Consider the following 71,799-nt stretch of genomic DNA (forward strand, 5'->3'; position numbering starts at 1 on the left):
CCTGGCAGCGGGCGGCGCCTACTATACGGCGATGATCAGTCGGCTGATTTCCTGTCGCGCGGCCGCTCCACTTTCCGCGCGGCAGGTCGGTCGGTAACTGATCGGGCCCCACCCCTGACCCGGACGTTCCCGAGGCGATTCGTGCGCGTGTCAGAATCTCCCACCGTTCCGCCGTATCGCCGCTCATCAGCGCTGCTCCGGCGACATCCCGAAGGTCGCGCTTTGTCGGGTGTGAGCCCCGGGGGTGGGTTGGGACCGGCAGCGGCCCGGCTCGCCGCCGCCGGCTGCTCGGCCGGTCACCGCCGCGCCGCGCCGCCGCGGGTCGGTCGTCAGTCGCGCGCCGAGTCCGGCCCCGTCCAGCCAGCTGCAGTCCGCCGCCCGGCAGAGGCAGCTCGCGGCTCGCAGGCGCGCCACGTACACACCACGTGCCACGTGCGGCGCGAGCGCGCTATGAGTGCACGTGCCGGCGGCGGACGGACGACACTGGTGGCGACGGCACGTGACCCGCGGACGGCGCCGTGAGTGGAGCCCGCTCTCCGTGAGTCGTGAGTGGGTCGTGACCGGTGACCTGCGCTCCGTGACCTGTGCTGCGTGACCTCGCTCCGTGACCTAAGCTCAGTGACCTACGCTCGGTGACCTGCGCCGGCTGTGTGAGCGGGCTCCTGCGGTCGAGGCGGTGACCTGCGCTCACGTCTGTCGCCCGGAAGTCACGTACAGGATGGCACCGAGGATGGTTACAACCGTCATCGTACTGGTGCTCGTGGCACTAACCGCCAGGGCAGAGGTCAGTAACGGCGGCCGAGGCCGTCTGATGTGATTGTGGTTGAGCGAATACACCGTCATTCACAGGCATAAGATAAGAAGTTCATGTGATAGTGTTGTTAAGTTGTTTATGTTGACGATAATAATCAAACATTGCCATTGTAATGAGTCCTGACATTGCAGAGTATTGGTCTCCTGAAAAATCCAATGAGCAGGCTGATCGCCTTAACCCGGCAGTTGCTGGGGTAATTCGCCACCCACCGTTTGCTGGGGGGGGGGGGGGGGGCGTTAAACGCCCCCAGCCGATAACTCGAGAACCAATAGGCGCAGCGAAACGCACGAGGCGGCAAACGAAAGAGCGCGACGAGACGCTTCAGATGAGTACTTTAAAGTTGAATTTTGAGGTCACAGGTTGGGTCAAGGTCAGGTCAAACACCTGAAATCGGGCTTTCAGTAGCATGGACTTCAGGACTTCGCAATGAGCGCCTCTCGTCATAAACTCTGTCAAAACGGTGCACAATCCATCATATAAGGCCTACAAGAGTGTCAGCCCCATGTAGGGGTCAGTCAAGCATAGGTCAGGGTCAAGGTCAGGTCAACCGGGTAGGCACATATCCCCGAAAATCAAAACTGATATTCGCAGCCTGTGACACATGTTTTATGGGTAATTTGGGGCGTAGAACACGATGGTGACATTCATTTTATCATATGTGTACGTGTTTGGCTCAAAAAGTTCAATTTAAGATATGTATGTATCATGGTCGTGAAGTAGTCACGAGAAATTGCCAAGATTCAGATCAAGATTTTGGCAAATGCGAAACGATAATCAATAATCGAAGATAGCCATTTGATTGTTCATGGTATTGGCAGTCTAATGCCGTTTATGGCATGTCTGTATGTCTATTCTGTGATTTTATATGATTTTTTGAACATATGCCGTTTTTGGTCGAAAACTCAGAAATCACGACGTCACTAAAACCTCGATATCTCAAAATTTTTCCGACTGATTTTTTTGAAATTTTGTCACAATAGACTTCAATCAATTTCCTACAGGTACCCAAAATTTGGCGCGCCTGCGGCGCGCCGTTTTATGCTATGGCCCGGCGAAAAAAGTGGGGGCGTTTAACGCCCCCCCCCCAGCAACTCGCGGGTTAACATTCGTTTTTCATCTGCAGATAAGTTTACGAGTGCTGTTGATCATATCAGGTCTTATTCCTGATGCTGGATAGGATCATCAATTTCCTGAATGAATAGTTCTGAGGGCCATTTTCATCTATGCATCGCCAACAGCATAACACAGAAGACGAGAACAACACAACAGTATAATTGCACAAGTCCGACTTGATCATAAATTGCATAATTGCAGTTGGCCATCAACCGAAGTATCTGCTGTTTTGTTTACGTTGTGCTGCAGTCGGTTTACAATGACCATGAATTGGAGATGACCTTCCCTTTTCGGATGGATGGGAAGTCCATCCCAGTCCACCCGGGCGAGCCATGCTAACTGCATACCAATCACGACATATGCTCCGGCACCGGCCTTCACCCCAACAGCGGAGGATGAGCAGGCGCTCGTGAGTCTTTGCATAACCCCGATAAATTGTGTCTGCTCATTTGAAGTGTTATGATTACAGGCATGTCAGCTACACCAAATATCTGATGCTGGTGTACAGTCTGTCTTAAAAGTACCGCGCAAAGTGACGGTGGATCCATCGAGCCTGACTGAGGAAGGGCGTGCTAAATTTGGGTCACCGAAGCAATTGACATCCTCGTCCATTCCTTAGGTCAATTGGTCGGTGACTTTCAAATTAAAACAGACCCTTTCTCGGTCAGGCTTGATGGATCCACCGCCACTTTGCGCGGTACTTTTAAGACAGACTGTACCCTGAATAGCATGTGGAGTTATACGGCGGCATTTAAACTGCAGGGTCCAGTTTAAATGCCAGTTAATAGTTCGCTTTTTTGCCAGGGTCCTGTTTAAAGTTAGCTGGCAAAGCCTTGGGTCGCAGGGAACTCTCACAATTGGTCCGAATCTGGTCCAATTCTGTTCCGTTCTACTCTTTTAACAGGGTAGAGATAGACATGACTTTGGTTTGAGGTGCAAGGTTTAACGAATAAGATCAAATTGGCTGTTGACCCATGCCATCGTAAATTTGCATCGATTTCATCTCGCTTGGCCAGGTGTGCTTCTTTATTTAGCTTCCTACCTTCTGTTCAGTTCCGGTTGGATGCATTCGATTAGTATTACTTTCTTCGAACTTTCCTCTCATTTAATTGCTTCAGTCTTCATTCCGTCATCCCATTCTATTTAATTGTTTTCTTTTCATCGCTTTATGTCCCACTTGTTCCATTGCCCACATCTCTTTACAGATAGTTCCATCCCGTTCCATTTTGTTCCAGCTCGCTTCTTTTGATTATCTCCATCTCATTTTAGATAGTCCATTCCGTTTCCTCTGGTTCCTCTCCAGAGTGCGCCGACAAGCTGTTCCACCACACATGCTCAAGGCCGTACACATGCTGAGGAAAAGCTGCATGAGTGTAGGGAAGGGACACATTCCGCGCCGCGCTGTAGGGCCACGTGACGTTGTGGGTCTCCCCCCCCGCGCCGCGGCGTGTGCCTCTGCACTGGGTCAGTGTGACGAGTGTTTCCGAGCAGCTGCGCACCTCGAGTGGTGGGTCAACACAGCGGCGCGGCGCCGCCGTCCGCGCGGTCTGTCCTGGGTCAGGGCTGCGGCCGGCTCACTTCCCGACTGGAGCTGGGAGGGGAGCGGTAGTGTTCACCAGCCCTGCTCCAGTGCCGGTCATTGTTGCAACATACCTGCTGACATGCTGGGGTACTCAGTGAGGCTCTGTTCTGATCGGGCGCAGGGTAAACTGGGGCATCCGCCCTGCTATGTGCTGGGACGGGGAGTAGGGGTGGCGAGGGAGCAGGGGTTCGGGACTCCAGCTGTTCATAGTTTGTGGCTGTATTGAATCTGACCTCTGGATCAGGCGAAGACCACGGTCTTCGCCTGATCCAGTTGCAGTGGTCAGATTCTCTCAGACGTTTGGAAGCACGGATGATCCAAGAAGTTCAGTGTTCCTTGGCTGGAAAAATCACGGATGCATAAAAAGAGACGTGTTTCGGGACTCTCCGGCCCCAGAAATTTACAAATCCGGGTGCATGAGGAACAGAAGAACTCCCACAAAGCTGTGCGGAGACTCTCAGCAATGGAAGGACGCGGCGAAGGAGTGGGGAGCGGCCGTCCCTGATGGGTGACACGGCGTCCCCCCCCCCAGAGTGAGACCACTGACCTTGTCCCGCGCCGGGTCGACCGGCCTCCGCGGCTTACCGCACACAGAGAAAGTCGCCCCAGCCGGCCGGGCCTGTTTGCCAGCGGCGCCGGTTCTGCCACATTGCCAGCTGATGCTCACGACGAGAAAGGAGTGGATTAGCGGCCGGGCTGTTCGAATAAGACCGCCAATTTCCGGCTGACCGTATCGGGTACCGCTGCAGCTGGGCCCGTCTGCACCGGTGTGCACTGCTGTCGATAATGGTTAAACTGCTCACTTACGCACGGCTACGGATATCAGCTGTTTAAAGACGGAGGATGCTCCTGTGAACAACCTAAATTGCCACCTTTAGCACTTAATGTATAATGATGCGTGATAAAGCATGCATAATATAAATTTTGGTGATCAGCCTTGTCATGCATTTATGTGGAGCCCAGAAAAGTTTTATGCGCAATTATAAATTCATGAACTATGCAGCTGTACCTGGGCAAAGAAAGCTTCCTTTCAAGGTATGCATTTTCTTGTCCTGGGTCCAACGACTGTTCGTCCACATTTCTCCAATCTCAAAAAGTGTTGGTTCATATCTTATCGTCTATCAATGAGCTCAGTGTCATTCACGACATTTGCTGAGGCGAAAATACAATTAGCTGCTGAACAATTCCTAATGTTTTGCACGAATAAAGTCATTCATTATTTGTGCTGTTATCCGTGGCAAATGATTCCTTGATGTCAATACACGCTCGTCCAAAGAAAGAAACCGTTATCAATATGGTGTAGCCAAACAGCGTGATTAGCACTTAGTAGGGCCGGGCCCTCATGGTCAGCCAAGCCAAGGCCGAGTGGCGTGCTCAGCACTCAGTACCGGCCGCCGGGGGTGCAGTCGTAACTGCGCCAGCCTCACGACTCTGGTGACGGAACAACTCGCTCACCGCGTGGGACCAGTGGCAGGAAGCATCTTGATGCGGAACTAGGCTGAGAAGATGAGCAATAAATGAGTCATAAGTGTGAACGCTCGTCAAGGTAGTACCGTAATCATAAAGATTGATTGATCATGACTTTTCACACCCAGCCTTTTAGCTATACCTGTGTGCATTGTATAATATCCGCATTTTGAGGCGGCTGAAACGATTATCAAAAGGAAACATAAACGGCGCTATAAGAGCCTCGCCCAGCAGTGATGCAAGCTATTAGGCTAATGCCGTGTCCCTGAGAAAAAATAGCCGTAAGCCTGCAAAAAATCGATTGCCTAACCAACAATCTCGTCCTGTCCGATACGAAATCGATGATTCGTCCGCGAATGTCTTATTACGTAGGCATACTTCTGGTCGGCGGTGGCTGTAACTTTACTCACTGGACACATTGGTGCAATCTACACTGATATGTAAGTACCTACCTACTTACCCGAATAACTGTTTGATAGATAAATCAGTCAGACTCTACACATAATTATGTATTTTCGATGTAGCTTTTTACACGTTGTATAATGGCTCGTTGCCTACAAGTTCAAAATAGTTACTTTATGTTTATCCAGAATGTACCGGATTAACCCGCGCGGGGCTGGGGGGGGTAAATTTTACCCCCCCTCACGAATTTTTGGAATATCTCAAAAACGGCGGCGCGCAGCGCCGCCAAACTTTCAGTACCTTTTCTTACATCAATTTGACACGTTCCCTGAAAATTTGAGCGAAATCCGTCGGAAAATTTTTGAGAAATTGACGTTTTAGTGACGTCATGTTCGCCATTTTCGCCTCAAAAACGGCAAAAGTTCAAACGCCGCTAACATCTTCATTTTTAAAGGAATTAAGACGCAACAAAAAAAGGATATACGTAATTCTACTTTGTCTATCAAATGGCTATCTCGGTTTTTTGAAAATTTTGGATTTTGGCCCAAATTTTTTCAAAAAACTGACTTTTTTGGGAAAATAGCTATAAAATCCAAAATATTGAGTGTATCAAAAAAACCGGAATATATGTCAGAGAAGTGGTCTATGTGCACCTACACACCAAGTTTTAGAAGAATCGGTTAAAAAATGTGGGAGTTATTCAAAATTGTATGACGTCACGACACACAAAAATTTTGAAAAATGACTTTTTTGGAAGTTCTAGACCTCGTACGGAAACAAAAATAGCACCATTCGATTCGCCGTGAAAAACTGCATCAGATAGACACCTTTTTAGGCCTTAACAACCAACTTCAAAATTTGACCTCACTTGACCTGACCTTGACCTGACCTCGACCTGAAATTCATCCTGAGGTGGTCCATATCACTTATTGAGTGTGCCTATTGAATTCTATGAGTAAAATGACCCATAAAACATGTGTCGCACATGCCCTTTTCTATATTTTGTGTTTGGTGACCTGACCTGACCTGACCTGACCTTGACCTTGACCTCTGAATGATATTGTATGCAACGAATATTGTCTTGGTAGCCTAAGAACACGTTTTGGGCGATCAGTCTCAGTCCATGACTCCATTCCTCGGCAACTACGGTGCAAGGCCTATACTGTAGGAACTTGCAATTTGTACCCTTGACCTGACCTTGACCTTGACCTCAAACTTGAAATTAAGTACATGTTTTTAGTTGTTCGTGATGAGATCTTTCGATTGGCGTTTGAATTTTCCAAATCGGACCATTAGTTCGGGAGATAACAGGGGGGGTAAAATTTACCCCCCCCCCCAGCCCCGCGCGTTCGGCTGGAGACCCCAGCCCCGCGCGGGTTAAAACACAAATGTTAATGATGAAAGATAAATGCCTGTAATACAACTGCATGGAAATCAGTGACTGCATGCAATAATCCTCAAGGCTGAAGGAAAATTGAAGCATACATTTTCAGTTTTTATATCAATTTCAGCATTAACTGTCTCTATGTCAAGCAAGTGCTTATGTGAAGATATGGAAATCTGTGTCACTCTAATATGTGCATGCAATATGCACAATCCGGCACGAAATCGGAAACGCAATGTTTCTCTTATATCTCATAGCCGTTGTAAATACGGGACTGGTAAAGTCCGCTTGACTTAGTACCGCTTCAGATACAGCTCAACTTATCGTCAACAATCAACACAGTCTCTGCTATTTCTCGTAAATATCCCGCTATCAAAGCTGCTTGCAATGCGTGAGATATGACTGATCCTGACCATACAGGGAACCTACCACTCTTTTCCTGGCCTCTGACTCTTTTTTTACTGCTCGAGATGCCGGTAAAGCAGCTTAATAAAATGGAAAATAAAATCCCCTGGTGCTTTAAAAGAAACCGATGACATACATCAGCCGTACATATACACATCTTAGGTCATATCATCCGGAGAGCCGCGGCCTTGATGTCCCGTTCACTGGCACTATTGAAGTGCTGATGTCAGCGGCTGTTAATAATCGTCCCCCGCACCATGTCGCTGCACCTTCTGCGTCTCTCACTGATTACATGAACATATATCCGCGGATTTTGCGTCCAACACTGCCCATATCTCTGCGGATACTGCGTCTAACCCGCCTCCGCATTGTTGCAGATCCTACATCTAACCCTCCCCGCATTTGGCAGATTCTGTGTCTAACCCTCCCCCGCATTTGGCAGACCCTGCCGTCTAACCCTCCCCCGCATTTGGCAGATTCTGTGTCTAACCCTCCTACGCATTTCGCAGACCCTGCCGTCTAGCCCTCCCCCGCATTTCGCAGACCCTGCCGTTGATCCTCCCCCGTGTGTTTGCAGATCCTGCGCGACCTTCACCGGCACATGACCGATGCGGAGTGGCGCCACTTCCTGGGCACGGCTGACTCCGAGTATGAGGTCATCTTCATCAACGACCGAGGCCCGCGCGGCGGCATTCACAAGAGGGACGTCAGCGGTCAGCAGCAGGAGGAGGACCTCGTCTTTGAGGCCTTCGGAAAGTGAGTCAGATTACTGGTGAAATAATTTGTCAAGGAAGTGTCAAAAGAATAACGTTTTTAAGTTAACACCTTTTGGATACTTTTGTTCAGACAAGGAGGCCGTATTTGTCTACCTTCTCTCTGACTGCCTCAAAACTTACTTGAGCTAAATAATTGCAAATTTAGATTTCAATCTGAAAAATGCAGTAAATCCGCACGTAGTACCCGAAATTATAATTAACATTGGATTAAGCTTGTGACCGAGATTACTAATGCTTAATTAAAATTTCCTCGTAAAATATTCATGTCAAGCTAAACAGATAATGTTTCTCTTAAAACCAAACACACAGTATCCTTCCTGAGCATATTCAGCGTGTAGCACCGATTTAATCATGCAGTCAGCAGTTGCAAAACGTTATCTCCAAGGAAAATGAGCCATTGTTTCCTGCCCAAATCTGAGAGCAAATATTCCTGGACCCTGTCCATGCGTGGGATGCTGAGTAGTTACTAGAGGAAAATGGGGTTGGGTAAATGGGATGGAGTGCATATCACTCTCTGCCTCTTCTCTGCAGCACGCCATTGCGCGAGGCGGTAAGCCATTGAACTAGGCCATTGAGGCAATGGCTGTTAAAGTTCTGGCAAATTACTACATATACAATGTAAGTGTAGCTAGAAACAGCACCATCTGCGTCCCAGTTAGCATTTGTTATCTCCCTTCAGACGGCCAGGGGGTGGGGCAGTGTGTGGTGCTGTCTCCGCCACCGGTGATCTTACGGATTGTAATCCCCCTGCAGCGCACTTATATAGGTAACGGTGCCGAGACTGACGGGCCACCGTGGGCCAGCACTGACCGAAGGGACACAGTCTCGGACTGATGCTGGTATTACGTATGAATGGCTACACACTCTCAGCAGTGAGTCTCAGTGAGGTTCGGAGCATATGTGAGTGAGATGGCAACGAAGTCACCAAATGACAGCCATTATTGGGATCCCTTCATGACGGCACCAATGAACTGTTCCACGAATGGTTCTGTGTCTTTTTTGTTTTGCGCATATAATAATTTCCATAAGTTTTCTTTAACCCTCGCCGGACCTATTGGTTTTCTACATACGCCCCGGCCGAGGGGGGGGGGGGGGCGGGTACGACCCCCCCTCGCCGTTTCGCCCCTGGTGGAGCTAGCGCGTCGCGGAAAAAACGAGCGTGTGCGCCGTTACGAGACGCAGAGATTGGTACCCGATTTTAAGGTCCTAGGTCAACCGGTGACCTCTGAGGTCAGGTCAAGTGCCCAAAGGTACGGCTCAGTTTTTGGTGAATAACTTCGCGGAAAATGGCCGCAGAGCCGCGATTTTGGCAGCATCGTGTTCGCCTCGCTCAGGCGCGTCGAATGATATACTTTTTGTTCGGGTCAGATCAACTTGGGGTGTTGACCTCAGGTCAAGGTCAGGTCAGCACCCTAAGGTCACGAAGTTGGTCGAAAGGGGTCATGTCGCATATCATTCGATTCGGCAGGTCTTCCTGAGTCCATTGGTGGCTTTCCCGGCTCGCTAGCTTAATTTGATCAAGAGTTATTGACGAAAAACTAATATGACCTTGATGACGTCATAAATGACGTCACGAAAGGTCAACATTGCAAAAGTGACGCATCTAACCTTGCAAGGAGTGCATCAAATCACGATTCTGTGTGCTTGAGATAGTTGGAGATCGTTCCCGGCGCCAGAATAGCAGTTTGGATTTTTCCCCATTGACTTATAATGGTGAGGTCACGAAAATGACCTGACCTCATATGACCTTTAGGAAAAATCCGAGATATACAAGTTGTGAGACTCATAATGGATACTAGATCCTGCAAGTTTCATTTCCCTGTGACATCTCCTCTGGCAGTGAGGGCGTTGCGAAGTTGCGACATCTGAAGACCGTGCAGAGGTTTACTTGTGACGTCATAGGTCAGTGACCTGACCTGACCCAAAAATGCGGTTGGTGTCAAAAGATGCGGCTTGGATTAAAGGTCAGGTATGCCAAGTTTCAGCTCTCTACCGCCGGCGTGTTCGGAGCTATCGCGAAAAACCCTATGGGGGGGGCGGCACCCGCCCCCCCTCGGCCGGCGAGGGTTAAAAGTGATGTTAAGTGGGTAATACGACACAGGAATATATCAGCACAAGTCCCCCGGAGTCCTGATCTACCCCAACGCCATCCGCCGTGACTGAGGGCAGGTAAAGCGGCGCCGATCGGCTCCGTGGTGCTCCTTATATGTGAGACATGGAAATCACCGTGTACGGCGGCACAGTATCCGTTTCAGGCGGCCGCTCGGGGATCCCGCAGCGGCCGTGCAGTGCAGTGGTGGGCTACCGTATAAACAACGGGGCACGTCGCGGCGGTGGAGTACCGCGAGCGGACGGGGCGTGAAGGGTCACGTGCCGAGTGTGTGTGTGTGGGGGGGGGGAGGGAGGAGTAAGAGTGGGGAGGACACACTACAACACCGCCTTTATATAGCCATATCGAGGTTTTTAACGCTCAGTGGCATTGTGACACATCGTCTTGGTATACCTACACATATTTTCAACACAAAAGTGATATCGCAGTCGATGCTTCTACTTGGTTTGCCGCGTATGCAGTTATATTTCGGGATTAGATCTCGAAGTGACTCCAGAATCGTTGCAAAAATACCATACACTTAACTTTACAAAGACGTGACTGAGGGGATTAATTGAAGCCCGGCATCAACCATTGGCCTCACTTAATACTCATTGACAAAACATTACGAAACATAGGTTGATTTTATCCTTTTTTAGGACATCTTCATTTTACCTTTGCTTGAGCTCTTATTTTGTCTTTTACTCAACGTGTTACAGTCCTTTTTCATAAAGCCACTGAAGCCTCGTTAATAATCCCAACGATACTGTGCATCACTATTTTTGGCACCTGATGTTGCAATCATCAGTTATATCCCGCTAGAATAAAGGTGTTGGGCGACACGATGCACACTGTCAGTGGTAGCGGTACTTTTGACAGATGATCGAGCTATGGGCATTGGGCATCAGGTATAACACACAGCTGGAGGCCGCTTGCGGTCGCATTCTTTCAGAGGAGAGATCATATCGCGGGCTGAGCGGCATCGCCGTGCTTTTGGCGCAGATCAAATGTTCGACAGGTGGGGAGAGTTTAGGGAGTTTAATCCTAGAGGAGTTAACTCATTGTAGAGTAGTGCAGCTGGCCTGTTATGTATTCGCTCTGAAATGTTAAAACGAATATATATAAAAAGCAATACCAAATTATCGCAGGCGTCGAACGCAGGCGACATTACGGCTCATACACACACGATATAGTACATTATACACATACAAAACATGGGGCAAGACTGCAGCTATTATATCAGCTTATAGCCCTTTCTTAAAAGTCACAATCCACTACCGAGAATCCCCCGCGACTGGGTCATGACATGAAAAGACAAACCAACAAAAAAGCTCCAAGAGAGTTTGAGGCATATAATCTGGACTCGCTGGTCAATGTGGTGTAACCCACCAAAAGTGAGGTCTGCAGAGCTTCAGATTGAGGTTGGATAAGGAACAAACAAGCTTCTAAAATTAAATGATAGCAAGCGACACCTTTTGTAGTGAAGCTTTTTGAGGAGTTAGAACCCAAAGTGACAAAAGCACAACACAAGACAACCGCACTAACCCATTTGATGGGCACACATCGTTTCAGGTCCCTGATTTGTCCACATTTTCTCCAAGTAATCGTTCATAGAGCTATGCGATTCCTCCCTGCATGTCCATGAAGCTCGGAGGAGTGGCGTCCTTCGGATCTCCCGCTCCTCTGCTAGAGGCCCCGGGTGGCATTCCGCTGACTTCACTCACCCCCTGCCCGGCTCCGTCATACCCTGCGCCCGCAAACGTGTCGGAAGGCCGATTGACTGTATGAACGGATAAACGCCGCGGGACGGCCAGAATAGCCGTCATTCTAATGCCGCTCTTCCCAGCGTAACTGACATAAAAGGCAGCCTTACATAAGGAAGTGTCTACGGTCACATTGGTTTATGTTGGGCGCTGTTTTGTCATGCTTCGGCCTACGATGCAAAGCTTCAATATGTTTATGTATGAAATTTATTAACTGAATATCGAGATCCATATATACAGGGTGATCCAAAAAAATTGGAACCCCTAACTTAAAATGTCTATAAGTCCGAAAGTATTCATTTTATTGACAAATTGCGAATATCATTAGAAAGAGCATTAAATCCTCTATAAAATCACGTCAAATTGGTGCATGTATGTTGTAAAGCATTGGCACACTATTAGTTTTTGGAATGAGCGTCAGAAAACTGAGTGAAACGAAATCGCCAAATGTTAGCAATGCGCTGAAATCCGTTAGCACTCTATCTGTTGTCTTTTTACGAACAACACCACATCCAAATTCAATTTTATTTCATAAAAGTTTACACAGAAGCACACAGCAGAACAGATACACGCGTCCTAGCTTCCGTTGTTCATCCCAGCATGTGCTCAACGCGAGCTCCGTGGGCCGTCACGCAGGCCTGCAGTTGCTTGGGGACAGCTCCGACTGCGCGGACCAGCAGTCTCTGGGACAACTGGTCCCAGTCAAGATTACTTTACTACGGTCCCAGTAGGCCGTCAGCCTTTCCTTTCCTTACAATAGCACGTGAATGAGCTATTTTTATTCATGAACCTCCAACAAGCGACATGGTCAGAACACCAAACCGTTAATCACTGATTTGCGCATAATGTTCAAAACCGTTTCACTCAGTTTCGTGACACAAATTTTATAGGTATATGTCTAGGGCAATATTTATAATAATAATCAAGTTCAATCAACGTGATTTTATAGAGAATTGAACGGTCTTCCTAATGGTGTTTGCAATGTGTCAATAAAGTGAAAATTTTCTGACTTAAAGACATTTTAAGTTAGGGGTTCCAATTTTTTTGGATCACCCTGTATAATGTAATGGTGGGTATCAAACGTTTTCAAATTGTTTTTGCGTATGCCCATGTATCCGGCCATATCTCACCACCACCTCCACCTCTCTCCTCAGGCCGTACAGTTTGCGGCTGGAGCCGAACCGTCACCTGCTGACCGAGGCCAGCACCGTGGTCACCCGGCTGGGCGGCAACTCGAGCCGGCAGCTGGACGTTGGAGCGGGCAGCTGCCACTTTCTGCACGCGGGCACCGAGCTGACGGCGGCCGTCAGCCGCTGCCGAGACGGACAGCTGGTCAGTCAGGGCTGTGGGTGTTTGTTTGTTTATTTTATTTTGTTTTTCACATCGGTATGTTTATTGTTGAAAGTGCATCGCAGTCCCATTTTCCTTCAGGCACTCACATCCGTTTGCTATTATTGGCAGTTCTTTATAGAACGGTCTGATGAGTTGGCTTAGAAGACGGCTAGCTAACAATGAAAAGTAGGATGCTATTTCACATCATTCCGCTCACGATCTTGTTACGTTTATTAGAGAATGCACGTCTGTACATCATCGCAATGTACTACCTCACGAGCGCGTCTGCAGCAACTGTTTGCGTAAGTGCAGCCGGCTCCAGTTCGTTGCACAAGGCTCACGAGCGAGCCTCGCCGTAACACCGCGAAGATTGGCTATAGCTAATACCTGGGTAGCACCGCGTGCGCTCTGAGTGGGGCCTTCTGCAACACGAGGTCGTAATTCGTCACAAATGCCATCGCTGGGACGCTCGGTTACTTTCTCGTGCTGGTATTTCAAGCGCCATTGGGTGTGTTTCCATCTGATGGCGGCCAGGCCTTGTTATGCTGCTGGATAATGCCTGATATCAATCTGATGATGAGGTGAAAAGGTGCTCTTATTACTGTGTTTAACTTTGAGAGCCTTTGAAAGACACGATGAAAGTATGAGGTAAATATCGGCCTGTTAACGACTCTCAAAGTTTGGCATACATACCGCGAAACCGTATTACCCAAGGTTTGTTTTACTTGCTGAGATGCAAAAAAAAAAATGATTATGTTGGTAGTGATAAATATATTCATACCATTAAAATTTTGCTCTTAAAATTTTGAAGACAAAAAGATAAAATAATTATCTATCTAATAATTTTAGAGTTGGTCCTCAATATTGGCATCATTTAATAAGAAGCTAAGATAACCGTACATACATACAGGTACGTAAAACTTTGAATGACTCAAAGCGACGAATGATTTCGAGCCGCATATTAGGAACGAATCGGGACCATGGTATGGCAAGATGCATTAGAGACATTGGGCTGTGACCGGGTCACACCGACTGAAGCGCCGCACGGCTGAGCCCATCCCGTGGGACAGGTCACCCAGCCGCTCGAACGGTCACCTCGACGGGTATGTCCCCACTGAGTCCGTCTTTATCACGCCAGCTGCTTCACACCTGCTGGATGGTGGAAGGGAGTGACCGCCAGCCCACAAAAGGAATGAGTGGCCAAGGATGATGATCGACTCCTGAAGATGGAAATGGCAAATGCACCCAGCATAAGAAAACAGTTATGCAATGAAATATCCATCTGCCATTAAGCACTGTCAAACAGATTATCCTAACATCACTTTTGTGCCTTTGCTCGCAGAGGTAAACACCATTTAGGGCCACTCACCACCGGCATTTTAAGCCTGGTGACCTTCACGGCATTCAACAAATGTAACCGGCGATTTAATGTTTGACCTTGGAATGGAGGAGCCACAAATAAACGGTATGAGCAGCGATGTGTACCGGGCCGCCGTCAAAATGATTGAGTGGCCATAACGACCGCGAGGCTCTCCGCTAGACAAGGCTGCCCCTTGTACTGAAGGGATTATAACAGGACCTCGACTGCACACTTCAAATTGCACGAGTGCTGGATTGTTCGCGTTGAAAGTTGTTTGTATGCAATACAAAGCTCGCTATTGCACGATAAACATCCACGCTTTGCGAGACTTTTCATAAAACCAGCATTCACGTTGTACAAAACAACGAATGCACAGAAGCCGATCACGGGTAAATAACAGTTTTAAGGGAACTGTGGAAGAAAACGTTTATACTGAAAGTGCTCGTCATCAAAGTTAGAAGCGGCACTTCATCCGCATAAAAACTATTCCAAATCTATCATCTGACCACAGAAAACTGTAGCTTCAGAACTTGGTGCGATACGCCGTTTTCGCTGTTTGATGACTTCATGGTGCAAAGTCATCCTCATGCCGCTTGCTGGCAGCTGGAATATCCCATACCTTCGTCACATAATTGAGGATCTTTCCTTCTCCCTGAGTCAACGGGTGAGCCAGCGTGCAAAAGGTATCAACGAGGTGCAGCTATTAACGTTTCGACATTAGGCACTTATTGCTGTGAAGATAAGATGAATGTATGATCATGTATCAATTTTCCATGATATCATAATTTATTCCACGATATTTTCGCTATACTTCTTCATTTGGTAAAATTCCGACTTCGAGAAAATGCATAGTAAAAGTAGAATAGTTTCTCTAGCGACCCATGCCAAAACAACACTTCAGAAGGGGCTACCCAGACGACACTCGTTTTCCATGGTATTCATTTCACGCCCGAGTCGCGGTTCAAGTGTTCTCCAAGCCGCCTGTGTCGGATGCCGTCTATTGTAAAGTGGTGTTAGCCCTTCCCTGCGGAGCTGAAGTGTTAACCCTCCCCTGCGGACCTGTAGTGTGAGCCCCCCCCCCCCCTCCTGCCGACCTGTAGCGTGAAATCTCCATTGCGGACCTGTAGTGTGAGCTCTCTCCCGCAGACTTGTAGTGTTGTTCCCCCTGCAAATTTTAGTGCTAGCCCTCCCCTGCAGACCTCCCTGCCGAGCGCAGTATTTTTCCTATCTGACGGTGGCCGTGTTCCAGCGCGGTTTTGTCTCAGACGGTGAGATGCTGCTCGACATCGCACCTCTCACACCGCGGCTCAAGGAGCTGGTGCACACTCACAGCAAGAGGTCCACGACCTCTGTCGGCTTCCCCCACCTGGCCCGCCGCGCCAAGGCCACTGAAATCGACTCCTTCGTCCACAGCATCAACATCCAGAACGACTTCGTCTTCCCGCGTACGTATGAACGAGCGATGCGTGAACGAAACGTGTGCCTTGTATAAGTGTGGAAATGCGTTTCAGGACTAAGATTCGTTATGTTTCTTTCATAATAACCTTTATGTCAAATGATATTTTATTATTTTTGGGCACATATGTTTTTTATATAAAAGAAGATCCTGAAGGTGGACTTATAAGATTTTTCTTATAAGATAGGTATGTAGTTACCTAAGCGAACATCATCAATATACCACATATGTATGTCGACATAATACACATGTGGACATCATGTGTATGTACAATACCTATGTCACATTTTTTATCGAGAAACATATATTTCACCGTTATCAACAAAGCACAACCTGCGCAGAAAAGTTACTTTCACTGGCTAGTTAATGGTTGTCTTCTACAAACTTCTCCGCCGACCCTCTCCCCTTCCCGGATCTGCCAGTCTGGCCATGTATTTGGAGACCTCTAAAAATGCACCTACCGCCCACTGGACAGGACGGGAATCGAGCATCCCTCACACTCATCATACGTCAACCAGCCACCGTGCCTGGACGTCCAGACAGAAACATCTTACGGCACATTTTTCTCGAGTCTCAAGCGGCTCGCGGTGCCTGCCATGTGTCAGGCTGCCGGGATGGCAGGTCGTGAGTTTCGCGCGGGGGGCGGTCCCGCTCGGCGGCCTAGCTGTCAGTCCGGTCGAGAGTTTGGTTAGCGCGCTGTCCGGGAGTGGCCCAGCCCGGCCGGTAGCCGCACAGACAGACAGGAAATTCATGATGCCGATCGCAGCCGGCAGATCGTGTAACTTTTCTTTCCCACTGGGCTGGGCCATTGCCACACCGAGCTTTGCACCGCGCGAGTCGCGATCATGGAATTCAAAGAACTCCGAACTGGGTGCTTTAAATTCAACAAACATAAGGGATTTAGTTATGCTACACAAGAATGGGGTTTGCAATAATGATGTCCATGCACTTATACGTGAAATAGTTGGAGGCAGAAGAATTCCCGTGTCGCAATTACCATTGGCTGAGATGATGGAATATGTAACGGAAACGACACGGCTGGCATCCCAATGAGACACTCTGACCAGCTGCACTGTACTCCTGGACGGCATACCTTTATGAACGCTTCTGACCTCGATTTCAGACGAGATAAACACCGACGACTTCGATGACGACGATGATATCGTTACGCTAGAAGACGGCACGAGGGTATTGCAAACGGTAAGTCTTCTGAGCTAGCTTGGTGGTTCCATCGCTGTTCGATAGGCGATAGGCATCGCTGCTTTAATATGTCTTCACTTTAAAGTGATGACACAATATCCTAATGACACTGATCAAAGCTGTAGTATTAACTGCCTGATTGCGCTTGCCATCAATATGTTATTGGCGTTCCCTCAGCGTATCTAGTCGCTCCGGTCATTGATCCTCCATTCATGGAGCTCCTGACCTTCGACTGTCCACCTCGTCTGTCTCTGTTTGGTCATGGTGACCCCCTCCCCCTGTTCGCCGCGTCTGTCACCATTGCTCAATGCTCAGACCCCTCCGTCCGCCGTTCTGTCACCAATATTCAGTCCCTCACCCCTCGAACTCTCGTCTGTAGCGTCGTCATCATTGTTCAGCTCCTCCCCCCCCCGTCCGTCAGGCGGCGGCGGCCCTGGAGGAGGACCGCCTGCCCACCCGGGACGGGCGCAGAATGATCGAACTCGGCCTCTACGTCGACAAGGCCGCCAGAGAAACGTTCCTGCCCTTCTTCGACAACGACATGAACGCCTTCGTCGACTTCATCCTGGGCTTCATAAACCAGGTAAGTGACCCGGGTGACTGTGGTGGGCGAATAAAAAGCATTGCAACTTGGCAAAGAATGTGGGGTAGGATCAAACGATTTTGCAGATATGATGGGCCTATCCCCGGTCAACTTTGATCTACTATTCAATAGTTGCGTAAAATGAGATGAATGGTCGTAAAACATTAGAAAGAATGCAGCAGCTTCATTTTTTTTTCACTCTACCAGACGTTTGTATGCCATCACGCACTTTGCTACCTTTGAATATTCTTTGGCTCTTGTCTCAGATCTTCCCAGATATAAACGAAAGGAACGATATTGGCAATGGACGCTTGCCGAGCTTCTTGTATCACCACTTACAAATGTGAAGTGGAATGCTTCTTCTGATCAATCTCGAGTAGCTCTTTTACGTCCGACACAAATCCTGTTGAACAAGAGATTAAGGCGTCAGGCCGGGTACACCCAATCCCTGGCCTAGAAGCGGCAACCAACCGTTACAACATGCTGTCATCGTGGTCATTGACACCCACGTCCCACACTGTCAATCTATAGCCAGTCTTTCAAGAATTCGCTTATGCATAAGTACCGTAGTAGCTCCATGATCCATTGGGTCATAGCGGATACCAAAAATTCTCCCATTCAAGCTTCTAACTACAAGGAGGTTATTGTTTTATTATCCATGAGTTTTACGAAGGAGCGAGACGAACCTTCCTTACAACGATCAAAAAAGAAAATAACTCCGGACTTCGATACTTCGAGGCATCGTACGCGCATCGATTCCTTCCTACATACCTCGCCGGACCTATTGGTTTTCTACATACGCGCCGGCCGAGGGGGGAGGGGGTACGACCCCCCTCGCCGTTTCGCCCCTGGTGGAGCTAGCGCGTCGCGGAAAAAACGAGCGTGTGCGCCGTTACGAGACGCAGAGATTGGTACCCGATTTTAAGGTCCTAGGTCAACCGGTGACCTCTGAGGTCAGGTCAAGTGCCCCAAGGTACGGTTCAGTTTTTGGTGAATAACTATGGTGAATAACGGCCGCAGAGCCGCGATTTTGGCAGCATCGTGTTCGTCTCGCTCAGGCGCGTCGAATGATATACTTTTTGTTCGGGTCAGGTCAACTTAGGGTGTTGACCTCAGGTCAAGGTCAGGTTAGCACCCCCAGGTCACGAAGTTGGTCGAAAGAGGTCATGTCGCATATCATTCGATTTGGCAGGTCTTCCTGAGTCCATTGGTGGTTTTCCCGACTCGCTAGCTCAATTTGATCGGGAGTTATTGACGAAAAACTAATATGACCTTGATGACGTCATAAATGACGTCACGCAAGGTCAACATTGCAAAAGTGACGCATCTACCCTTGCAAGGAGTGCATCAAATCACGATACTGTATGCTTGAGATAGTTGGAGATCGTTCCCGGCGTCAGAATAGCAGTTTTCATTTTTCCCCATTGACTTATAATGGTGAGGTCACGAAAATGACCTGACCTCATATGACCTTCAGGAAAAATCCGAGATATACGAGTTGTGTGAATCATAATGAATACTAGATCCTGCAAGTTTCCTTTCCCTGTGACATCTCCTCTGGCAGTGAGGGCGTTGCGAAGTTGCGACATCTGTAGACCGTGCAGAGGTTCACTTATGACGTCATAGGTCAGTGACCTGACCTGACCCAAAAATGCGATTGATGTCAAAAGATGCGGCTTGGATCAAAGGTCAGGTATGCCAAGTTTCAGCTCTCTATCGCCAGCGTGTTCGGAGCTATTGCGAAAAAACCTATGGGGGGGCGGCACCCGCCCCCCCTCGGCCGGCGAGGGATATAATTCCTTACGATAGCAGACACCTTTGCAGCGTGTCCCACGGCATCCCACGTCCCTTTTCAGATTCAGGCGCTATACTATCTGCCCAGTCTGGGCACCAAGGTGGACATCAGCATCAACTACCTGGAGATAATGGAGACGCAGCAGATCAGCCACTACGACGGGGAGCGGGCGCAGCTGCTCACCTCTTTCTGTCGCTACAACGCCGGCAGGAACAAGAAGGCGCCCGGCAAAAACACCTGGGACATGGGACTCTACCTCTCCGGGTAGGTGATAGTCGGACTATCCTCTCTGGGTAGGTGATTAAGAGGGATTCAACCTCTCCGGGTAGGTAGTATTTAGAGACTCTACCTCTGCAGGTAGGTGGCAAATGGGGACTTGCCTCGCAGGGTAGGTGACAGTTGGGGGACTCTACCTCTCCGGGTAGGTGAAAATTAGGGAGGCTACCTCTCCGGGTATATCATACGCCTAGGTGACCCGGTCTAGGCAAAGGTCTAGGCTATCAGTTTTACTTTACTCAAAAACTACAGCATTTTAGGCGCGATTTCAAAAAGTCAAAGACCAAATTCAAAACGTTCACGTGTATTTTGAATGTAAACTTTTTGGATTTGGCCTTTAACTTTTTGAAATTGCGCCTAAAAAGGTGTAGTGTCTGCACTTACGGGTAATGGTTTTGGTAGCCTTTTGGATTTTTTTTTTCGGTCTGGTAAATGCTAAGGGCTCTTGCAGTTGCAACAGATGCTTGTAATTTTTGGCCGAGGAAAATGTAAGCATATAATTCGTTAAATGAATGGATGTAAGTATGAGCCCTCATATTCTCGCCTCATGCAAGCTTATATAAAAAGCCACAACCTTCGTTACTATCTGGTACTTTGTATGTGATTACAGACGGCTTATTTCCATATCTCCTTCAGATAGATGATCACATGCGCGTCATTTCCTTAGGCTGGCATACCACGGTTGTCCAGTGGGGGATACATTCACTAGCAACGGCGCTCCTCAGACGATAAAGAGTGGTCAGCATCCACGATGTAAGCTGCTTAGTAGAATATATCACTTACCAGACGAGAGAAAACGTTTACGAGCATCGAAACTGTCCGCATGCAAATAAAGTGTCTCTTCAATACAGATTACAATTAAGCATTCCTGGACATCGAATTGCGTTTGCCTAGCGATCAGTAGCCGTATTGAATCATTGTCCTTATCATGATTATTCATTTCAAGGGTTGGCAGGATTGCATAATGCTGCAGTGCATAGTTACAGGACAAAAAGACATTTTTATTTCGCTCCGATACACTGCATCCAAGACTGCAGGATGTATCGAGGAAAATCTTATCAAGCCATACAACCAAACGTTTACTCTGATAGGTCCCACCGCCTGCCGAAAACTGATTTCCTAGCTGGTGCCTCATATCTCATGACTAGACCGACCCTGGTAAATCAGCGCCGTAGGACGGCGATTGCAAATCGGCCCGCTTAGCTGGGTGTGTGGGATTGGTGACGGTGTCCGTTTTCCTCGTCTGAGAGTGACATTCCAGCGCTGCTGGCACCGGTCCGGGTGGCAGACTGGGTCTCGAGGAGCTGTGGACAGGACAGTCCAGTCCGGTCCGGACTCCGGATAGCAGTGACAGGATCGGCAGGCTGTGGACAGGGCAGTCCAGTATGGTCCGGATAGCAGGCGGCTGTGGACAGTCCAGTCCAGTCCGGTCCGGGTGGCAGACTGGGTCTCGAGGAGCTGTGGAGAGTCCAGTCCAGTCTAGTACGGGTGGCAGACTGGGTCCTCGAGGAGCTGTGGACAGGACAGTCCAGTCCGGATAGCAGACTGGGTCGGCAGGCTGTGGACAGGGCAGTCCAGCAGGGCAGTCCAGTCTGGTCCGGGTGGCAGACTGGGTCGAGCAGCTATGGACGCGGCTGACAGCACTAGCTAGGTCTGGGTAGCAGACGGGGGCAGGCTGCTGTAGACAGGACAGTCCAGTCTGGTCCGGGTGGCAGACTGGGTCGGTAGGCTGTGGACAGGACAGTCCGGGTAACAGGATCGAGTTACCTGCATCACTATCTCAAATATGATTTATGGAGAATCGTGTTTTTTTCTAATGAAATCGTGTAGCATGTCCGTACACTCACTACACATAGCTGACATTGAGCCTGGGTCTCAGCGATAAGACAGATATCCACCTGATCCTCCAGTAGACAATAAATTATGAGTAATGTGGAAAAAATGATAAGTATCGATATAATTTATCATGAACATAATTGTTTATTTTTTCGCATTGATAAAAGGCTACGCACAGAGTACATTTTAATTGGAAGTTTTGCTTTAAAGCTGATGATATGCAATGAACTAGTGTTTACTGCCCTTACGCAAGTGGAAATAGTTTACAGTACCTAATTGAAGAAAGGAGACTTATCAGTACTGTTGTGTTTTTATTGCCAGTGTAATTCTCACAAGGTGTGTCATTTCCGTTCCAGTCTGGATTTCTTCGAGCAGCTGAAGGGCCGCCGGTCCCCAGTGACCATGGGTCTGGCCGTCATCGCCGGCGTCTGCTCCCCGAAATACTCGTGCGTCATCGGGGAGCTCGGCACCACCAACAGCCAGGTGAGGACGATGGACAGCGACCGTATTACAGTGTGAACAGTGGTTACAATAGGTATCGCACACACCGTCACTGTTAACCCGGCAGGCGGTGGGCCTCCCAGCCACCTTCCGCGCGGTGGGGGGGGGCATTTTTTGCCCCCCCCTCGTATCTCCGAAACTACTGGACGGATCCGGAAAATTCAAACGGCGTTCGATAGCCCTGTCAAATTTGCCAGGGGGAACCAAATTTCATTGACCTCGGGGTCACCGATGACGTCACAGGTCAGGTCAAAGATAAAATGTTTCACCGTTCACGGGGCTTCTAGGGAAAGCGCTATAACACCGAGTAAAACGCATTTTGTCGAAAATCAGCGATAAGGCGTCATTTTTCTAGTACATATGTTGCTATTTGAGGTCACTGGTCATACCAGGTCAGGTCACAGGTCAGGTCACCAAAGGTCACCAAGGGTCACCACATGAACCCAACTTTACTAAGGTTGTGCGATGCATGTTTTATGGCCAGTTTTTCATTTCCAACTCAATGGTATTGGTTATAAGACCATCAGGTACGGTTTAGGTCACTTTCTGGTGGAGGTCAGGTCAATCTCAGGTCAAAAAAGGTCAAATTTCAAAGTTGATATTTTTGCATAAAATGGGTATCGATTCGATGCAGCTTGTCACGGGGAGTCTAATGGTGGTCTTTATTTTGCGCTACGAGGTCTAGAATGGCTAAAAATTGAGTTTGAAAATTTGACGTCATCAATTTTGAACAGTTTTTTCGCTATAACTTGGCCAAAAAAAGATGTATTGATCTCAAATTTGGTATGTAGATAGAAAGCGGTAGGGACTATCACATAAATTCTGTTTTTTTCGAAATTCAAAAAAACCTTTTGGATTTTTTGGCTATTATTTTCAAAAAATCTATTTTCTATTTTTGGGGGTCAAAATAAAAAAATTCGAAAAACCGAAATAGCAGTTTTGTAGTCCTCTTAATTCTACACCTTTTATTTTGAAACATTTTTCTGTATCTCTAAAGCTGTAGGCCTGACACCTCTTCCCGCGAAACCTTTTTTTTGGGTCGAAAATGGCAAAAATGACGTCACTCTGACGTCATTAGCGGCCAACCTATCATAGCCTTTGGAGAAATTTTTGGTCACCATGTGCGCTAGCTACTCCCGGGAGGGTACTGAAAGTTTGGTGATGATCCGCGCAGCGGTTCTTGAGATATATCGAAAAAACTAAAGGGGGGCAAAAAAATGCCACCCCCCACCGCCTGGAAGGTTAAAAAGTGAATAGAAATTTGAATAAGTTTGTAGCCCTTTCCAGCACTAATTCCATTATATTAGAAGAAAAAGCAGCGCGAGTTCAGCTGCTATAAGTTCTCTAATTGACTCCAGGGTAAATGCGCGCGAGCCGGTTGTTGAACTGCTAACCAGTTTTCCGGGCCGTCTGATTACTCGGTCTAACGAACAGCATGATAAAGGAGTTATGCAAGCGGGTCTCGATACGTAGCCACCGATAAAACCCAATGAGCCCCACCGAGCCGCAATCAATACACCGGCATGACCTCTTTCAGAGCTTTCTACGATTGCTTATCAGCACCTGCCGTCCCGTCGATAAACGTTTCATCACGTGACGTTAAAACTTCAGGCGGTTACGGCGCTCATTTTTAATAATGGCTCCTATGATGCCACTACCGCACTGGCCGAAATAATCCCTCCTAAGCTCGGTTTCGTTGTAATAGTGCGGTGACATCAGATGACTGATAAATCCCAGTCTCGGTAAAAATCTGTCGTGTCGGTGTGTAGTCACAGTGACTGTTAACGTCACCACTGTCCACCTGCCGTCAGCGCTAGCCGCACCGTCCGCCGGCCAGCCCGTCACATCTCCCCATCTTCCTGTCTCGCGTCAGCGCGCCTCCCATCACCACCTGACGTGACATCACCTCCGCAGGGCAAACCGTACCCGTCTGCCGGCTTCACGTCCGCCTACATCATGGCTCACGAGATCGGCCACAACCTGGGCATGTTCCACGACGGTCAGCAGAACGCGTGCGCCAAGGACGGCTTCATCATGTCGCCGAGTCGTGGTGTGAAGGGGGAGACGACGTGGTCCTCCTGCAGTCGCGACACACTGCGGGGCCTGCCGTGAGTGCCGACGGACGGACGGGGGGGGGGGGGGGGGCAGAGGAACAGCGGAGCAGGGAAACACAAACAGCAGGATTGTCGGTGACTTATCGATACAAATCGCAAAAACTATCCATAATCGTGAAACAAAGTGAAAGAGTAAACAATGGAAGAAGGAACACGGCGTTGAACTGGAGTTGTGGTGGAAATATACTGTTATTTGCGATGAAGCTGTCATATTTTTCCTCATAGTGAATGGTGCCGACAAGTGACGACCGGGTGTACAACCGACGACTATCAATCTTCTTATCGAATTCATCATATTGCAAGAATCATACTGCGGTTACATAATCGATTTAGACGTAACATACTGTACAAAGTACGAGTAACCTTACATTGTCGGTGACAGTCACTCAGGTCACAAGGAAACACACATAGCAGTAACGTCACGAAAACGAAAGTGAGAGCTCGCAGCGCTCCGCATCGTGGTGGTCTCTCTAACGCGTGACCGCGTAGAGAGCGGTGCAGAGCCGAGGGAAACTGGAGGGCGGGAGGAGCACACCGGGGGAGCGCTGGCAGGGAGGGTGGCCTCTGCAGACACTCGGCTGGTGCAGTACTTGGTATTCAGCTAGAATATCACCCATCCACAGAGCGGAGGATAAGCCGCGCCGGTGCGACGTCTGCGTTTCACGGTCGATCAAAGCCGACGGTTGCAGTGCACGCGGCAGTCTTATGCTAAGGATTGTGGCGTAAACAATGTGACTGGCACTCAGGCTAACAGAGGATGAAAGCCTAAAACAGCGTGTGATGTGTTTGATGTCCTTTAAACTCGTGCGAAAATGGCTTTGCCGGGCGTTTTTGTGATGAGTGGGGGCAGGTCTCAAATTTGCTTGGAGCAGCCGAGCACTTCAACTCATTACGGAGCGAGCGAAGCGAGCGTAGTCTTTCCTTAGATTAACGGAAATTTCTGAGTATGAGCGGCCGGCCGGCCGTGATCACGCTTTTGCAAGGCTTATATCTCAGCAACCACTTGACCGATTTACATGCGGTAATTTTTGTAGGGTAGCTTCATTCCTTCTACCAAGTATTGCACTATTCCCGATGCATGTGGGTGACCCCTTATGCACGTGCCACGTGCAAAACCAAGAGGTGTCACTTTTGTAATTGTTGCAATATCTCGGTAACTACTGGGCCGATTGCGCTGAGAGTTGGCATGTAGGTAGGCACCCACTAGGCAATGCATATCCATGTGCCAGAGTTGGGGTGCTGCTGCACGTGCGCACGTGCAGGGGTCGTTTCCAGATCTCGAGAACGGCTGGACCGATTGTGCTCAAATTTGGTACACGGTTACGGAGCAGTTAGTAGGGTGCCGTGCACAAGTCAGTTGGGACCCATTTTGCACGTGCGCACGTGCAGGGTGCCGCTTCCAGATCTCGAGAACGGCTGGGCCGATTGTGCTCAAATTTGGCACATCGCTAGAGACCGGTTAGTAAGGTGCCGTGCACAAGTCAGTTGGAGGTACCCCCTCGCAATTTCGCACGTGCAAGGCCCACCCTCTCGCTCGCTCCGTTAGTCGCCACAAAAGGCGTCATACTGGTTTTTTATTATCCGCTAGCGCGTTTCTGGTTTTAGCTGATATACAAAACATGATGGATGAACGAACACTTCATTGATCTTTGATTACAGAAAAGGCATTACCATTCATTATTTTTTTTTTTACAATCTAGAATTAGAAGCATCCCGTCGGGCAATCGTCATACCAAATTGCCATAGAAACAATTCCAAGTGACAACGTAAACGATAGAAATATATATATTGACGCACATCATAAAAAGGGCAGGGAATATCAGAACTACCGATAAATCATTGTATCGTCGTAAGACATCAAAACTCCACAGCAATTTGCAAAAGACGGAAAACATAATGAACTTAATTAAATCATAAGTGCAGTAAAATCATAAGCGTTTTCAAGGTTTGCACCCAGCCAGCCCTTCATGACATAAATACTTGCCATTCTTTTGGTTTGGTGCAGTCTGCAACCCTACCATGTTATCTCGGATTTCTTCATAGGCAATAGGCACATCTAAATGCATTATAACAAGCCACAATAGTGATGTTGCTCTTATCAATTAGCGTTATGGTTCGATGAAGCTGAGTACATTGTCACATGTGAGCAGCAAAATAGGACAGATTATAAATGAAGCTTAGCAAACTTTCAAAACCTTTTCACTACACCGGCACTCATACTGTATCTAAATGTAAAATATCGTTTTGCGTTATGAATAAAGTCTATACGCACTAGCACACCAACTGTTGGCCTCTGCCGCAGCGCTTTTTTCCCATAAATTTAGCTCGGATGTTGAATGGACGGATCGACAGAGCAGGAGCCTACGCTAGGCAGCGCTTGTTGCGTAGACCCCGATCCCATGCCGTCTGGGTAACGGGAAAATTTAGACACCGAAAGTTAAACATGACCACCAAAACGGACACGGCCTATGACTTCAACTGGCTGCGGCTGCTCCCACAAACTGCAGACCATTCTCGCCAGGAGTCTCAAATACCGAGCGAAGGAACGACTCGAACCCGCGTCACGCTACCGGCCTACCGGGAGTCCGACGCTCTGCCAACTGAGCTACGACACGAGTAGGGCAGGCTACGAGTCTAATTATTAAGTTCATTAGCAAGCAGGATTTAGGCTCAATTAGCCGGACTGCTCAACTTATCATGACGATGCATGTTTACCAGTAACTTTGCCCTGTTTTGCAGTCAGAACTGTCTGAACGACCTACCGCGGAAGAGCGCCGTGCAGAACCACCGCATTTTCCGCGAGCTGCCCGGCCAGGTGTACGATGCGTTCGACCAGTGCCAGCTGCTGCTGAAGGACAAGGACGCCAGTGTGTACAGCACCCAGGACCTGTATGTGAGTACACCTCCGACCGCGCCGCTGAGGACGCATGCAGAGATGATAGAAATGTCACTTCGTGCTGACGTGCCGATATGCTTAATTTACTAAGGTCTTTCGACTCTCTATCTATTAAGCTTGTAAAAGGTTGATCAATTTTCAGGAAATTCGTATCATGTTCTGCACAGAAAGTTGCTAATAGGTAGCACATTGACTATCACCAGACTACGAAGTAGGCACTTCATATGATGAACTAGCATGATGAAAACATAGCGTATAGATAAAAAGTAAAAACGTGACAAAACATGAGGTCAATGGATTGGCATAATTATATGGTAGTCCATTGATCGTTTAGAACATCAGGCCATTTCCTGCCTCTTGTAGGCTCCGCTGCTTTCCAGTTTCCGTTACGATCACCCTAACATTTTTGCACCGCCCCCGCAGGACGTGTGTGAACGGGTCAAGTGCAAGTCTCCGAACCGGATCGGCTACTACTACGCGGGGCCGGCACTGGAGGGCACCTTCTGCGGCCGCGAGAGGGTAAGAGGATGAGGGGGAGGGTAAGATATGAGGGGAAATGGGGAAGGTATGAAGAAGATACTGTTGCTGAAATTAGTGATAAGAGTGTGAGGAAGAGTGAGAGAGCGAGAGCGAGAGAGAGAGAGAGAGAGAGAGAGAGAGAGAGAGAGAGAGAGAGAGAGAGAGAGAGAGAGAGAGAGAGAGAGAGAGAGAGAGAGAGGAGGAACAAGGAGGATAAAATTAATTTAAATGAAAAAATGATATTTAAAAAATGTTGATCTTTTGCGTTAATGTTCTTTCATTCATTTGTTTGTAAGTCGTTTGAACGGAGACAGCTACAAATGTTTACGCAACCCTGTCGGTCATATTCGACCACAATTTATAGCCAATAGCCATGTCGCCTTGACAAATAGTGAAATAAAGGCAAACCCTTAGATGATCGAAAAATCTGAAAGCTCATTGCTATTTTTCGTCGCATTGTCTTTTGTGTATGCACTATACACCTTTCTAAGCGCTATCGTCATTGCATGAGTTTTTATGCAGCGCACTTACTTATACCTATCTATCGAAAACATTGTGGGCTAAAATATTAGCTCATACACTGAGAGAATAATTCCTACCGAAATTCCTCGGGGACTTTATGATGGATTTGCGGGCTCCTTAATTGCGGTGTAGTTGTGTTTACCCCAAAAGCCAGGCCTCCGCGACCTTCCCGGCCCCTTCAGCTGGTTTGAGGAAGAATGCACTACAGGTGCTGTGGTCGAACGGTGATGACATGATTCCTGGAACGATGATGTCCTTTGAGCCACGACGGCATCGGCCGGTCCAGGCGGCATGCGCGATACCTACTGCGGGAATGAGTTACCGATGCGTATAGGACTAGCGGATGATTTAAATGCATGACATTGAAGCAGACTAAATAGGTATGCGTTTTGCATGGCATAGGTAAGAGAATTAGGGACAGGAGCCTATAGACATTTTGAAACATAGTGCAAATGCAAGTTCGGAATGCAATCGCGCTTTGTTTTCGGGGAAAGTGAGCGGTTTTGTTTGTTTGTTTGTTTTTGTTTTGTTTTGTTGGGTTAGGCCCTTTCGGTCCAATTAGACCATTTCAGAGCCGGAAGGATAATAGGAATTAGGGGGAGACATTGGTCTGGGCAGGCACCCTAGTGAGTCACCGGCAGGGCGTATTTTAAGGGATTTTCACTGGGTCGGCAATAACATTTAGGGGCGGCATTTTGCACTCATAGGGGCGGCACTTGGCATCTGAGGGGGGCGCCATACCTACTGATGTTTAATGACAAAAAAAGACACGTTCGACGGTTCTTTTATAACTCTTTCTAAGTAATGATTTCAGATTCAACCTACCTAAGCTCAGCGGTAGGTATTACGTCTATTTTCCCGGGATATAGTATTTCTCTTGTCATAATGCGACAAATGAGCTATAATTTGACTTAACAAAAATTAATTTAAAGACTTTACCTGAGGTCAAGCTCATGACCTCACCATAAATAAAACATGTTGCATACCAGTCGATCCGTATCGTCAAGCTTAAAACATTCACGGTGTTTTATGGCTCTAGAACAGTGGTCGGCAGGTCGCACGAGTGGTGCCCACTTTATGGGCGCTGGACGGGGCCATTACCCCCACTTGTCATACCCCATTGCAAGCCCCATTGCTTACACAGCAAGGGTCGCTGATATTCGGCCATATCCTTTGACGCCTCTATTTTTCTGCATCTAAATAAAATGCAACACAATTAACTCTCTTTTTATGGAGAGGGAGAGCGGGTGGAGTAAGGATGAAGTCATACATTTTTTATTCATTAGTTACTCGCGTAATGAACAGCGTATTGTAAGTTTCAACGATACGTTCATCCCCCCCCCAAGTTAATGAATGGTATACCTTCCTACTCAAATATTTTCGTGACCCCAGTGACATTTTCATTGAGTTTTTGAAATTTGAATGACCTTCACTCGGTAACTTTCTCTCCGGATCGGCCGGCGGACAAAACGCAAGCGAAGACAATGCGGGGAGTCCGGTGCTCTACCAACTGAGCTACGGAACAGGCAAATGCTCACCATAGATACACCGACTGAACGATCCCTTTATAACTTCAGCGATTGATAAGACAAACAGTGTGTAACTGTATATAAAAATGTAAGTCTCGAAATTGCTATGTCTTTGACCAAAGGTAAGGACAATTTTTTGCGACCCTTCCATTAGGTATAAGGAAATGGGAGAAAATCAGGGCATGCATGCCTCTTTTTATAGGTAGACAAATGTCAAAGTTAACGAATTTAAACATCATAAAACAATTAAAAATGACACACTTAATCGGAAAATTGCCACCCACGACCCCTCGTTAGGTCCTTGAGGTCATGTCAGGTCATGGAAGGCCTCCAGCAGTTTTTTCAATAACTTCTGATAGATACATGCGACATGCCTGAGCGATGAAAACACCTTAGATGATTTCAGTTTGACGATACAAATCGACTGATATGCAATGCGACCTTTACCAGTCAGGTCATGACCTGGACCTGAGCTCAAATTTCCCAAATGACATTTGAATGTCAAATTATAGTTCATTCGACGCATCTCGACGAGAGGAGCACAGTACTGAAAAAATAATGTCATAACTTTCGTGAGTCAATAGTTATTACAGTAAAAAGGTTCTTCATTAAAACAGCTCAGTAGAGGGGCGGAGGGGGGTCCACTGTCCACGCCAACCCTCCCCGGCCCGGCACGGGTTAAACTAGTTGTGCTCTGGAGGTTAAGCCGTTGATGTTAGGTCAAGTCTGAGGACTTTATAGGAACGTTGAAGAGCAATCGAATGCGCTTTTTTCGCGGTGCTGTAGTTCTATTCTTCCCCGAGTTATGCGCCAGTTTGTCAATAAATGTTGAAACAGACAACATTTCACTCACATTTCACCTTTGATGACCTCTGGTCACCTGATATTTGACATTTGACTTGACCTAACCAAAGTACGGTTAATCAATTAACCCAAGTAGTTTTTGACACTCTTTCGAATGCCGCTTACCGCGTATCGCTACGTGGCCCAGTAGCCAAGTTATAGGGGTCGGGAGGGGGGTTCAAACCTCAGCCCGGCGCCGGGGAAGGGAAGGGAAGGGAAGGGAAGGCACTATCATTTTGGAGGCGCTGCAGATATGCTAAGGGACGACAGCATCATTTTGAGGCGCGCCACCAACTTTTTTAGGGCACTTAAACCACTTTGAGGGGCACCACCGACACTGTGAGAAGCGCAATTATCTCTTTGAGCGTTGGGGGTGGCACCATTACATTGAAGGGCGCCATGTGCGCAGTGATGTGGGGCAAAATGACAATGAGGAGCGCCTCCGATACTATATACAGGGTCTTTCATAATGAATGTGATTTTTAAAACGCGAAGTTGAAGGTGTTCGTAAATAATAAAAGCATAAATTTTGTATTTACCTTATTGCAAATTTCTTGGAATTTCTGTTGATGTAGGTAATTAAAACTGCCACACTTCACCAAACTTCCCGTTTGTGCGGACATGAAATGCCTCCCCCTAAAACACGGGTCAGCTCTCTTTTTTTCACGTAGGCGTTTTGGGTGGTCGTGGGAAACGGCTCACTGAAGCGCACGGCTGTCCACCGTAAAATTCGGGGACACTTTTAAAAGAAGCACAATGTCCGCTCTAAAATGATCACAGGCTTGTGAACAGATTCCAGAATATCACGGTTGACTGCAAGGAACAAAACGCACGAAAAGTCATGTTTTGGGCTGCCGTGGTCGACGGGCGTGTCTGCGTCTACTGGTTCGCTTCTGGCTGATCAGTGACCGGGCCAGCTTATCTGAGGCTGCTCAGTGCTCAAGAAAGAATTCTGGCCTCATCTGCCTGGCGTGGTTCGAAGACAAGGCCGCTGGTTTCAGCAGGACGGCGCTGAAGTGACACAACGGCGGCTGGGCGCCAGTGTGGTTGGATGGCAACTTTGACTGACGAGTGATCAGCCGTCTCACTGAGCGGCCATGGCCAGCTTGGAGCCTTGATCTCTCGCCGATGGACTTCTGATTTTGGGCAGTCGTCTTGGAGGCCCCCAGCAAATGTCCTTCCAGTGACCCTCATAGAGCTACAGGTCACATGGAGAGGTTTACTGCAATGCTGTGCGCGGAGGATATGAAGCGCGTGATGCACCATTTGCGTCAGCGGGCCGAAATCTGGGTCCGAAAGCGAGGCGGCACAGTTAAAAATCGACGAAGGGTACCTAAATGCGAGTAATGTACACATAATTTCCCATGATTTGCTATTTCATTCGGGTATTGACCATAACTTTGTGATGTATATCACCTGAGCTATGGCTATGTTAAAAATAACATTCATTATGAAAGACCCTGTAGATCCCGCGCCCCGTAGGGGGGCCGAAACGGCCCCCTTGTCCTTTTCGGTCGATATCTCCTAAACGGCTGGAGATATCGCCACCAAACTTTCAGGACCCCTCCGGGCATTGATTTTACCATAGATAACATGAACTACCTAGTTACCTAGGTAGGTACATGAACTACCTAGGTAGTTCATGTTATCTATGATTTTACACATTGTGACCAAAACTTTTTCCAGAGGTTATGATAGGTTGGCCACAAATGACGTCAGAATGACGTCATGTTGTCATTTTCGACCGAAAAAAGACCTTCGCGAGAAGACCTGTCAGGCCTACAGCTTTGAAGATACAGAAAAATGATTTGGACATAAAAGGTGTAGAATTGACAGGGCTACAAAACTGCTTCTCGGATTTTTGAAATTTTTGAGTTTTGACCCCCAAAAATTAAAAAAGCATATTTTTATATATATTAACCAAAAAATCCAAAAAGTTATTTGAGTTTTGAAAAACCGGAATATATGTGATAGTACCTACCGTCTTCTATCTACATACCAAATTTCAGATCGATACCTCGTTTTTTGGCCAAGTTATAGCGAAAAAACTGTTCAAAAATGATGACGTCAAATTTTCAAACTCAATTTTTGGCAGTTCTAGACCTCGTAGAGCAAAACAAAGACCACCATTAGACTCCCCGTGACGAGCTGCATCGAATCAATACCAATTTTATGCAAAAATATCAACTTTGAAATTTGACCTAACTTGACCTGACCTTAACCTGACCTTCACCAAAACGTGACCTAAGCTGGCCCCAAAGGCTGCCTAACCCACATAATCGCATTTGTCATGTAAAATGGACCATTAAACATGTATCACACGACACTTTCATAATGTGACCCCCGGTGACCTGACCTCGCTGTGACCTGGCCTGGTATCAGTGACCTCAGCTAGCAAAGTATGTGTTTGACGAACAATGTACCATCGATGGTTTTCAATAGATTACCAATTTACTCGATTTCACAGCACATTTCTTGAAATGCCTGTGAACGGTGAAAATCTGACCTTTGACCTGACCTGTGACGTCATCGGTTTGACCTAGGTCAATAAAATTTGGTCACAAGGTAGTTTCCGGGTGGGGCTATCGATCGCCGTTTGAATTTTGAAAATCGGCCGGTAACTTTCCGAGATCTTGGGGGGGGGGGGCGAAACGCCCCCCCCTACGGGTGGTGGGGTCCGCTGGTAGCCATACGGGGCGCGGGTTAAAGAAGAGACGCCAACATCACTCGGGGGGGGGGCAACATCACTTTTATTTTGAGGACGCCACCCCATTGTAAGAGGCGGCACTGTAACTTGAACGACCGCCGCGGATACTTTAACCCTCGCCGGCACAGGCCATTTTGAGTCCTTCGACGGCACAAGGGGGGGGGGGTACGACCCCCCTCGCGTTTTGCCCCTGATCGAGCTAGAGCTTCGCGGAAAAAACGAGCGTGTTGCCCGTCACGAGAGGAAGCCGATGATACCCAATTTTAAGGTCCTAGGTCATCGGGTGACCTTCCAGGTCAGGTCAATGACCCGAAAACCGGGAAAATCGGGACCTGTTAGAAAGTCGTGAAGTGTGGCTGCTAAGTGGTTTTCCGGGTGGCTGATCACGAATACCGTGTTAGTTTTGATCAGAGATGATGTCTTTAAGCATTTAGACCAGGTCGGGTCAGGTCAGGTCAGGTCAACCGGTGGGGGTTGTGACGGGTATTCGTAATACGTGTCAACCGCCTCGGACAGCTTCGTAACATGTTACGAAGGCACGAAAACTACTTCGTAAATGTTCAAATGGTTGCTAAATTCGAATTCAGCTCCAAAAACTAGCCTAGAAACATGTAAAACTCGAAAAAGTGAACCGAAGTCACCCGAGGTCACCAAAGGTCAATGACTTGACCTGACCTTCAGGTGACCTTGACACCCACCCTAATGCATGGGAGCAACATCAAATCACATGTTTGAACGCTTAAAACCACGAAAAGCTTGCAAACGCGCGGCTAATGCGAGCCGACATGCGCCGAACCGCGATTTCGGCCAAACATGGTCACAGAAAAGAGGTCACAGGTCAAAGGTCATTGGGGTCAGGGTCATGAAATTTTCAGGAAACGTGTAAAATTGATCAATGCGAGGGTACTGAAAGTTTCGTCGCAATCGGCCGCTTTTTACGCGAGTTATTCGCGAAAAACCTTAGGGGGGGTGCATCAACCCCCCCTGTGCCGGCGAGGGTTAAGGGGCGGCTCCATCACATGGAGGGGCGCTACAGATCGTTAATGGGCGGCAATAGGTATGATATTTAGGGACTCCGATACTTCGAAGGGCGCCACCGTTTGTTTGAGGGTGACATCATCACTTTGAGGGGCACCACCGATACTGTTCGGGGCGCCACCGACACTATAAGGGGCGCCACCGGCACTGCCAGGAGCACAGTCATCACTTTGACCGGCGCTTCTATGACATTTAAGGGCGCCGTGAGCACATTGGGGGGGGGGGGCGGCACCATGACGTTGAGGAGCGTTACGGAAGGTTTGAGGGGCGGCAAGATGACATTGAGGAACGCCTCCGACACTTCGAGGGACACCAGCATTTCTTTGAGAGGCGGCACCTTGACTTTTGAGGAGACACCACCGACACTGTAAGGGGCGGCACCATCACTTTGAGGGGCGCCACGGATGGTTTGAGAAGCGGCACCGTTATGTATTTGTATATGGAGGGACGCTAAAGAAAGTTAGAGGGCGGCAACATTGTATTGATGAGTTCCTCCAAAACTTTGAAGGGCGCCACTGACACTGTAAGGGGCGGCACCAGCACTTTTAGGGGCGGCAGCATCATTTTGAAGGCCGCCACCGACTCGTTGACAGGAGACACCATCACATTTAGGGGCGTCACTGGCACTTTGAGGGAGGCACCATCACATTGAGGGGCGCCACCGATGCTGAAAGGGGCGGCATCATCTTCTTGAGGGGCGGCATCATCTACTTGAGGGGCAGCTCCATCACAATGAGGGGCGATGTGGATACCTAGAGGGGCGGCACCATTAAATTGGTGGGTTTCTCTGACACTCCGAAGAGCGTCACTGACACTATGAGGGGCGGCACTAACACTTTAAGGGGCGGCAGCATCATTTTGAGGGGCGCCACCGACTCGTTGGCGGGCAGCACCACATTCAGGGGCGCCACCGGCACTTTGAGGGCGGCATCATCACATTGAGGGGCGCCACCGATACTGAAAGGGGCGGCATCATCTTCTTGAGGGGCGGTATCATCACATTGCGGGGCTCCACAGATGCTTAGAAGGGCGGCACCATTAGGTACATTGAGTGGGGCTACTAACAGATTTAGGGGCGGCACTGTCACATTGAGTTGCGGGACCATCACTTTCTATAGACGGCTGCTTCACTTTAAGAGGCGGCATTATCATTTCGGAGGGCAGCAGCCTCACTATGAATGACGGCACCTAGCCTGCATGTGCGTGCTGCATCCTAGAGGGGGCGGCAACTGGGTCGGCAAACGGCTGTCACTGGGTCGGCATTCTCCGTGACTGGGTCGGCAATTGCCGACCCAGTTAACATGTTAAAATACGCCCTGGTCACCGGGGCTGAGCCCATCCCGAAGGACAGGCCGACCAGCCCCAAGGTACTCACTGCACCCGGCTACGGGGTGCGCTCCCTCTGGAGCAGCGGTGCCGCTCCAAGGGAGCAGCCCGCATGAGATAAAGTTGCCTGTCCAGGCCGGAGGGGGGTTGCGGCGTGGAGGAGAAGGATTTCCGTATCCTGAGGATAGAAGCATGGAACGGTGAAAGTGAGCGTAATATTTTTGTTCATCCATTTATCCACACTCACTTATGCTGATCCGTTTTATAGTGGAGTTTAATATTAAAATGACACTCCACAACCCACATCTATGCAAGGTGGTTTAAACCGGACTGTCATTTATATCGCTGCGTTGATGTATCTCGATGACCCGCTCATACCTGACCTCTGTTGCCTCCGGCAGTGGTGCATCAGCGGCAGCTGCCGTGCATGGTCGACGCCAGCGCCACCTATCATCCAGGGCGGCTGGAGCAGCTGGAACGTCTCATCTTGCACCTCCGGATGCATCGAAAAGGCCACCGGTCAGTGCCATCTACTGGCGAATGGCGCAACTAACGCGCCGAAAGCCTGTACGTTTCTCCCAAGAATGATGATAGATACTCCATATATGATAGCAATTCATGCCCCAATCCGATATGCATTTTATCGGAGTTAAACGTTAACTAAACATCGGCTAGCCTTTGCTCCCAGAAGCGCCGATAATTCGAACAATCCACAAATTCACCGTTTTGCTAAAATGCCAAAGTTCCCTCCAGTTACGTGAGTTCAGTGTTTTTCATTCGCGTTCTCCACGACCAGTTAGGAGTATGTGCCGCTGTGCAGCGGGGCTAAGTCGGCGCACGACTCTCTCAGGTCGTGACACCGGTTACCTTGCCGGCGGTAGCAGACACGTTTTCCCAGGTGGAACGCCCGGTACGCTGCCACCGGTCCATGACCGGGCGAAAACGGGGCTGTGTCTACTACCCAGTGCAAGTGCACAGTGTAGGTACAGCATAGTAGCTGGTTAATTGATACGGTAAATTATGTTTATTTCTTAGATGAATGTGAAAACATACATTTATGAGCAAAACGGTTGGCATGCCATATTTTCAAACTATGCACCTAAATGTTAACAATATGGCATATGCCTTTCCTCAGAACGCTCCCATGGCGCATTTATTCAATGACATTTGTAATATGTCAGTCACGTTGAGTGAGCAGTGAGCACTGCACGGGCGCTGTCAGCTTCCATTTGTTTCTAAATCAAATGATGGGAAAGTCCGTTCCGTGGGATAGAGCCCCCAAATCAAATGGTCACCTCGTGGCTCGTACATATATTGTTCTTATTGGTAGCTGTCCTCGCCGCTTGCTTACTGGAGTGGGTGATCCAGTGTGAGAACTAGCAGGTCCCGAAGGTGGAAGACGATGGATGGAACTCTTCAGAATCATTCGATGATATTCCAAGTAATTTTGCTTATTTGTTTGTTTGTTTGGATGGGTTTAGGCCCTTTCGATCTGACAAGACCATTTCAGAGCCGGAAGGATGATAGGAATTAGGGGGAGACATTGGTCTGGGCAGACACCATAGAGAGTCGCCGGGGCTGAGCCCGTCCGAATGTACAGGCTGGCTAGCCCCCCTCCCCCCAAGCACTCCCTGCACCCGGCTACGGGGTGCGCTCCCTCGGGAGCAGCGGTGCCGCTCCATGGGAGCAGCGCGCATGAGATAATTGTGCCTGTCCAGCCCGGAGTGAGGGTTGCGGCGTGGAGGAGAGGGACTTCAGCATCCTGAGGATGGAAACGACGGACCGGGTGGCCAAGTAACCTTTTGTAGACTGCATAGTGCAACGCCACTCACGAGCTTGTGACCCATGTCATTTCCACAAGGGCGCAAAAAGCCAGTGTTCCCAACGGTGTCCACTCCAGGTTCAATGACAGGTAATGGAAGGTACCCACTACCCAGTGCCCACTAAATCAGTGTTTAACCCCCGTTTGTGTTCGGCAGGCGTGGCGATCTCGCGGCGGCGCTGCGACAACCCGAAGCCGCTGAACACAGAGCGCCGCTGCTCGGGCTCCAGCACCAACACCCAGTTCTGCGAGGACCGCGACATCTGCCCCTACCGGCTCTCCGTCACACAGTACGCCTCGCAAAAGTGCCGCGAGCTCAGTCAGATCGTCAAGGACATCCGACCCGACGGCGAGGGCACTCAGGTGCCGCACTCTGACAGTGAGTCCCGGGGTGACGGGGCACTCAGGTGCCGCATTCAGACAAAGAGTTCCAGAAGAGGAGGGGGGGGGGGACAATCAGAGGGTTGTGCCAGAACGACGGGAGGTTGCGCGGTGGTGGTGGATTAAAACTGTCGGAAAGGGCGTTCAGGTAGTCGATTCTCTCCGGATAGGCGATACCCAAAGACCTCAGTTAAGATGTGAAAAATATTAAAAACACCTTTATCATTATCATCGGTTTATTGGTATCGGGGCTACAAAGTCACAGTTCCTCCCATAGGCTGACGACGCTGCGTGTTTTCCGCAGGGAAGCCGTGGAGCGCGTGCTCCATCTACTGCCGTCTGGACTCTGGCACGTGGTACACCCCTCGTCAGGACCTCAATGACCAGGGGATCAGCGCCTACTTCCCGGACGGCACCTGGTGTCACAACGACGGCCAGCGCGACTACTTCTGTCAGCTCAACGAGTGTAAACCCAAGGTGGCCGACCCGCCGCTGCCGGCTCGAGCCGCCGAGCCGGTCCCGCCCACCACCACCACCACACCCTTCTACCGGCCGGCGCCACGGCCCGACCCGACCACCCGCCGGCCTGCGCCGCGGCCCGACCCCACAACCCGCCGACCGGAGCCGTTCCGGAGCGACCGGGACAGCTTCGGGTCCAACCCCCGACCGGTACCGGCGAGCACCGAACGGCCACGACCGGTGGCCGGCCCGCCGCGCCCTACCGACACCTACCGGTCACAGGGGGAGGCTGAGAGAGACAGGTGGCAGCACCAGGAGCTGTCTGCGTCTCCGACTCGGTTTCCACCGAGGCCAAACCCGGCCGATTGGCCGCCGCACAACAATGCTATTCACGGCGGATTCGGCAACAATAACAGGCCTCCGAGCAGCCCCTTCGGCAATAACAACGGCCTCAGCAATCCGTTCAGCAGCCCCGGTAACGCGCTGGGGCGGCCGAAGGAGGAGCTGCCCACCGGCGGGGGCGGCTGGTTCTTCAGCAGCGACCGGCCGGCCAGCACGGAGCGGCCGCTGCTGCCGTGGCTGTTCGGCGCCGTACCGCCGCGGCCCACCGAGGCGGCGCCCTCGGGCCGCTGGTTCTTCCCAGACGCGCTGCCGGTGGCCAGTACGACTGAGGCGAGCTGGCTGTTCGGCGGTGACCCCAGCCGGATCCTGGACGGCGACTGGGCCGGATCCCGGCTCCGCAGCCGCTCCACGGGGCCCGCCTGGGGCCGCGAGTCCCGCCGGCTGCTCGGCGAGCGCGCCGCCTGGTCAGGGAGCGCGCCGCAGGGCCAGCGGGGCGGCGGCGGCCGCATCCGGTGGCCTGACGAGTCGCCGGAGCGGCCGGACCCTCGGCGGCGGGCTGACCTGGCGCGGCGCGACCCGGCGAGACAGGTGCCCCGGCAGCAGCGGCAGGCGCCGGAGACCGGCGGTGCCACCGGGGTGCGGTGGCCGGAGGGCGGTGAGTCGGCTCGGTGGCGGGTGCGGCCCACCATGCCCACCCTGCCGCCGCCGACGGCACAGCGCCGGGCGGACGAGTCGGCCGCAGCGGGAGGCGGACTTCTGGCCAGCGTGACCGGCCTCTGGTGTCGGTTCGTCGGCACCTGCGACTGAGCGCCGCCGGAACTGCAGGTGAGCCTGGGACGGGAGAGCGGAATGGGCTGATGTAGTGGGGTGAGTTTACAGGTGCTGATCTCCTAAGACGCCACAAAATTACAGGAGCTGAGCTGAGCTGATCTCATAAGACGCCACAAAATCAAACGCCTTTCACTTCATTATTAGATGAATATTTATATTGTTTGCACGTCAATGCAAAACATGAAAATAAATCACGAAATATTTTCAATGGGAACCATTCATCGAATGCTTCTAAAAGCGGATGTCAGAGCTCATCATCTCACCATTTAATTTGTTAATTCGTTTGCAAAATTACATTATAAGCTATAACGACTGTCCGTTTGCGCCTTTTCCCTTTTGCCATCTCATGGGTCAAAAGTCATAGGCCAGTAACGTAACGGCCTCAACGACAAACACTGGGCGTTATCAGCGGCAGGGTGTCTGCCGGTGTAGGGCAGTGATTCGGCTGCCAGTTTGGGCCGAAGTCGCGGCTCTGCGCGCTATACGACACCCGGCGGGCCGGCAGTCAGTCGCTCCGGCGCTGTGCTGGCGCCCTGCGCTCCGGCCACCCGAAAGGTCAACATGTCACGCCGCGGCCGAGCGGCCGGACGGTGCGGACTGCGGAGAACTTGGCTCGCTCGATATGCCTACAGAACGAGCGGAGAAAAGGACGCGCTGAGGCAAAATTCATTTTTTCGGGCCATTAAAATAGCATGAATTAGCTACGTTATACGAAAATGTTTCGGCAGAATATCCGTAAGAGACCTGTGGAATTGTGGATCAACTATCATGTGCTCGTAGGTGCGGCCGATGCTCATAGGCGGCGGAACGGGGAGGGCACCGGGGCACCGTGCCCCCCTTTGATTTAATCATAACATTAGCCCTATGGGCGTTGCATGGAAAGAATGGGACCAAAAGTCGGCACTGCCCCCCCCCTTAATTGAAGGTGTTCCGCCGCTACTGCCGATGCTAGGCCAAATTTCGTCAAAGATCCTTTCCAATATCTGTAAAACTGCGGAGCTGATGTTTGGCTCGGATCGATTGCGGATGCAGCGCTAACACCCGTGATTCCGAGTTCAGACCCGGCTCGGCCGAGAGTCGGCGCTGATGAACGCTCATCTGTATGGGGAGCCAGTGTGTGCTTACCAGCGCCTGCGTCATTTCCACAGCGAGCCCGGACGAGCGCAGCGGTCGGCATCGGGCGTCTACCGAGCTCTACCGACCGTCGGAGGTCTACTCAACGTCTACCGATTGTCGGAGGACTGCCGACCGTCGGCAGCCGCGACTTCCAGCACCCACTGCCCGCGTTGATTGCTCATCATTCCGGCTGACAGTTGTCACACTGCCTGCCAAACCAGCTGACAGTAGTCAACAGTTGCCATGCTGCTAGCTGTGCCAGCTGACAGCAGTCACACTGCCCGCTGTGCCAGCTGACGGCAGTCACACTGCCCGCTGTGCCAGCTGACGGCAGTCACACTGCCCGCTGTGCCAGCTGACAGCAGCCACAGTCCAGTGTTCGCCATGGGCCGGGCCAGCCCAGTGGGCTATGGGCTGGGCTGGGCTACGGGCTGGGCTGGGCCCTCAGATATGAAGGATTGATGGGCTGTGGACGGGCTGGGCCATGATAACTTGAAAATGGACTGAAGTGGAATAGTTCGCGACTGGGGCAAAAACCATAACTATCTTATTATTGTGCAGTGTGCAAGACTGAAGAACTAGTTAATCATTTAAGTAGGTATGCATGTTTAATAATAATATGCATTGTGCATGCTGCTCTCAAGATATTTTTTTCTTTCCATAATGTTAAATACATTCATTTTTGATGGGCTGGGCTGGGCTGGGCTTTGCCGCTTTTACCAAGAACGGGCTCGGGCTGGGCCGGGCTGTGAACCCATGGGCCTGGGCCGGGCTGGGCTGGGATTTTTCGGCCCGTGGCGAACACTGAGCCACACTGCCTGCTGGACCAGCTGATAGCAGTCATACTGCCCGCCAGATCATCTGACAGTAGTCACACTGCCCGCTGTGTTAGCTGACGGCAGTCACACTGCCTGCTGGAGCGGCTGATGGCAGTTATACTGCCCGCTGTGTTATCTGACGACAATCACACTGCTTGCTGTATCCGTCCTTCGGGCTTCGCCCGTGGCCGGTGTGAATAGGCGTGGGAGGCTGTGTCACAGGGACGCGTAGGGAAGAGACTATCAATTAGCAATCATCACATACCTCCAGTGCTGCATATCGGGACAGACAGAGCTGGCCGGGGTCTCAACTGGCCAACTGGCCAACTGGCCAACTCAACTGGTCAACTCTCAACTGTCGGGTGTGAACTGTGACAGTGCTCCATGACCGGCTGCGATGCGTGGGGAGAGACACGAACTGCCTGTACCGCGGGCCGGTGGTTTCCCGGTCTCCGGTGCAGCGGGGCTCAAGTGCACGCCCGTCGGACCGCTCACGGGAGGCTCTATTCCGGGCCGGCGCGAGCCCAGCTGAGCCTCTCTCCGGCCTCAGTCAGCTCCGGCCCGGACCGCGCCGAGCGGCTGGGGCTGGACTGGGAGCTGCGCCCGCCGAGCAGCGCTCTCTCGAGGGGCGCTCACAGGAGACGGTCCGGGAGCTTTGTCTTTAAACCGCACACGGCTCGCGCCACGGCGATCTCAGGAGAAGGGCGGCTACAAAGACAGCGCTGGGTGCACCGCGCGCGGCACGGCGTCCCCGCTGCTGGGTGCGCTCTGGTGCCGTGAGTGTCCGTGAGAAATGAGTTATACGGCGGGGTAGGGTCGGGGAGATGTCGGGGTCGAGACCCCAGTGTTGTTTGTTTATGTGGGCGGCTGATGCTAGTTTATGTGGGCAGCTAATGCGGGTGACGCGGGGCGTTATTTCAAAGAAACCAGCAGCCGCATGTTTGCCATTTGGAAATTAGAGATTGATTGGGCGAGTGTTTTACTTCGTTGATGCTTTTGCATTCGCTGCGAAAGCGAAGTGTTCGTTATTGGTTGTTGATCGATTATAATCAAACACGATGGTTTGATACCACAGGAAATGAAAACTATGTTTGTCGACGAAAGCAGCGCTAACGCTGTGATCGTCACAACTTCATCGTATTTGGGACTTATTTCAATTGCGTACGTTCTTTGAATTCAGAGACTGTTCGGACCGTGCTGCTGAATGTCCTGACTGTTTATTTGAACGGATAGCAATTGTACCTGTCCCTGGTTCGCACCCTGTCAATGACACTGTCTGAAGGCCCGCCTTGGTCGGGTAGGTGCCGCTCCCATAGCCGACTATGCCGCTCATAGCTCGTCACCTCTGCGCCATTTCAGGTGTCTCGATCGGTCGTAGCCTCGCTGACCGCTGGTTACCGTATACATGTGTAATGCGCTCCATGACAATGTTCATAGTCATAGAATGGCAGAATCTGTGCTGGCGCTTTAATGACGTCGTGTTATGATGGATGATTATTTGAATTATCATTGACATGTGTTATGAGGTAATAAATGAAAACAAGATCGATCTCTGGATTTAGCAGTGTACTAATATTTACACGGTGTAGGTACTTACTGGAAAAGATTGGAAGTCAAACATTATGCAAAAAGTCATGATTCACACAACTCGCAGTTCACACCGTTTTCCAAATCTCAAGGGGAGCAGACCACCACTACGAACCAGCTCACGACGGTATAGCAATCGCTCCTCAGAACAACATATCGCACGCTCCAGCGATGTGAACGACTGGCGGGGGAGGGGCAGCTTTCGAGGGAGGAAGGGGGATGGGGTGAAATGCGCCATCTCCGAGCCGCCGAGCCGCCATCGAGGTCGTGCAGAGACTCCCAATATCCGCTCTTGGACGCCAGTATACGGACCAAGTGTCCCCATTTGGGAGCAATAAATAGATCAAGGCTACATAAATAGCGACCGATGATAAATTGATTGCCATAAATTTCACAGAGAGTGTTGTGTGCTGCTCTTATCGGTCGGCCGTCGAGTGTCGAAATTCCAGCTTCATAAGGGCGCTACTGCGCTGTTGCGCTGTTGCGCCCCAAATCCTTTCCTCGTCGTATTTTAGATGGCTCAATAAAATCGTGAAGCTAGGATAGGTGCTTATTCAGTAGTTGGATGTCAGCAAAAAGTAGGTATGTACTCAAAATTACAAAAGCACTGAAGGTCAAACAATAGCCATTTTCAGTTTCACGACGGCTATCTGATACATATTTGGTTCACATTTGGAATGGATTTGGTGCACATTTAGACTCTGTGAAATTAGGTTCTTTTAGTTTCTTCAACAAATGTCTGGTTGAGTTGCACAGTTGCTTATAGGTATACATACTTTTTCAAATTGTCAGACATTATGTTCGATTAAAATACTGAAACACCTATATTCCTGATGTGAAGACATATTATAAAAGAGATTTGGTGCAGATTTGGTCAAATTTGGTTCATTCACCAGAAAACCCGTCGTAAACGGCTTATAACTTATACCCGATAGAGGAGGCCTTAAATTCACCTGTCAGCAGCTGCAGTGTCCCTCACGCAGTCGCGGGTCCGTGGCCCGGAGGAGGAACCGGAGAGGGGGGGGGGGGTCTGACGGATTCGGCAGGGGCGCAGTGTTCCTATATATGGCATGCCAGCATGCCCCAGTGTTCGACCGACCACTGTGCAGTCGTCCGTCAACTCAGCATTTCGGAGCCAAATCCCCCCCCCCCCCACCACCACCACACCAGCATTAGGAAAAGTCAACAGCGCCTTCAAAAGGACTGGTATGAAACGATCGGGATCGGTGACCACACAAAAGCAAGCGTTTGCATTCCTTGTCAGGCTACCGTGGCCGTTTAGCAGGTGACAGTGACACTTGTCCCAAGGCCAAAATGGCAACGGATTAAAGCTGCGCAAGTCTAGCAGGTCTAGCCTCTGTATTGTAGACTTGACGTCTTTTGCAAGCGGTCTTATATTTTAGTCTAGCATACAGTAAGCAAAGCATATTATATGGGATAAAACGATAAGAGAACCAATGACAACATAAAAATAAAACATACTTTACCCCTATTTGCGCACTATGCCGCGACTTCAGTCCTGCGCCTCAGAGTCGAGAGGCGGCAGGGCGCCGGTCCACTTTCCACCGCCGGAACAAACGAACGTTTTCCGGGCCGTCCGAGAGCATCTGCCACCGAGACGACCGCCGGTCACGGCATGACCTCTGGACGTACCATGCAGAGGACTAATAGCAGAGCGGGACTACCAGAGCAGAACCAGCGGTCAGCACCGACCGTAAGTGTGCAGATATGAAGCCTACTTGACCTCAGGTCAATGGTGTCACTGAGATTCACCGGTGAATTTATAACGGCAGTAAGCCGACAACCTATCATGTTTGCATGTGCACAAGGACAGCACGGAAACATGCTGCCGAAAAAATTGGTTAGGCTGTTTTTTTTTTCAAACGCATTAATTAATGAAAAGCACTTCACGCGTCGCATGAGTTACTATTAATTGCACGCGTCAAGTGATGACGATGGTGCTCTATACAACATTGACACGGCCGCTCCCATTTTTCCAGTGTGAGCGGCCGGCGAATTTGTCGGGTCGCGAGGCTCTGACACTGATGTATGTGGGCCGGGCCGGCGCAGTGGACTGAATGCAGTGCTGCTCAGCCGTTATCTAAACACAACCGCCCCGGTGACAGATGTCCGCGGACAAACAATGGCCGCTCACCACGGCCGGCTTTTAGCGGAGTGGGCCGCCGGAAAACCAGCCGCAGTCACCGCGCTCCTCTCGGAGCCATTTGTACACTCGACGGCAGTGTTTGAAAGCATGACATGTCCGAGCCGTGCATGACATATCTGAACACGCTCGTCATCGTCATGCGTTCCATCACCAACGTAATTACGAACGGAAGTCAATATTGCGGAGCATCCCCATCTCGTGTTGGCGAGGGGATAAAAAAGAACATCATTTAGTATAAAATAAAACAATCACACTTTACTTGAAACTAAGCCTATGTCTTCTTGACATTCTCACCAATCCCTTTCTAGGCTCACATGACTTTTTCAGTCATGATATCAATCACGTCGGCTGGATGCCCATTGGGCCCGCTGATCGATTGATAACTGATCTGTGATCAGCCAATTCAGGTTATTTTTATGTGTGGTGCGTACCCATCTATAAATAACTGAGAGCTGCAGAGCTATATTTGTCTAGAGCACTGCGTTCTATACGGTGGCGATTAGCACATAAATAGATTGACCTCACTGGCACGTACCCACCACGCTGCGCTGGCCGCTATACTGCATGGAACTCCCAGAAAATGTCCGTGTTAGAGAACTACTGCTTTGTCCAGTGTTGTAAAAAGGACGTTCAGCAATTTGTCTTTGTTTTTTTTTTTTACTATTGTTTATCTATTCAATATTACAATTGCTATAGTCATACGGTCATATCGTCTACAAAAAAAATATCATACATGCAATGGAAATAAGAATAGTCGTTTTCACGACGGGCTATCTGGCGAATGACCTCATTTGACCAAATCTGCACCAAATCTCTTTAACAACAAATATCTTCATAGCATGGATTTATTTCAGAATTCAGTGTTTCAATCGAAACTGATGTCTAATAATTTGAAGTATAAGGTTCTAAGCAGCTGTGCAACCCAAATTGACAGCTTTTAAGAAACACAATGAACCTTATTTGACCAAACATGCACCAAATCTGCACCTAATCTGCACCAAATGTGTACCAAATGACCGTCGTGAAAACAGCTTGGTGCACATTTGGTGCAGATTAGGTGCAGATTTGGTGAAATTAGGCTCAGCGTGTCTCTTAGTAGCTATCAGCTACGGTTGCACTAATTGCTTATATGCCTGCTTTGCCATATTATCAGAGAGTATCATCGATTAAAACACTGAAATAAATTCATAAAATAAAGATATTTTCTGTAAAAGAGATTAGGTGCAGATTTGGTCAAATTAGGTGCACTCGCCGGATAGCCCGTCGTGAAAACGGCTACTATGAATTATGACATGACTTCACATCAAAGCCTGGCTTGAAAGACCTCGAATGAAAGAATCATACCATTTGTTCGGATAACTTTGCTGTGTCAATGTTTGTTATAAAGAGGCTACTCATTTGACGTGACCACTGTTGACGTACAATAAAAATACAAAACAAAATGTTCGGATATTTTGTCACGCTGATTAGTTAATCGCCTGAAGTCTCAAAGTAGAGCAGTCGCAAGAGACGAAGACGTGACAATCATTTTCTTGGTGTGATGTGGCATGGATAATTTAACAGAATGGAAAACTACCGTTGATATTTTATAAGAATCATTGACGAAAATGGGCAATGGATTGCATAAGATCGCACGTCGTCGGTCGTTGACGTTCATCACTTCAATATCCTGAAAACCTAAAAAGGACAGCAAGAAGCTTTGGATCACGCCAAGCACAGCGGGTTAATTTGAGACCTTCTTGTAAGGTCTGCTACACTTCGATTCATTACTGCTGCGACTGAGGCTTTGAATTTGCACTTCTTTGAACCATCAGAAGTCTCTAACTCAAACGATCATCCTAAGCTGTCTTTATCCTAAAGAGCTTTATGATAGTTTTGACTGAACAGTGAACAGTTGGCTTATTAATGCAATATCTCGAGATAAATAGCATTGTAATAAAACGTATGACATTAGGCTCATAACTCGCTGTTAGTTCGCATTTTTAACCCGCGCCCCGCTGGGCTATTCAGCCATACGCGCCCTGCTGGGGGGGGGGGGGGCAGATTCTGCCCCCTGTCTAACTTCCGAACCGATGGTCGTAGAAAGACGGGGAAAGCGGCAATCGAAAGCTCTTAACAAGGCGGATCTTAAGAGCCCATTTTTTTGCTCAAGTAGGTCAGAGGTCAGGTAAAGGTCAGGTCAAGGGTACAAAATGCAAGTTTCTACAGTATCGGCCGTGCGCCGTAGTTGCCGAAGAATGGACTAAGACTGATTGCCCAAAACGTGTTCTTAGACTACCAAGACAATATTCGTTGCATACAATGTCATTCAAAGGTCAAGGTCAGGGTCAGGTCAGGTCAGGTCAGGTCACCAAAAACAAAACATAGAAGAGGGCATGTGCGACACATGTTTTATGGGTCATTTTGCTCATAGAATTCAATAAGCACACTCAATAAGTGATATGGACCACCTCTGGATGAATTTCAGATCAAGGTCAGGTCAAGGTCAGGTCAAGTGAGGTCAAATTTTGAAGTTGGTTGTTAAGGCCTGAAATGGTGTCTATCTGATGCAGTTTTTCACGATGAATCGAATGGTGCTATTTTTGTTTCCGTACGAGGTCTACAACTTCCAAAAAATCATTTTTCAAATTTTTTGTGTGTCGTGACGTCATACAATTTTGAATAACTCCCACATTTTTGAACCGATTCTTCTAAAAATTGGTATGTAGGTGCACATAGACCACTTCTCTGACATATATTCCGGGTTTTTCGATACACTCAAAGTTTTGGATTTTATACTTTTTTCCCCAAAAAGTCAGTTTTTTGAAGAAAAAAAAAACATTGTGCCAAAATCCAAAATTTTCAAAAACCGAGATAGCCATTTGATAGACAAAGTAGAATCACGTGTAACCTTTTTGTTACGTCTTGTTTCCTTTAAAAATGAAGATGTTAGCGGCGTTTGAAATTTTGCCGTTTTTTAGGCGAAAATGGCGAGCATGACGTCACTAAAACGTCAATTTCTTAAAAAATGTTCCGACGGATTTCGCTCAAATTTTCAGAGAGCTTGTCAAATTGATGTATGATAAGGTACTGAAAGTTTGACGTCGCTGGCGTAACGCGTTTAGAAGTTATTGGCGAAAAACGGGAGGGGGGGGGCAGATTCTGCCCCCCCCCCCCAGCGGGGCACGGGTTAACCTTCGTATAGGTAAGTATGCTCTGTTACGCTATCCCATTTTCTTAACATATTTCCTAATAACCGCTTATGATGCCTCGGTGACAAGCGCTTTGGCGTTAATGCTGACTGGTATCGGCCGCCAGTTTTGCGTGCTGCCAGTGTTATGCAACCGGCGCGATCTCTCCTCATCAGCCACATGTTTGTCCTCACTCGGCCCGTCCCTCTCCTCTCCCCTCCCTCCCCTGTCGTCCCGCCCTCCCCCGACGTTCTCCGACGCTGGCGACTACAGCGGCGCCTAGAGAGAGAGGAGAGAGAAGGAGTGAGAGCGGAGAGACGCCGGGGAGAGAGAGAGAGCGGCGCAGAATCAACAGAGCCGCGCGTCGATCGACCGGCGGTCGATGTCAGCCGTGACGTCACCGTCGGCGGCGGCGGCGGCGGCGGTGACGGCGCGCGCGGGCAGTCGGCCGGCGCCATGGAGGCAGAGACGGGGCCGTCCGTGTCCCTGCAGCGGCTCCAGGGCGTCATAGACGGCCTCCTGGCCGCCAGCGACGCGGCCCGGCCGGCCGGCGACAGCTCCACCAGCAACGGCACGGCCGGCACCACCGTCACCAGCTCCGGCGGCACCACTGGCACCACCGGCACCACGTCCGTCACCGCCTCCAGCTCGGCCGCCGGCGCCGGTGACGACTTCTGGCGCGCCGTCACGCCGCAAATGTCCTACATCGACGCGAGCACGCGCTCGTCGCTGAACCAGGAGCAGGAGAGCCGGGCGGGCAGCGCGCGCCGTCTGAACGCCGACAGCACGGGCAGCCTGCAGCTGGCCGAGACCACCGTGTCGGTGGCGCGCCGCAGCCCCGGCGCCGACACCACCGTGGTCAGGACCCGAGTGAAACGACTCAGCTTCGGAGACGTGACCGAGGAGTCGCGCAACTTTTACACGCCCGAGGTGGAGACGGAAACGGGCGGCTTCCGGTCTCGCGAGGAGCGCGGCTCGCTGGACGCTCTCTCCTCGTACTCGCTGTATATGGACAAAGATCTGCGCTACTATTTCCAGCACCCGTACATCCGACTTATTGTGGCTTACTTTGTGATCTTCTGTAATTTTCTACTGTTCGCCGAGGACCCCGTGTCCCACAGCCATGCAGGTGAGTGATCGCCGGGGTGGTGGTGAGGTGCTGTGTGTGTTTGTGTGTGAGGGGGACTCGTAGCGCCCTTTTTCGGGGCCAGGGGACGTCTCTGCCGCACGTGCGATGCACCTGTTGCCGACCGTGCTGTGAGAGTTGTGGCGCGGTGCCAGGTATTAAGGGATTATCGGCTGGGGAGGGCGAATCCATAACTCAGGCGGGAAGACGGACTGCTTCTTACTGGTATTTCATAGCGTTTTTGTGTAAAGAACGTAAGACATAGTATTTGGAATAATGCAAGTGCTTCACAACTGTGGCTTCAAAAACATTTATAAGTGCCCCAAACAAATGCGAAGTTAAGAAATCTCATTGCTCTGCAGCAGCTGCCATGTCATCTCGCACAGCTTTTGATTTTGCTACCTTTAGCTGCCGTTTCCTTATTGAGAGAATGAAATTGACGAAATTCAGTCAATATGTATAATCACTTAACAGACGAAAAATAAAACGAAGCCAACATCGAACTTGGATTACGTGAAAACTGCATACCAATTTCATTCATAAAACATTGCCATTCTGACATTAATGTGTTTGAATGAGCTAAAAGGGCAAAGAAAAGGATATGAAGATCTTTGAACATGTTTCACGAATTATGTTTAATTGTATGTGCTAGTAATACCTACTTATAAAAACGTACTTAATGATACTGCCAACTAATTGTCCTTTCTGGCATTTACCAAGTGCCATGTTCGTTGGTTACTGTCGCGATTTCACTTTCATGCTACATTTTTTCCTTTCTTTTTTCCACAAGTGTTGCTGCAAAAGCATTTGTTTTGTTGAAGCATATTAACACGCGCACCGACGGGGGTCCGCGCCAACTTCGTACCGACGGGGGGGGGGCGGATGACCGCCCCCCCTGAGATCTCGAGAACGAAGCAAGATAGCGACAAGCGGTAAACGGTATCGGATATGCACGGACAAGGTCTACCATTTTTACACAGGTCATTTTCAGGTCAGGTCAAAGATGACGTCACAGGGGTCAAAAAAGTCAAAATGGCGGCGCTAGATATGGAGCGAGTTTTTCTCGAATAACTTTCGAATTAGTGAAGACAGGAACAAACTAAGGACATCATCGTGATCCTCTTGTCAATCCGCATCGAATGATATATGTTGAACTCGAAAGGTCAAGTTCAAAGGTTGACCTCAGGTCACGTGACCTCGAGGTCATCATGCATAGCATTCGATGCGTCTTGACGAGCTGAACACAATGAGACCATCCGCGCGGCTGTATCTTGTTCCTGTACGGAGTTATTGGCAAAAAACCTTTGGTGACCTTTGACGACGTCACATGACCTTACAGCTGCCCAACAGCAAAACTGGCCTCAAGGTAGTGAAGGTTGATCGTATATGAAGTCATGTATGGTATATGGGGCCATTCCGACCCGTTTTAGTGGTAAAAACAGGGAGTTGATTTTTCCCCCATTGACTTATAATTGGGAGGTCGAGAAATGGACCTGACCTTAGGTCACCGATATCAAAATTCCGAGATAAACAAATTGTAGTAACTAATGACCTTATAACATCCTCCGACTTTCAAAGGCCTCCGACATCTACTGTAGCTCTGGCACGGTGACAAAGTTGCAAAAAAGTGAATTGAGGTTGGGTCATTCAAAGTGACCTGGTGACCTGCCCTTAGAAGTTAGGAGGTTCAAACTTGCACACCATGTGTAAAATTGATGAGAGAATAGTCGTACCAACGCGCGCGGTTTTCCCGCTATTCGCGAAAAACCTCAGGGGGCGGATATCCGCCCCCCCGTCGGTGCGCGTGTTAACTAATGCGTTACTCAATCGTGACATGCTATTTACGCGCTCATACTAAAACTCATTCGAACACCCATAAAACCACTTAGACTATCATTTGAGCCGTTTTCACGACGGCTATCTGGCACAAATTTGGTGCAAATTTGGTGCAGATTAGGTGCAGATTTGGTCAAATTAGGTTCAGTGTATCTCTTATTAGCTATCAGCTAGGGCTGCGCTAATTGCTTCTATGCATGCTTTGTCATATTATCAGAGAGTATCATCGATTAAAACACTGAAATAAATTCATAATATAAAATGAAGATATTTGCTGTAAAAGAGATTAGGTGAAGATTTGGTCAAATTAGGTTCATTTGCCGGATAGCCCGTCGTGAAAACGGCTACTGTGTACTTATTGTGTTATGTGCAGCGTGGAAGCGTGTGTATCGTATGACTATCAAAGTGAACGATCTGAGATGACATTAGTTGCCGCCTACAAAATATGTGGCTCGAAGTGTTATGGGCTGTAATAACACGGCTCTCAGCATTGCTTGCGGTAAAATGCATACATAAGGGAATGCCGCATTGTGTCGCTGATAATGGTAAAATGTGTGTCGCGTGTTATTCTTTTACACTTTTTAACGGCAGAGAAGTACGGTATGTACTATAGCGACATTAATTGGCATTGTTACTTATCAAAATGGCTAACGATTGCCGGAAAAAGCTCTATGAAATATCCATCACATTTTAATGGACAAATTGGAAGAGAAGACTTTTGAAGTCACCCTTTCTATGTATGTAGCGCTCTTATGTGCCGAGTTAAGATGCCTTATAAGATCCTTTTGGTAATCGCCACGCTCATTCGCTCTAAATATAGGGGCCGGTATTCTGGCAGACTTTCTTTCCTTAGCTAACTACATAGAAGATAGCGAGGCTGGGGAAGAATGATATGCTCAACCCTTCGAACAGAATCGGGATAAATGCTTCTTCCGAGCAAACTGAAAAAAGTATCTCGCATTGACTGGCAAGATAAGCGTATCAACAGCACCTGACCCCTTCATAAATCGAGGACAAGCAACTTAACCTTGTTCAATGAGGAACACTGACAAAACAGCGACAATTTTCAAAGTCGTGCCGATGCGTCTTCTCTCCCGCTCTCGCTCTCCTAACCAGGCCGCCTAACGCATTACACTGGTCAGTCGCCCATCACGTGGAGACCGCCCTAAATCTGACCGCGCGCCCACCGAACGATCCCTGAGGGGTGCCTGAGGACTCGGACAGCCCGGCAGCCACCTGACCCCTGCACCCCGCCTCTGAGCGAACGGCACATCACATCGCTCAGCGCCGAGCGACGGGGCCCGGAGGCCGGAGGAAGTGCGTCCGAGGTGCGGGTCAGCAAATGCTGATAGGTGGTCACCCCGGCGTGAGCGAGAGGAGTGGCCGGTGGAGACGATGTGCTCGATTTCCAGGCGACACCTACCTCGCTCTGGACTTTCGTAGTGATAGGGTGGATGATTTGCGCAGCTGGGAAAAACCCAAACCAATGTTATTTGTTACACACTTTACAATCAACATCAACATATGGATTACGGAAACGGGAGCTGCGTTTGAAGCGATCAAAATATGATTTAATAAGAAAAAATTATCATGATAGGTCATTCGCACTGCACATTTTTATTGATTAGGACATATTAAGCTATAAGAATAAAAGCTACTGAGGCTTTATGGATGTCTATCAACTAATGTTAGTATGGCTATTCACTGTATGCCAATAATTAACAATCATAATCACATCAAAAGAGCGCACCATTTCGTATTAATATCAAGAACCAATCACCGCATTCTGAATTTCTGAAATAAGTAATCCAAAAAAGAGAACTGAGAGAATCGAAATGCGATAACTAATTGCATGGGCAAGGTTTCTTTCAACGCCATCGCAACTATATATCACAGAAATGGCTCCGGCTGGCCTTTGAGCACCAGACTGCTGCAACTTTGGCCATTCATTCATAGGACTATGATTTCATCTATCACATTCATCCGGAAATTTTCATAACTTCGCCTCAGGGAAGGGCTGCCTTATTGTGTGGGGTCGGCGGCTGTAGCCATTCGTCTGGCCCCGCCCACCGAGCCCGGTCGACTCCGGCGCCGTTTCCGCCGCGCCGGCCAGTGTCGCTGGCCGCCGACCGAGCCGCCACCGCCCTAATCGAGCGGAATCCGGCCCGCAACACTGCCGATCCGCCGGCTCAAAGGACCGACGGCGGCGGCTGCTTCGCCGACAGTGGCCGCTGTCATTTCCGGTCAGCAGAACGCGCCTCGCAGGCGGGCGGTGGCAGTTGTCGGCGGCCGGCCGGGTTCTCAGAAGATGAAACCGCGAACTCAGTCGGCGACGAGTGACGGCCGCACACTGAAAGGGAGAGTGAGCCCAGAGGAAGAGGGAGGGAGACGCTTTCAGCGCCCGTCACCATAGCTGAATGCACGGGTGGATGATTATCGCAAAATATCTGGCGGCGGACTGAGCAAGAAATGGCGCTGGATATAGCCTGGGCATCGTCAAAACTGACATTAATTTCATATTTGACGCCAGAGGAGAGGATTCATGGAATCTTCCTCTTCCTGTTTGGCTCAGACTGCAGAGAAAGGGTTTCGTGGAAACACATAAAAGCTATAGAGGAAACCAACTGTACTAATTTGCACGATTTATTGATGAATAACTGACTGAGGTCAGGCGAAGCGCCCCAGTGGCCGTCATGGAAACCACCTACCCTACAGGTAGAGTTCGAGTCTAACTTCAGAAGAAAATGACGTCATTACTTGGTTATCTATCTACCATTGCCGAAACTTGAAGCCTGAAGGTAACCTACGGTTTGTTCGTCTACTCATCTGCTGTCGGTCCGTTCAATAACTGTTGTCCGCCCGTCTGGTCGTCTGTTTTTGTTGGTCGTTAGATGTTCTAACCCTTTCCCCGTCTGTTTTCAGCCAATTTGATTGTCTATTTTCTGTTTGTCTATTCTGCTCCCAAAACGTCTGCTGTTTCCTTATCTATTGACCACTCATCTGTCATTGTTTGTCTCACCGCATAGGAGCGCGTCCAGCTCCGACCGACGGAACCGCTGCCGGAGCGGGTGTCGAGCTATCTGACAGCGACGGCTCGGCGGTCCGACCGTCCCCGTTCCATGTGACCGTCGCAGCACACTGTTGCGCCGCGTCAGACCGCCGCCGTCTGAGCTGACTGTCCGCGGAGGGGCCGGGCTGGCCGCGGTGCGCCGACACGCTCTTCTGCTGACCACACACCCGGGCCAGCCGGCATAGAGGACACCTGTTGGTGCCGAGACGGTCCGCGGCTCAGAGGAGACTGCCGACCGCTCAGAGAACTGCGACAGTAAGCTGCTGGTCCAGACCGGATCAGGGCGCTGGTGGAGGGACAGTCGCTACAAGATATGACGAGGGATGGTACTCCAGTCCATGAACCCATGATTGGAACCAAAACCGGGCCAATAGAGACCTCGGATCGAGTGAGTCTTCATTATCGGTGGAATGTTATTGGTTGGCGCTGGTTAGGTCGGCAGCAGTCGTAACTGACCCGCGGTCGTTGGGTCGATGGCACTCGCCGCGGGTCGGGCGGGAGCATCTATCCCAATCAGTTGACGGTTCCGGCTGAAACATTCAGCGGCGCTGCGGCTGACCCACCAACGCTGGCGCCAATTTTTCGCGCGGTCAGCGCCGCTAACGATGCCGGTCGAAGCGCGCGCCCGCCGGTCGGCCGGCGCCTCGGCGCGCCAAACCGGTCGAAGCGCGCGGGCGGGTTCAATAGATCTCCGATCGTCTAACCTGACCCGTCGCCGCCGCCGCCGCCGCCGCCGTCCCGACACTGGGGAGGGTGTTTGTGTGCGTGCAGCGCGCGGCTGATGCAGCCACGCCGTCGACGGTGACTATTTTTGTGAGCTGTCAAAACTGGGCCGGGTCGGACGCTGTCGGCTATTTCGAGCACCGACGGAATCTGGGGCTGTGTCAGCTGTCAGAGTTTTGCAGAGCTGGTCAGTCACTGTCAGTGGACAATGTCAGCTTTCAGAACGCTGCAGGGCTGGTAAATGTCTAGAAAGTGTGTATATGTGTGTGTGTGGGGGGGGGGAGGGGCATGACCACTGACAGTTAGGTTGCATGTGAGAGTTGTGTGTTGTCCATTGACAGTTCGGGGCCACACTGAAAGTTTTGTGCTGTCCGAGGTTTTGGTAGCGTGGTGACAGATTGGTAGTTTGTGATAGATAACAGTAGTTTGTTGTCCAGTGTCCACTGACACTACCTCCAATTGCAGGTCACCTTTGTCTATAAACATTGAGAAAACAAGACCCATACTGCTTAATCGTTTTTTCCAACACCATAACTTTATGAGGCATGATGCCAGTGTCACTTCAGACCAAAAGCAAAATGTTCTGTTCCTGTCTTGCACTTGGACCATTGACATTATCACAAGACATTAGCCAATTAAATTACGAGACCATAAATAGGATGACAGTGATTATGAAAAATATAGAAATAGCTTATCGTAAGCAGATGACGACTAACAAGTCGTGAATATTGTTACATTACATCATGCGTAAATCTGCACCTGTTTAAGGACACGTCTTTGTCATCGATTTTCAAATTTATTTTCTTCCATACTGCGTGATTCAAGTGACATGATAACTAGAAATAGCAATTGAACTTATATGGTGATCCGAATGAAACAAAGGTAACCAGACATGGAACTGATTGTAAGACAACGCTGATCCCTGACGTCTTTGTTGTTTCAGAATCGGAGATTCCTGTGGTAGGGAATGTGTTCAGCTTTGTGGTGACCAAGTACCCGCCAGAGTGGAACTGGAAACTTGGAAAGGTAATCACCGTATGCAATGATCGCACTGTTGTTGCACTCACAAACATTTTTTTTTTTAAATGTAAGTAACCAATAGCTTTTGCCATTGACCGATGCAAACACTCTCGGAGTGGATAAATGTGTCATTTTATAAATAGTGTTTATCATAGAAAACTACTGCATTGCATTTTACCTAGCTATGATATTTCATGAATAAGGAAGGGCTTAAGCAAATAAATCTAAATTACAACTTAATGTATCAATGGTTTGATAATGCATATTGTTGACTTGCTTTTGCAGGTGTTGATATGGGTATTGGCCATTTTATGTGGCATGCTGATCGGGAAAAACTTCATTCACCACATCGTGCTTCGACAATGGACCCGGCTAAAAATGTTCCGAGACGAGCAGGTGAGGGGAAAGTGAGGGAAATGGGAAGAAATAAATTAAAGCGAGATGACATGTTGTATTGTGCTGTACGTATTGCAATTTGCATTCGCTCAACATTATTACCGCTGCACACGCGGAACACATAATAATCTTTAGAAGAATACCACCCAAAACTTGTTGAAACAGATCATTGAACACAAAACATTCAGCGCAGTCTCACAGAGCCGGCGGAACTCTCCTGCCCGCGACCCTGGTGTGGCATTCTGTCTGTCTGTACGGTGGCGGGTGTTCCACTCCCCCGTACCGCCCCTTCCCCTCCTTTCCGTATGCGCGCCACCACCACAAATGGTGCGCCCGTGTATCTGTAATGGATCCCGGCACAAAAAACGGCATTGTCTGAACGAGCGGAAAAGCCGGCCAAATTCAGAGGAACGGGCCCATGACCCACCAAAACAGCTACGGAAAAAACGTGATGAACCTGGTGATATACAATGTAGATATTGCATTCAAGATTGGTAAATGTGTAATAAAAAACTTGCTGATTTATCATTTTTTGATTGGAATTAGTGTGAAGACGAGGCTTCTAAGACACGTATATCGCCACGACTTGTAACATTTGACATAACGTAACGAGGTAAAGTTGTAGGTAGAACGAAAGGAAAGACGCTTAGCGTAACTATTCATGTCGCTGGACCTTCTCCAGTATCAGCCACAGCACAGCTCCTTGACGACGAGCAGACGCAGAGCCAGACGCTGCAGACGAGCTCTATGGACTGGAGGGTAGGCTGTGCCGGATGGCTCCGTGTGCTGCGGCACAGCCTACCGAGCCAGTCACGGGCGGCCTCAAACGCGCATGATCGCTGAACACTGAGGCATGGGAAAAGCAGCGCAAAAGACATTTGGCTGACTAAAAAAGTGCAGCTGGACAGGCCACTTCTTGTTTATCGTGTCATCATGTCATAAAGCACATGGGGTAACTAAGTCCATGAAAAAAAATCACAAACGTGTTTAGTCTACGAAAACATACACACGCTTTCTTGTTCATTCTTTATTCTTTTGATTCATAAACACCAGTAAAACGCCTTTTGGGCGAAGAACGAGCGAGCGAGATAGTGAGCCCTGCACGTGCGGAAGGGCGAGAGGGTGCTTCCAACGGGCTTGCGCAAAGCACCCTTCTAACTGGTCGCTAGCGGTGTGCCAAATTTGAACGCAATCGGCCCAGCCGTTCTTGAGATCTGGAAGCGGCATTCTGCACGTGCGCACGTGCAAACGGGGTCCAAAATGACTTTTGCACGGCACCCTACTAACTGGTCCCCAACCGTGTACCAAATTTGAGCGCAATCGGCCCAGCCGTTCTCGAGATCTGGAAACGCCCCCTGCACGTGCGCACGTGCAGTAGCACCTTAACCGCAACACATGGGAATGCATTGCCTGGTGGGTGCCTACCTGTATGCCAAGTTTCAGCGAAATCGCCCCAGTAATTACCGAGTTACTGAAATGGGAACAAATTTGGCACCTCTTATTGTTGTATTTTGCACGTGCACTGGGGGTGACCCACATGCATCGAGAGTATCCTATTTTGGGTAGAAGGGATGCTGCTACCCTACAAAAATTACCGCAAGTCAATCGCCCAAGCGGCTGCTGAGATATGAGCCTCTCAAAATCACTACTTTTGCAAAACAGCTTGAACACCCTTGACTTTTCACGTGGCACGTGCCACGACGGTCACTGAGATGTATCAAAAGTAGTCAATTACGGGGTAGAAGGGATGGGGCTACCCAGCAAAAAAGACCGCAGGCCAATCGGTCCAGCGGTTGCTGAGATATAAGCCTCTCAAAAGCGTTACAGGCCGGGCCGGGCCGCTCATACTGAGATTTTTCCGTTATATTGAAAAGACTCACTTCGCTCGCTGCGCTCGCTCGCTCGTAATTACTGCATGCTTAGCGCATAGTGCATACGTCGGGCCTGGGCTTCATGTTACATTCATTCAGATAATCAATAACTCTTTTTTCATTACTAAATTTAGGCATGTGCTAACTAGTAACTGCTAAGCATTCATACCTGAGCCCGTTTTCAATGCCCGTTTTCTGTCATATCCCCGTTGGAGTGCTCGTTCTAACCTGACGGCTGCTGTTCCTGTGTTCTCAGGGCTCGTGGATGGTGATGTTTCTGACTGTGATTGTGTCGCTGTATATATTTTCACACGTTTACAACTTCATTCTTCTGCTGGGCTACGTCAACTATGAAGATTACCATGTCAACAGCTGCATGTACATCACAAACGCCAGGTAACTGAGGGGGAATCTAATGAGAATCAATGCATTTCCGGAAACAGGACCGTAATTAACTTTAGATAACCGTAATTAGCTTTAGATCACGTCAATATAGACCGTACCTCAGGTTATAAGAAAATACGTTGTAGTTAGCATTGTATTTAGCATTAGGCAAAAATGACGTCACAATGGCAATTACGCGTATTAGCCTATTATAGTAGAATGGGGACGATATTCAATGAGATTTTGTCTTTGTGTGTCCGGTGCGTGACTCACTGAACTAGCCGCCTGTCCGGCTACTGGGCAATACTGGGGAAAAGAGTTTTATCTCAATTTCCTGTTGATCGTGGCGGAAAGCTACTCTTCTCCATCCTAGCTGTGCGCTGGGCGTTTTGAGCGGTATTCGGGCCGGCTTTTCTGAGGTGAACGATGGCGAGGGCGGAGCAATATTAGGTTTGCTCGGCCGATCACGTGCCAGATATCCATACATCAGCATATCGACATCATTCCAGTCCATCTATCGCGGCTCGGAAACGAACTTTTCCACGCTGCAATCAAATGCACACAATGCCCATTACACATATCCCGTGAGTTTGGAATTTGCCGTTGGTGTTGAACGTCATCATTTGTTACCGCCAACACTCGAAAACAAAACGAATTGCGGGAGGGAATCTCGGCACCCATTCACCTTTCACGCTCGGGTGAGCAAATAATCACATCGCTCAGCGCCGCTGCGTGGAGCAGTTTGTCTCCGAAGACCGAACACTACACGGAGCACGCACTGCCGACCGGACGGTGGAAGGTGGGCGGTGGACATGAGACGTTGAACGGTGGACGGTGGACGGTGGACGGTGGACGATGGACGATGGACGGTGGACGGTGGACGGTGGACGGTCGGTGGACGGTGGACAGTGTATGGTGGACGGTGGACGATGGACGGTGGACGGTGGACGGTGGACGGTGGACGGTGGACGGTGGTCGGTGGTCGGTGGACGGTGGACGGCGGACGGTGATCGATGGTTTGTGGACAGCGGACAGTGGACAGTGGACAGTGGGCGGTGGACGGCGGTCGGCGGTCGGCGGACGGCGGTCGGCGGGTGCTTTCAGCGGTCGGCGGTCGGCCCTCACCTTTCGGACCGTGTCGGCCGAACTCCCGGGGGGCTCAGTACACATGCAGCTCTGCTCCTGCGCTCTGCCGGCGAGAGAGCCGGGCAGAGGGGGGGAGGGAGCACTCGCCGCCGCCGCCGCCGGCCCGCCGTCAGAGAACGGGGTCATTGATTGCGGCCCCTGGCATTGGACATCCGCCGGCGGTGGCAGAGTGGCCGCCGCCGCCCGCCGAGCGCCAGGTGAACGGGGCTAAACACGGCGTCCGACGGAGCCGCCGGGAGCAGACGGGCCGCCGCGCCGCCGGGGCGGACGGGCCGCCGCCGGCCGAACTCGGCAGCCGTCTGCGGGCTGCCCGCTGATTAACAACGGGGAAAGAGCGCGGTCAGACAGCGGTATTCTTATGGATGATGTCGAGATCCAGCGGGTAATATAACCAGAAATATTTGGATCGGGCTGCTTCTAGCTCTACATAATTATAGACCACCACATCATTATACTGCAGAGGAAGGAATACAACCATCGCTCCAATCCACCAGCGCATTACTTCGTTCACCAGAGGGTGTGACGTGACATAATCTGTCACAATAGGGATTGGGCATGATGACATCATTACGGCATCACCATTACACACAGTCGAGCCAGAGGGGCGATCTCTGTCGGTAGACTCGCCGAGCAGCTCCGTCACCATACGACATGTCACAGGCAATGCGTGCTGACGGGAGGCGGCTATCGTACGACAATCGGCCGGGTCAGAACACATATGGGGTCTGGTGAAGGGACACACCACAGACGAGATGGATTGGGCCAGCCATTCACTGGAGCACTGGAGATTGGGTGAAGAGGGTACAGTGTTTGCAACAATCGTTTACAATGCAAAAGAAGGCAGTCGGTTCCGATAATTCTGAAAAGCAGAGAAGGTCTCCCAGCACATCAGTTGAATTTGTCGCTGCCGCTTACTACAATTTACACAGGAATTTCACTAGCAGTCAGTGAGAGACAGACAAGGAGTGATGGCCAGCGTGGAGCACTGCAGGATCGGGAAGAGCTGTTTGGTACGAATTTCATTTAATGTAGTTAGCGACCGTAACCAGAGCAACAGACAACAGCTGTGCATCATCTACCGTTCACTAGCTATTGGCACCACAAACCGACACCATGGTGCGCCAGAGTCTCCTGCGCCGCGTCAGATTGCGTGACCCGAGCAGCTAATCAGGCGGCCGACAAGTCGCGCCCTGATGAGACCCGATCACGAGCTCATTGGCGACAAACCGCCGCGCCGGCAGAGCTGCCAGTTTCTGCGGCCGCCAAAAGCGTGCGGCTGGAGCCTGACTACACTGGTGGCAGAGCCGCCAGTTTACTGCCGACGGGCGCGGCCGACGACCCCGCCGTCAAATCGACAGCCGACTCAGAGCCGCGGAATTAGCGCGGCTGATAGCTGTTCGAAGTGCTACGGACGAGCCGAGCCGCTGGTTTCATGGAGGAAATGGACCCGCGCTTAGCTTGTTATCCTGGTTTATTGCGCTTTCGATAGTCTATTTTGTTCATGCTCCAGCTCGCTCATGACATCAAAACTCAAGCACATAAAAGAGCAAAGCAGCATTAGAGCTTATCAATCATAGAATCGATCAAAGCCATCAAATCGATTTCACGATGATCTGTCTTTATCATTGTCGCCACTCGCCAGCCATTTCCCGTTTATCTACGATAAGCATTCTAACTACCGCAATGGACGTGTGTGGTCTCTCTGAACTCTCTTCTCGTTCTGACATCTCTCTGTTGCCCTCCCTCTCCGCCCTCAGCCTGATGAAGGCGGCGGCGTGCAGAGTCCTCTCTGACAGCTTTCTGTACCCCTCCCTCTCCGCCCGCAGTCTGATGAAGGCGGCGGCGTGCAGAATTCCCTCTGACAGCTCTCTGTACCCCTCCCTCTCCGCCCTCAGCCTGATGAAGGCGGCGGCGTGCGGCACATGGCTGGGCGACCTGATCACGGCGCTCATGGTCACCGATATGATGCTCCAGGACGACCTGTACCCGCACTGGGCCAACCGGGTGCGCGTGTTCTGGCGGCGGCACACGGTGGCGCGCATCCTCCTCTTCTGGGTGGGCAGCATCGTGGCCACCGTGCTGGTGGTGACGCTGATCGTCAGCGACCTCATCAGCTGGGACAAACTCAACCGGGGCTTCGTGGCCACCACAGGTCAGTGGGACGGTACCGCCAGCTGGGACAAACTCAACCGCGGCTTCGTGGCCACCACAGGTCAGTGGGACGGTACCGCCAGCTGGGACAAACTCAACCGGGGCTTCGTGGCCACCACAGGTCAGTGGGACGGTACCGCCAGCTGGGACAAACTCAACCGGGGCTTCGTGGCCACCACAGGTCAGTGGGACGGTACCGCCAGCTGGGACAAACTCAACCGCGGCTTCGTGGCCACCACAGGTCAGTGGGACGGTACCGCCAGCTGGGACAAACTCAACCGCGGCTTCGTGGCCACCACAGGTCAGTGGGACGGTACCGCCAGCTGGGACAAACTCAACCGGGGCTTCGTGGCCACCACAGGTCAGTGGGACGGCGCCAGCAGCTGGGACAAACTCAACGTGGACAGTGGGGCGGTGCCAGCAGCATGGGACAAACTCAACAGGGCAGAAATGATCATGTCTTCCATCTGTCCTTGGGTAAACCGTAATGCAATGTAACTATGTAATAGGTAATTGTAATTCAGGAAACGTCAGAGTGAAATCCAGTTGGGCTCATAGTAAGGCATATGGTTAACAAACGACCCATAGGCGTAGGAACAGGGGGGGCCAGGTGGGCAAGTGCCCACCCACTTTTCGAGGTGGGGGGGGGGCCAACCATGTCTTTTGGCCCACCCACTTTTTACTCGAGGCCCCTCGTCTCGATTTGAGAGGACGTCGTCACCTTCCAGAATAAACAAACTCCGTAAAAATAAGTTCCACGAATCCCCACACACGGACTCCAAGGGGCCGTGATGGATCCAAGGAGGCCCTCTGTTCATACTTGTCAGTCGAAGCCCCTGAGACTGATGGCCTGAGAGGCCCTAGTGGATCTGAGGAGGCCCCAATATCCACACTGGTCTGGGGAGGCCCCTGACACTGGCAGTCTGGGAGGCCCCTCTATCCACATTAGTCAGATGTCTGAGACTAGTGGTCTGGGAGGCCCCTCCATCCACACTAGTCAGAATAGGCCCCTGACACTGGCGGTCTAGCCGAGGCCCCCTACCCTCACTAGTCAGAGGAGGCCCCTCTATCCTCAATAGTCAGATGAGGCCCCTGAGATTGATGGTCTGGGAGGCCTATCCATCTACACTGTAGTCAGAGGAGGCCCCTGAGACTGATGACCTGAGAGGCCCTTATAATCACACCAGGCAGAAGAGGCTCATGAGACTGATGGACTGAGAGGCCCTTCTATTCATACTGGCCAGAGGAGGCCCCCCAAAACTTTCGGTCTAGGAGGTCCCTCAATCCGGCACCAGCCAGAAGAGTCCCCTGAGACTGATGGCCTGGGAAGCCCTTATATTCACACTAGGCAGAGGAGGCCCCTGAGACTGATGGTATGAGAGGCCTTCATATTCACACCAGTCAGAAGAGGCCCCTGAGGCTGATGGCTGTGAGGCCCTTCTGTTCATATAACTGGCCACTGGAGGCCCCTGAAAGCGGTGGTCTGGGAGGGCCCTCTATCCACACTAGTCAGAAGAGGCCCCTGAGACCGATGGTCTGAGAGGCTCTTATATTCATACTGGCCACAAGAGGCCCCTGAGACTGATAGTCAGAGAGGTCCACTCCTAATGAATCTGAGGGGGCCCTCTATCCACATTTACACTTTTCTAGGGAGGCCCCCGAGACTGATGGTCTGAGAGGCCCTTTTATTTATACTGTCCACAGGAGCCCCCTGAGATTAATGGTCTGAGAGGCTCTTCTATTTATACTAACCAGAGGAGGCCCCTAGGATTGATGGTCTAACAGGCCCTTCTATTTATACTAGCCAGAGGAGGCCCATGAAACTGATGGTCTGAGAGGCCCTTCTATTCAAACTAGGCAGATGAGGCCCCTGAGAATGATAGTCCGAAGAGCTATGCGGCGGCAACTGGCCGTGGCCATATTACGGCTCGGTAGGGCCCCACAGAGCTCATGAGAGCACCTCAAGGGCTCCTAAGTAGACACGCTTATCCCCATAAGGATGCCACGCCGGCTTCTGAAGGCTCCTTGTAGGCATCTAAGGGCCCTTTCCGGCCTCTAACGGCTCCAGCCGCCTGTGATGGCTCCACGCCAGTGTTTATGAGCGCCACACAGCGGCGCCTTTGAGGGTCATACTAGTGTCTCTTAGGGCCCTATATCGGTGGCTCTGGGGGCCCCACACCGGCGCCTCTGTGGGCCACCACACCTGTGCATCTCAAGGCTCTATAGGTACATTTGAAGGACCCACACCGACACCTCTGAGGGCCCCACACCAGTATCTCGGAGCTCTGAAGGCCCCCAGTGACTCCGAGGACTCACCGGCTCCTGAGAGCACCATGTTGATGTCTAACGGCTCCACAAGGCCACTGAAGGCACCACACAAGCTCTCACTGAGCTCTAATGTCCATGTACCGGCCTCTGAGCGATTTAAGCCAGCGCATTCATAGCTCCACACCAGCAATTGTAAGAGCTTCACACTGAAGTATCTGAGGGTTCCACACCGGTGTCTCTAAGGGCCACATACCGGCATCTCTGAGGGCCCCATACCGGCGTCTCCGAGGGTCCACATCTGGCGGGCACCCATCAGCGACTGAAGGTCCCACACTGTCGACTCCGAGAGCCCGATCTGCGTCTGGGAGCACCTCTAAGTCTAATCTCTAAGAACCACAGCGGCTCCTCCGTACGAAAGATGGGCGTCTGCATGCCAAAGGGGAGCGGTTCTGAGACAGTAGGGCACCTACGTGCAATAGAGGGGCGCCTATGAAGCCCATAGGGGCGCCTCAATGCGAAATAGGGGCGCCTCTGAAACCTACATATATGGGCGTCCACATGCAATAGAGATCTGCAGACTGCAATTGATCAATGCCATGGGGCCTGGGGGTGCATTCATAAGAAACAGGAGCGCCGGCATGGCAAAGAGAGGCGCCTTCAAGTGTCCATAAAAGAGAGACGTCTATGATAAGCGCACATTGTATGCGACAACGGGGCGACTGTGGGACATATAGGGATGTCTCTGATGACTATACATAGGGCGCTTATATGCCAAAGAGGGCGCCTATGAAGCTAATGGGGGCACCTGGGAAACGAGGAAGACATTTGCGGTAAGGGTTTTCAGGGGTCATGCGCCGTTTGCGGCAAATAGATTCTAAAAAAAATCGGAGGGGGAATAAGTTTTAAAAATGGTGCGCGGACTTTCCGCACTGTTCGCTTAAGCGGTTACGCCCCCGGGTAGGTACATCTGCCCGATCTCAGAAGCTAGATTTGGAGGTCATACTTGAAAGCAGCCAGCAAGACGAGGCAAAAGTTGGAGGCCCCTGAAAATAGGAGGCCCCCTGGAAAAGGAGGCCCCTTGACAGGGTGGCCCACCCACTTTTCATGACGTTCCTACGCCCGTGAAACGACCCCCTAGACGTCGTATATCAGAACGAAGGCCAACTGCCTCAGGTCCAACTACATAATAAGAATAAAACAATCAAATGATGATAATAATCAAAAGTAAGAATACGTTCCCCAGGTCATGTAACCCACCGAGTCACATGGTTTTGGTTTGGTAAGCGACCCGCATCAAGTCTGAGTGTCATCGGTGGTCGAACACAGTGCTGTTTTATAGACACGAGACACAACCGACCTGTTTCAGAGCTGTCCCGAGGCTTCCTGGCGTCATTCATCCTGGTGAGCGACCTGATCATCGTGATGCAGGACTGGGACTTTCCGCACTTTACGACCACGCTGAACGTGAACCTGCCGGGTTTCTCTGTCAGCACGCTCCAGTGGAAGTACGCCAAGCTGTCCTTCACGGGTGAGCCACGGAGTACGGTTGTCCGCGGGGGCGACAGGTCAGACCTCTGGGACGATTGATAACGTATGGAGGAATGTGTGAGACCGACTGGAATCCCGCCCGGCGTAGGAGGGACAGTGAGATATGCATTACTAAACATTAGGAACATGAGGCAGGAGTCGGTATTACGTTTCTATTGTAAACATTAATTATTTGAAGCTGTTATGCTATCGAAGATCAGACAGTCTATATATAAAAAATGAAACAAATGTGTCGATCCATAAATACAATAAAGGTCATCATGAAGTCAGCATTGCCGAATTTTAAAGGCAATCGCTTATCGTTTGATGCTAATCTGTCAGTGAGAATTGAGAATGAATGACAACCAAAGAACTTAACCCTCGCCGGCACAGGGGGGGGGTTGATGCACCCCCCCCCCTAAGGTTTTTCGCGAATAACTCGCGTAAAAAGCGGCCGATCGCGACGAAACTTTCAGTACCCTCGCATTGATCAATTTTACACCTACCCTGAAAATTTCATGACCCTGACCCCAATGACCTCTGACCTGTGACCTCTTTTCTGTGACCATGTTTGGCCGAAATCGCGGTTCGGCGCTTGTCGGCTCGCATTAGACGCGCGTTTGCAAGCTTTTCGTGGTTTTAAATGTTCAAACATGTGATTTGATGTTGCCCCCATGCATTAGGGTGGGTGTCAAGGTCACCTGAAGGTCAGGTCAGGTCATTGACCTTTGGTGACCTCGGGTGACCTCGGTTCACTTTTTCGAGTTTTACATGTTTCTAGGCTAGTTTTTGGAGCTGAATTCGAATTTAGTAACCATTTGAACATTTACGAAGTAGTTTTGGTGCCTTCGTAACATGTTACGAAGCTGTCCGGGGCGGTTGACACGTATTACGAATACCCGTCACAACCCCTACCGGTTGACCTGACCTGACCTGACCCGACCTGGTCTAAATGCTTAAAGACATCATCTCTCATCAAAACTAACACGATATTCGTGATCAGCACCCCGAAAAACCACATAGCAGCCACACTTTACGACTTTCTAACAGGTCCCGATTTTCCCGGTTTTCGGGTCATTGACCTGACCTGGAAGGTCACCCGATGACCTAGGACCTTAAAATTGGGTATCATCGGCTTTGTCTCGTGACGGGCAACACGCTCGTTTTTTCCGCGAAGCTCTAGCTCAATCAGGGGCCAAACGCGAGGGGGGGTCGTACCAACCCCCCCCTTGTGCCGTCGAAGGACTCAAAATGGCCTGTGCCGGCGAGGGTTAACGGCTCATTTTGATAAAGCTATTTTATTGATGTGGATGCTTTTCAGGAAAATGGTTCAACTATGGCATCATCTTCATGGTGATGATTCTTGACCTCAACATGTGGAAGAACCAGTTCTTCTACGTACCCAGGAATTACGGCCAATACACAGGTATGTACGACAAAACGCATATTTTCACAGATGAAATGCTACTTTCAGATGATTAATACAAGGTGAAAACTTATCACTCCACCACAAGACCCTTTTGTCACCTCTTGCATTTTGCACAATTTAGATACTACGCTATTTTCTCTTTTGGTTTTAGCCCCTTCGTTCTGATAAGACCACTTCAATTTTCATGACACTACATAAAATAACACGATAGGAGTTCGCATTGTGCTGAGACAGCCACCAGTTGGTGAGCCGTTACTGAATGGAAAAACCCGAAAGCACGGTGGTCAGGAGGGTGCCAACGGTCGTGCCGGGGCCAGTTTGCATCGTAGGGGCTCCTTTACTTTACCCCTGCCGTCGAACCGGGTGTCCGTCCAGAGGCTGAAGAACGAACATGGAGGGAGAATGAACATGGAGGAAATGGGCGTATTAAGCCGGACGAGGGCCCCAGATCAGCGTCTCCTGGGTGTACCTAGATACAGAGGTTCGATGTCATAAGTTGGTCCACTGGTTCCGATGTGTATGCCCTGGTTGCTTGCTCATTGATCTTCAGAAGAAAATGTAGATGTGTAGCAATAATAACTTGCTCACCGTTCCGTTTGCGAGGAGTATCTTCAGGATTTATACGTCGTCTTCATTTCACATCTCTGAGCGCACATTGGCCACTATCAGTCCCCAGAGCAATACCACAAGATTGGAAACCTGACAGGTTTGTCACCTTCCACAGACCAGCACCACAAGATTCACACGGTGATGGACCAGTCTATCCTTCTGACGGGAAACCTGACGCTGTGGACCTACAACGCCCGCAACGTTACCGACAATAGCACCGATCAGGTGTACCGGCTGGGTGAGTACGCAAGTACCCAGTACCCACTACCCAGTCAGTACCCTGTAGCCAGTACTAAGTACCTACCACGTACTGACCAGAAGTATCAACTGGACGTACCGCTCAGTGAAAGCAAAATGGTAAAGTTCTGTTTTTAGCTATTCAAAGATGTCGCATCGCTACCAACCAATGCACGATGTCAGCACTCATTGGCTGTTGAATCTCGTTTCTCGTGATTAAATCGATGACAATGTCCCGTCCACTGACGGCCCATATAGGGCGCATTGGACGCGTGGTAACATCAGAACCTGAACCAACTGCGTGTTTGCAGTCGATATGAAGATGAACTCGAAGTACATCGGCTACTCGACCGGCGTGCGCTGCACTACGTTCATCCCGTGCGTCCTGGGCTTCATCCTCTTCATATCGCTCATCTTCGTCTACGGCAGGTTCCCGCCAAACAAGGTGAGAAACGGGCGGCATCCGCAGCATATAGTTAGCCAGGCGGTCGGACTAAAAAGGCACAAATAAACGAATAGCAAAATAAACCTTCAGCGTAGCTTATAGTTGTTAGTGGATATCTCGAAATCTATTACAAAAATAGAAATACTAGGTAAAAAAAAAAATGAAAAGAAAAAATTAGCAGACATTGAGCAGCCGTGCCTAAATAGGTATTTCTGACAACTTAGCGTACCCAAAGTGCTTGCTGTTTTTGTTTTGTTTCGCGATAAAAACAGGAAATGGACGTTTTTAAAATGTGGTGCAAGTAAAAAGAAAAAGAAAAGAAAAGAAGCACCCAAGCACGGACCACGGAGTTTGTAAACATGCGTGAGAGAAGCGCTCTGTTGGGATAAATATTGACTAAACTTATTTAAATTCCCAAATTTGTCGTTAATCAAAATGATTTTTTTTTACACGGATTAGTCATTTTCAAAAACTGTTAAAACACTTCTAACAAATATGTTTCTGCTGTGTCGCAATCATTTCTCGTTTGTAGTCAATAGAGAGTCGCTCAGAAGTTCAGAACGGCAATGCCATCCTGACTCGGTTCCCGGGCAGCTCTGCCGCAGTCGGGGCGGCACAACACAGCAGTTCAAATACTCTCTAATTATGCCCACGGGAGCAGTGAGCTCTAATGGGCCTAAACTCGGTCCGATATGCCATAACGGCACAGAGGGGAAGCCGTGCTTCCTATCTGACCCAGCTTTATAGCCAGCGCCGTGCTTTACAGCCTTGTTTATAAACGGCTGGGCGAGGTACTAGGCGGCGTCCAACACTACGGTAGATGGCAAAACGGATGCCTATAGTCTGTTCCATATCAAGCTTGCAGTCGGAGTTTCTTCGGCAGATTGCTCCTCCGCTCAAGAATTTGCGTCTTAAAATGTAAGAACTGTATATATATAGAAATCACGCACTGCTTTCAGCAGGGCACTTCGGCTGCAAGCTTGAAACGGAACAGAGTATAGATAAGATATAATAAAAACATAAAAATAACTATCTCTGTGCTGTTAGAACACACTGCTCATGCTGCATATCTAACAAAAGGTGCTCTAACCGAAAAAAGCGGTCCTGATTCAGACAGAGCCCTACCCCTCCCCCTCCCCCTCCCCCGACCTCTCTGACCTCGCTGACCGCGTGTGACCCGGCCCCTCCCCCAGGATGGCACGTACGGGGGCCGTCTGAAGAAGCGGCGCCGCTCGTCGTGGCGGCGCGAGCGGAACACGCGCCGTCAGCAGGCGTCACCGATGCCCAACACGTCCTCCTCTGACCAGGAGGAGGTGGTGGTGGCCGAGGGGTCCACGGTCAGCTAGCCGGCCGCAGCGCCGCGCACCCGGGGCCCGGCCGGCCGCAGTCGGCCTCAGGCCGGCCGGCCAGCCGCGGCCCAGCCCGCCCGCACGATGGGAGCAACGTTTAACACGCATATTGCGTTGTTGTATTCGAGACCAAGTCATCAATATAATATGTTTGCTATTATTTTTGCCGAGATGTTCATGATATATGTCACGATCCTGACCCACCCCACTCGTAAGGCCTGGAATGCGTTAAGTGGCCCAGCTATGTAGAGGAGTCTGGTGGAAGTGCAAGCCACCTGCTGTTGTGTAACGCATCTGAGCGATTACTGTGGCAGCGGTGCTTTACGCAATTATATAGCATTCAGCGAGACTGTGAGTGTGCGTCGCCTACTGTCGCTGTGCAGCGCCTATCGAAACTGTGCAGTGCCTGATGTTGTCTCTTGAACCGTACAAGCCTTCTCCGATTATCTCGATGTGTCGCGCCCTGCTCGCGCGCCCGACGCGGCGGCCGAGGGGTCTATCGGTGGGCTGAGGGGCGGCTGCGGCGGCTGGCCGGCCGTGGTGGTGGCGCCCGCAGGGTGCCCCCGCCTCGTGCCTCGCGCCGGCCGGCCGTCGACCTGCCGGCCGCCTCCTGCAGTGACGCGCCGTGTGCTCTGTGCTTCTGTGTCGTCGCTGCGCCGCGCTCGCCGCGCCCTGCTGGCGTCTGTGAGAGCTCTCTGTGGAAACTGTCGTGGATAAGTGCTCTCAGCGTGTCTCGCACGTTTTCTGTGTGCCTGCTCGGTATTTTTCTATCCGCTTCTGAGCGACCGTCACAGTGCTTACAGTCGATCAGTCTGGACTGCTTTTGGGACTAAGTACAGCAACCCTTTAGGTCTGTCTGTTACTGGCGCTGATTCCATTCGGGATTAACAAATGTGAACGTAGTTCTTCACATAGTCCTACCAAGGAACGTACCTACTGTTGCACCTCCCCTCATGTCCAAAAAGCACTGATGAGTGATGACCTATGATATGCTATGAAATTAGTTTGATGGGTTTGCGAGCGATAGCTGAGTAACGATGAGTTGTGATATATCTGACCTGCTACTGGTACTTACATGAGGAAGAACACCACCAGCAAAGCTGTGGTGGATCTTTCTTGAACACAGGACACGGCTGGTGCAGCGCGACATTAACATAATTCGCCGATGCTGCTCGTGGGGCGCTGCCGAGCGCTCGGTCGGTAAAGCACGCTCGCGAGTGTGCTTCGTTGCCAACTGCCACTATGCTTCTCATACTATGCTACTTATTACCCATGTTTCGTGAATCACGCTGTTGTTTTGCGATGCAGTGAGTCATTGCAGGGTGCAAAATTGAGATGTATTTTGGTGAGATATTGTGCAATGTTATCTCGGTGTGGCTTTATTTGTTAATATAATGCGCATTGGTTCGCAAGCGTGATGATTAAGTAGAGGACTCACTCAGTCCCCAGCACACATCTCCCTAGAGCCTTTGCTTGCCATCCTCTCAGTTGACGAAGAAAGTTCCTGACGCACTACCAGAGCTAAAGCAGAATGCGACGGGACCGCCATCTACCCGCGTCCCACAGCGAACAATGGTTCGTTCGGCAGCCGCAGCGCCTGCAGGCGAGGCTAGCATCCAGGGCCTCGTTTCATAAAGCGAGTCCGTAACTTACGCCGGTTTTTAGGCTTGTATTGCAAGCGTCTATGAAGCGATAAATTTATTTCCCCTTTTCCCTTCTGTTCTTGCTTGAAAGATAAATAAATTCAACGATTCAAACTATCGTCCTCGCTTCACATGCACTTGCAGCACAAGACCAAAACCGCCGCAAGTTACGGGCTCGCTTTGAAAAACGAGCCCCAGGGGCACGCTACATGGATTTCGCTATAGGCAAAGCAATGAGGCATGTTAAT

The 71,799-nt window shown here is 50.1% G+C and overlaps 2 protein-coding genes across 2 annotated transcripts; both read left to right on the forward strand.

Annotated features, from left to right (window-relative positions):
* The first annotated feature begins 347 nt into the window (after window positions 1–347).
* On the forward strand, window positions 348–39,451 carry LOC122391519 (A disintegrin and metalloproteinase with thrombospondin motifs adt-2-like). Its single transcript, XM_043385528.1, has 14 exons — window positions 348–784; window positions 7,745–7,923; window positions 12,950–13,127; window positions 15,737–15,932; window positions 17,067–17,143; window positions 17,565–17,726; window positions 19,583–19,785; window positions 21,990–22,116; window positions 24,049–24,242; window positions 26,988–27,141; window positions 27,568–27,663; window positions 36,030–36,147; window positions 37,608–37,829; window positions 38,136–39,451. The coding sequence occupies exons 1-14, from the start codon at window positions 719–721 to the stop codon at window positions 39,437–39,439; spliced, it is 3,276 nt and encodes a 1,091-aa protein (XP_043241463.1). The 5' UTR covers window positions 348–718; the 3' UTR covers window positions 39,440–39,451.
* Window positions 39,452–48,784: 9,333 nt separating this feature from the next.
* Window positions 48,785–70,380, forward strand: LOC122391505 (transmembrane protein 117-like). Its single transcript, XM_043385512.1, has 10 exons — window positions 48,785–49,450; window positions 56,020–56,102; window positions 56,382–56,492; window positions 58,620–58,759; window positions 61,789–62,045; window positions 65,679–65,840; window positions 67,161–67,265; window positions 67,993–68,115; window positions 68,426–68,559; window positions 69,753–70,380. The coding sequence occupies exons 1-10, from the start codon at window positions 49,018–49,020 to the stop codon at window positions 69,903–69,905; spliced, it is 1,701 nt and encodes a 566-aa protein (XP_043241447.1). The 5' UTR covers window positions 48,785–49,017; the 3' UTR covers window positions 69,906–70,380.
* The last annotated feature ends 1,419 nt before the right edge of the window (window positions 70,381–71,799 follow it).

Source organism: Amphibalanus amphitrite, unplaced genomic scaffold, assembly GCF_019059575.1.
Source record: "Amphibalanus amphitrite isolate SeventyFive unplaced genomic scaffold, NRLGWU_Aamphi_draft 000441F_arrow, whole genome shotgun sequence".
NCBI lineage: Eukaryota > Metazoa > Arthropoda > Thecostraca > Balanomorpha > Balanidae > Amphibalanus > Amphibalanus amphitrite.

Excerpts from the sequence above, each read along its gene's own strand:
- LOC122391505 (XM_043385512.1), top strand. The coding sequence starts at position 49,018 with ATGTCCTACATCGACGCGAGCACGCGCTCGTCGCTGAACCAGGAGCAG. Across the intron at positions 49,451-56,019 it reads CGTGTCCCACAGCCATGCAG|AATCGGAGATTCCTGTGGTA; the intron begins GTGAGTGATCGC and ends TTGTTGTTTCAG. Across the intron at positions 56,493-58,619 it reads AAATGTTCCGAGACGAGCAG|GGCTCGTGGATGGTGATGTT; the intron begins GTGAGGGGAAAG and ends CTGTGTTCTCAG.
- LOC122391519 (XM_043385528.1), top strand. The coding sequence starts at position 719 with ATGGCACCGAGGATGGTTACAACCGTCATCGTACTGGTGCTCGTGGCA. Across the intron at positions 7,924-12,949 it reads GTCTTTGAGGCCTTCGGAAA|GCCGTACAGTTTGCGGCTGG; the intron begins GTGAGTCAGATT and ends CTCTCTCCTCAG. Across the intron at positions 36,148-37,607 it reads ATGCATCGAAAAGGCCACCG|GCGTGGCGATCTCGCGGCGG; the intron begins GTCAGTGCCATC and ends TGTGTTCGGCAG.